This window comes from Takifugu flavidus, chromosome 13 (genome assembly GCF_003711565.1).
Source record: "Takifugu flavidus isolate HTHZ2018 chromosome 13, ASM371156v2, whole genome shotgun sequence".
Classification (NCBI taxonomy): Eukaryota; Metazoa; Chordata; class Actinopteri; order Tetraodontiformes; family Tetraodontidae; genus Takifugu; species Takifugu flavidus.
The window spans coordinates 10833106-10895998 of NC_079532.1; the positions used below are offsets into that span (position 1 = coordinate 10833106).

The following is a 62893-nucleotide window of genomic DNA, read 5'->3' on the forward strand; positions in this document are numbered from 1 at the left end:
CATCCTCCCCCTCTGATTTCAGGCGGCCATACTGCTCGTTGCCGGGCTCACGCCGACGTTTGACTCTGTCAGAGTACAGAAAAATGTCTCCACCCCGCAGGTGGTTGTGCATCGGGCTTTTCAGCAAATCGATCAGGACGTAAGAGCCTTTCACCGGCGCTCCATGATGGACAAATTCCATGTCAGAGGAAAATCTCTCCTCGTTCTCTGATAGCTTTTCCGTGATGTACGGAGCGTTTCTCCAATCCCGCAGCAGGAGGCTTTTCAACACATCGGCTTTTATCAGACCCCACCCCTAAACTCTACAAAAGGAAGATTTTTAAGGGTGAAGAGGCTTTTATGGTTCATTTCCTTGGTAACGGCAACAAACAGCCAGTCAGTCTCTCTGTCCCTGTCCCTCCATCGTCCTCATTACAGCGTCAACATTGTCTGATAATTGAGAAACCCACATGAAATATGTCAATAACGTCACTGAGAATTGATCGCTCAGCAAATCTGGAGGAACCTTAACGCATGCACCCTCACAACTGGTGACGGGATCCAAATACGGCACCCACGACAGAGGCCTGGCCAAAGAAGGGTCTTTGTTTAGGGTCCCGTAAGGACGGATCAACAATCACAGGAAGCCAACCCAGAAGCAACACTGGGAGTTCAGGCATGGAGGTCCAACGACCCAGCAGGGTGTTTGTAATGGTGTGGCTTCAGTACTGGGAACGGCAGGCTGGGGGAACCTCCCAGGTGTTCTGGGTTGCTTTGAATAAAGGGAGGCCGGCTGGGACGTGCACAGATACACGTACAGACGCGCCGTAGCTTAATGAACATTCTTAAATCTGATGTCCCCTCCCAGATCACAAAGAAACAAAAATAAAACACACAATCAACGAATGTAGGCAACGGAAAAAGGAGTGAGTAATTATAAAGAGAGGAGGCTTAAAACTCCTGAATGGAGGACAGAGAAAAAAAGATCAATAATCCCCTAAAATATAAAAGCTGAATCCATGTTTATCAGAAGGGCAGGCGGCTCCTCCTCAAGGACAATCAGATAAGCCGCATTTGAGAGTTCCTAATTTTTTCATGACGCGTCTAGTCAGAAAGGGAGGTTTGCGTTCACCGCCAAGCTAGCAGGCTGGCTCAGTACCAGATGAACCGGAGGGCCACTTGGTATCAGCTGGATCACAGGTGGTTCCTAAGCTCTATAGCACAGTTAACCTGCTAGAGCAAACTTCAAGAACTAAACCAGGGGGACTTTCCAGAGCAGAACTGTGGGTTACCTAACCCTAACCCCTACCCCTAACCCTAACCCTAACCCTAACCAATCCAGCGTGTCAAGGAAGCCAAAGAACTCTGCAGTGCAGGTTGAAGTTACATAAGCTCATCTCAAACAGCAATGAGGTACCAGAGAGCTGACCCCAACCGTGCCGAGTTCATCAGCTACTCTCACACGGATGGCCACAAGAGAGAGAACATCACTGGCTGGAGAGCTGCCAGTCAGTCTGGTGTCCTGGACCTTCTGTATCCACCAGTCGGTCTGGTGGCCTGGACCTTCTGTATCCACCAGTCAGTCTGGTGGCCTGGACCTTCTGTATCCACCAGTCGGTCTGGTGGCCTGGACTTTCTGTATCCACCAGTCAGTCTGGTGGCCTGGACCTTCTGTATCCACCAGTCGGTCTGGTGGCCTGGACTTTCTGTATCCACCAGTCAGTCTGGTGTCCTGGACCTTCTGTATCCACCAGATCGTCTGGTGTCCTGGACCTTCTGTATCCACCAGTCGGTCAAGTGGCCTAAACCTTCTGTATCCACCAGTCAGTCTGGTGTCCTGGACCTTCTGTATCCACCAGTCGGTCAGTGGCCTAAACCTTCTGTATCCACCAGTCGGTCTGGTGGCCTGGACCTTCTGTATCCACCAGTCAGTCTGGTGGCCTGGATCTTCTGTATCCACCAGTCAGTCTGGTGGCCTGGACCTTCTGTATCCCTCAGTCGGTCAAGTGGCCTAAACCTTCTGTATCCACCAGTCGGTCTGGTGGCCTGGACCTTCTGTATCCACCAGTCAGTCTGGTGGCCTGGACCTTCTGTATCCACCAGTCTGGTGGCCTGGACCTTCTGTATCCACCAGTTGATCTGTCACCATCAAAATTGTCTCTAGGCCCTTTACAGAATCCCAACAAGCAAGGAAACACTCCTATTTAACAGGAAGAAACCTTGAGCAGGACCAGGTTCCGGTGAAAGGACTGTGGAGTGGCGGCGAAGCAACTGTTCCCCTATCGGGGCCCATTGGGTGATGGCAGCTATGCACAGCTCCTCACAGTTCTCTCCACCACCGCAGACATCACCCAGGTCTTACAACGGAGACACTGAGGAGGGGCGAGACATCACAACCCTCCGCAGGTTTCACTAGCCAGCCCCCCATTCAGGTGCCGGACCAACGGCTGAGCCTGGTGATGCTGGTTCTCAGACTCACGCACCAGTTACACTGACAGTATAAAGACCCCCCAGGCGGGTGTGGATGGTGAGAGGCTGAGAAATGAATGAGATATACGTATTAGTTCTATACATTTGCCGTCAGAAGTCTTGAAAATGAGCAACCTCCAATACGGTTGGAGGTCGCCGACCTTGAGTGGACGTGCCGGTTTTGTTGGCAGACCTGCACTGACCAGCAAAACGTGCTGAAGGCACGCCTCCTCCTTGAGTGTTTCCATAGAAACCAGGCTTTGTTGGACCTGACTGCAGTCATCTTTCATTTTTATTGTTTGTGCCTGTCTCTCCGTTTCTCCCTTACCTCCTAACTCTTGTTAAGTGTCTGTGGATGACTCATTTCCATACAAATAAGCATTAATGTCTTTTAAGCTAATTTGGTACCAAGATCCATTTTTATTCCTGAACCCGCCTGCTTTTGCTTCGCTACAAAGCTAAATTAAAAGGACTTCTTTCTTGGAGGGTTACTGGTTCGAATCCAGAAACGGGCCACGGGCCGGACATGGTTTCATCAGAACCGGGTTGTGAGAACGATAGCGGCGGTAGCCGGGGAGACGCGGCGAAATGTGGAGGAGCCGGTTGTCCCGGTTGGACAGAACCAAACTGGAACCAGAGCAGAAACATGGTTGAGGTGAATTCTGCCAGCTTTTATTTCTGGAAACCTTTGATCTGCTTTACAAAAGGTCTCGTTAAAATGAACAAGGAAAAAACCAACATAGGATGTTTTTTGCCCTTCTGGTGTTGAACCTTCTAACAATCAGAGCTAAAACTGTCATGGTTGGGGGGGGGGGCTTGGACTACTGGGACGAACATTCCAATCTTGAAACAACATGAAAAAAAACAAAAAAAAACTAGCTGGTCACCAGACTCTTTGATGACGAGATAAAAGAAGATGAACCGAAACGAAACAACACAAACAGCAGCTGTTCTTTAAATATCTGCAACGCGAAGGCGACGGGGACGAACACGCGGTCCCGGCCGGAGGTGCGAGGCGGCTAATTGACCAGGCCCTGGAGCATCATCATGAGGCGCCGCGCCTTCTTGCCCAGGGGGCTGTGGGGGTCGTGCTGCAGGAAGGCGAACAGCTTCTGTCGGACCTGGGTCAGAACGGTGGCCATGTGGTCCCTGGTCAGGGGGTCGGTGTGGTCCAGATTCATCACGGCGTCCTCCAGGTAGCTGCACACACAGACAGGTCAGCACACGGGGCCACCTCGGCCCGGCAAACCCCCGGGTCGCCCCCCCTCACCTGATCTTCAGCTCCGAACGGGTGGTGAGGTTGGAGGAGAGCTGCTGGATGAGGGACAGCAGCACCGGCTGGCTGAGGGGGCAGGAGTGCTGCCCGAACACCTGCTGGGACTCGATGGTCTCGCACACGTACAGCACCAGGTTCAGGTCTGTGGCCGAGAGCGCCTGGACAGGAAGTCACACACACACTGGATCAGGCGGCGTTCTACTGGTTCACGGGGGAACCGTTCGATCGTGCTGGGAACGGCCGCCAGCGACCCGCCGGGTCTCCTCTTACCTGCTGAAAGGCCTGGTTGAGCTGGCCCTGCTGCAGCAGCTGCAGGATGTTGGCCTGCTGGCTCTGGTAGTCCAGGTGTGTGGTGGGGACGGGGGTCCCTGCTGCGGACCTCATGGCCTGCATGATGCTGGAGGTCACCGCCGCCTGTTGCTCCTTCATCGCAAGGCTGACCTCCCCTTTAATGATCCGCTGCACCTGGCTCAGGATGGACTCCTGCAGACTAGAGCGCACGCACACACACACACACACACACACACACACACCACACACACACACACAGACACACACACACACACACTAAGAACAACAGCACTGATAATAATCACTGCTCATTTTAAGGACCGACCAAAAAACCCTAATTATTGTACAGTGACTGATCATAAAGGGTCCAGTTCCAGATGTGGGCAGCTTTATGAAGACTCAGAAGGGATCAACGTGCACAGGTTCTGCCCGTCTCGGCGTGTCCATTGACGGGCGGGGTGCTTCTTCACTTACTTCCCGACCATCATCTGTAGCTGGTGCTGCAGCTCGACGCGGACGTTGGCGGTGATGTTGTTGGCCAGCTGGTCGCTGGAGCTTTGGAAGCTGTCGATCATCTGCTGGAGCTGGCCCAGCAGGGGGTCCCGGGTCTCTTGGTCCTTCTGCTTCATGTGGGTCTCCAGCTGCTGGATATCTGCAACATCACAGTCAACACGACTAATTCATCGTCCCCTTTCTAAAGAGAAAGAACCACGATAAAATGTTTCAAGCATAAAACAATGGTTAGCATCACTATTAGCAGTTAAGGTAATAAAACACGTGGCTCCTGCTGATGGGGCGCCTCTACACGTTACTCCTCGTCTACAGGTTGCTCAGATGTGTTGCCTTACATTCCTGTGTGCCTTGTTTGAAACTGTCGTTGATTTGCTGGAACATGGACTGGCAGCCTCGCTCGAAGACGGGCAGCACGATGCTCTGGAAGGTGTCCTTGTAGGCCGTCTGGATGGGCCCCTGCATGGCCTCGGCCGCCGCCCGGCCGATGGCGTCCGTTGTGTTCTGGGGACAGGGAGCAGATGATCAGAGGAGCTGAGACAGGGGTCACGGCGGCAGGGTCGGGGCCAACCACTTACTTTGGATTTGACCACCTTGGTGACGTTGTCCTTCAGGGTGGCCTCGACGCTGGTCAGCTTAGCCGCGACCGTGTTGCTCAGGAGGCCAACGACCGGCTCCAGACTCTTTGTGATTGCTAGTGAGGCCGGAGGAAAAGAGGAGGAGATGCTTTGAGAGGGAAAGGCCGACCCACAACGTAGATACTAGACCTTTGCTACAAGGTCCAACATTAGCCGCTAGCGCTGCGTCCCAAGACTAAAGTCTGGTGGGTTCGCGCTGGTGCCAAATGGGCTAAAATGACAGCTGGATGTGGGATGTTCTTACTTTGTGGCACCGTTTTCTTCATCTCCTCGCGGAGCAGCTTGTCCACGCGGCTGCTCAGCACCGAGGTGAGGGTGTGGCTCAGCTGCTGGCCCAGCTGCTCCTGGAGCTGCTGCTGCTGGCTCTGACCCTCTGTCACTAGCCTCCCCAGTTTGCCCTCTGCAGGTGTCAGACGTCAAGGCCCACAAATCTCACGTTCAAGAAAAAGGATGCCGGTTGGTCCCTGAGAGGAACTCTGGAGGACAAGGATACGTTCTTGTTCCTGGTGGTTGGTCAGAACACGCTCGACCTGAGACAGAATGGAGCTTTGCATGGTTTCGATTTGACCACGGAGCTCCATCAGTTCTCTCTGCTGGTTCCGGAGGACCATCAAGAGTTCCTCCATATCTGCAGTTTTCTGGAAGACAATTGAGGAAATCATTTATCTTTCTGAACTGTTGAAGTCAGCGTGATGGAGGCAGACGGTATTGACGTGGTCATTCAATAAGCAGACGATGTCTGAGACAGCTATCGGGGGGGGGGGTCCAAATTGACCCACCACTCTTGGCTTTTTGTGCCACAGCTGTAAATACAAACGTTGCTTCCTTTCACAAATTCATAAATATGATTCAGGAACACAGGAGCCAGATCATTACGTAAAGAGGAACATACCTGACCGTGGTCCAGCTGCCGGGCCTGAGACGATTCGCTGAGGACAAACCAGGTTTAAAGAGGTTAGAAGAACTCAAAGCAATGACGCGTTTTATTATCTGTTATCTGTAAAGTGAGAGCAGTAAACGGGACAACTATCAGCTCCTGTTTGGTCCTGAGCTCCCATCCTCCACCACTAGGGGGCATCAGTGTCATAGATGATCACTCAAAACTGGGACCCACAAAAGCAGGTAAGGGACTTCCTGTTGCTCCTCTCAGAACAACGTCTAAACGAGCCCCTATCGCGCTCTCACGCACCCGTTATCCCTCTTGGTCTTCCTCCACAGCTTCGGGGAGCCCCGCGGGGACGATTTCCAGTCCTTAACGGGGAGTCTGTGAGACGAGCGAGCGCCGCCGCAGTTCTCTGAAGATGACGCCAGGCCCTTCGTCTCGTCATCGGGCTCGCTGGACAAAACCACACATAAACAAGGGGGGAACCCAGACGGTGCGCTTCAAAGACTGCGGCGGGTTTGGGCTACCTTTGGTCCGCACCCCCGTCCTGATTGGGGTCATTCTGTAGGATGTGGTAGGAGCGTCGGTGGTACGGAGAGCTCAGGTTTCTGTCATGTGACTCCTCCCCTAAACTACAACACAGCAGAAGTCGTGAGACATTAGAACATCATTGGTAAATGAAGCAAGGAAAACTGGTCTTTGTTCACACAGTTTAGGCTTGAATACAGGCACGATGTTTTGGAAAAGACTTTGCTTGGGGATTCTCACCAGTCTCCAAGGCCGTTGTCCCTCAGACTGTTCCTGGTTTCTCTGGTGATGTCGGGCGCCGCTGGCCAGTGCGTGTGGCTAATGCTGCCCTCGGAGGACCCTGGCCCCGCCCCGGCGTTGTCCTGGGAGAAAGCGTTCTCAAGTAGAGAAGGGGTCAGGTTGAGTCTTGGCTCTGACTCCACAGCGCCACCCACAGGCCCATCTGCACCTCCGAGTTCAAGCGGCAAGAGGCTGGGGGAACAGAACTTGTTTTATAGTCCTGATTTATACTGTGTGATAAAGTAAGAGAGCATTACACACCTGTCATTGTTGGCACTATGTGGTGAGGTGAGGAGGTGTAAGGCAGACGCAGCAGAGGCCATAGAGTCCGTGTGGAGGACGGGGAGAGGCAAGGGCTCCAAACTGGAAACCAGTCCGCGCTGATGCTGCAGAGTCTGGGACGCAATCTCCGGCATGTCCTGGGAGAGCGCCGTGGAAGCCGAGGAGATTACGTCAGGGGAGCGGGCCCTGGTTGGAGAGGCCAGGGGGGGCAACAGTGGAGAATCCAGAACTTGAGGACCATCCAGCCCAAGTGGGCCACTGGGGGACGACAGAGCCTGGGGGAAAAAAGGGAGGATCATTAAAAAAAATCCTCATGGAATCCAGATATTAAAAGGCTTTAGTGAAGCAGTAAGTGGTCCTACGTGCAGGCTGTCCAGTCCAGGCAGCAGCACAGCAGAAGGAGCTCTGGGGCTGCTGGTAGAGAGATTTAAACTACCGCTGCTGGTGTTTTCTGCCCTGTTTGGACTCTGACTGACGTCATCAATAGCTCTGTAAACGGGAACACCGACACACTCCCTTTAGAAAAGCAGACTGATGTTGACAACCACAGACAGACAAGACAAGCAGCTGAGATGACAGACAGTTGATACACATTTGGTTATTACATTAGAAACGCCATCTTTCTGGCTGTGTAGAACACTGAACTTTTTAGCTGCTTCCTCTTTTTTGGGCTTTTTGTGAGCAGTCTGGCTCCCCCTGCTGGTCACACATCATTACAACTGACTCACAGCACATAAGCACTCGTATCTGCGCACGTTTGCACGTTGTACACCATCCCGCCTTCTCCAGGTTTCTCCACACACAGTAATGATATTTGGCTCGTTGAAGAGAAACATTTGGCTCTCTGCTGGACAAAAGCAGTAATAATTTAGCTGTAGAAGCTCACCTGTTAGTGGAGTCTGAGTTGCTGCTGATAGCCGTCACAATAGTGAGGCTGCTGGCGCTGCTGCCAGGAGAAGCTGGTACCTGACGTAAGAATAAGCAAATATCAATATTCATGATTCATGTAATCATTTTTAAAACATTACTATGTCAGTGCTAACAGTGATGCAGTTAAATTGATGTGCGTTTCTTCGTTTAAGACCTCTACCGATGCGCTCGGTGTCATAAAAGCATCAGGAGTCATCAGCTTAGGCACTGTCCCGCCACTGCTGCCCGAGTTTGACAGGAAGTCAGAGGGTGCAGGAAGTGAGGGGATCTTCCTCAGGTCCGTCTGGGAGCCGGTTCCCGATTCCTTGTCAGAACTCTGGTCGGTGAGATTGTCTGAAAAACCTGTTGGAGAAGGTACGAAAGGTGAAGATGTTAAAATATGATAGACAATCGCAGTTTTATACTGTCAAACACAAAAGGTTAATCAGCAGGTCAGTGACTACACACACGGCCACATTTAAATCATGGATAAACTTCAGTGTGACGCTGGTCAAAAGGTCGCATCCCCATTAACAACAGTTGACCCCATTCCAGATGTTTGCCCACGTTTACTGACCGGTTGATCTACCCTCCAGATCACTTAATCCATCACCTACAATTACTGAGAATTGAGGTGGAAAACCACAGCGAAATAGCGACATCTGGTGGCCAACAGGAGCTAAAGTGAAGACGGAGGATGGCTGACGGGGCAGAAGCCGATGCCCGATTATTAAAGGCCTACAGCCCGGACAACATTTCCGAGGGTGAGAGAAGGATGGAAAGAAGCAGGAGAAGACTGCAAGATGTTCAGGATGTCATCAAGAAACATCAGTCAATCTCAGGAGGAGAGGAGGTCACGATCAGGTCTGGAAGACCAGGAAAACATCAGAGGTCGGGTTGATAGAAGAGCAGGCCAGAACCCTCAGGGGGCTGCAGAAGACCTCCAGGAGGATCTGGCGGACCCTGGAGTTCACTCTTCACCTGTTCAGCTCCACTAATCTGACCTCCGTGGTCATGAGGAGAAAAGCTCTCCTGGGTGCAAAAACACCTTCGCACAAACTACAGGCGGATATTATAAAATGGAACAGACACAAACAACATTTACGGTGTGTGGAGGCGGTAAATAAACCACTGACTGATGACAGAGGCAGACTTACCAAAAGCATCTTGGGAATCTGAACGTGGCAGGAATGGTGCGAACCTGGAGCCTGCATTTGGCTGAAACCAGATCTGGACATCCTGCAGACTCCTGCAACACATTCACATACTTTTAACTTTGTACTCCACTCTGACAGCACACAACACAACAATCATCAGCTAGCATCGAGGTCATGGACCTGTCATTGCTGTAACCTTCACCACACACAACTGTATTTAAACACTTGACAGGAGGACAACACGTACTTGGTGTGGACACAGTACAGCTTAATTAGGATGCCGGTCTTTGATTCTGTGGGTCCTTGAGTACCTTCTGAAAGGGAGCACAATAACAATTAAAAGTGGTAAAGTACAACACACGTTTATCTGCATTTCCATTGGTACCGGCTGAAAAGATGCTGATATTCCTGCACCGTACCGGGGCAGCGAGACCTGCTGCGACCCACTAATCTGACTAACACAGCAAAGTTCTCTCAGGATCCAACGACACCTCTGACCTTCCTCCTGTCCACCAGGAGGCTCGAGCAGCATTACTGGCAGCTAATAAGGACTAAATATCTGATCCAAAGGCAACATGGCTCATTTATGTCTGTTAAGAGACCGAAATAAATAGAGTAAAAAACACTTTTAAATCAGAAAAAAATACAAAATGTTAAAGTAATGATCACAAATTCATTCATTTCAAACATCTATTTATAAGAGAATAAAAACCTTCTCTCAACATCGTGTAAATATCAAGGAAAACTATATTTATTCTAAATTAATGTGTTAAAATTGCGAGTTCCATTTGAACTTGGAAGTCAGAGATTAAAACTGGGATACCCCCCCCAGGTCAGGTTTCCTACCCTACCCCCCCCCCCAGTTGCCCTCCGGAGACAGCTGCCCCACATGTGACCCCTATAGTAGCTCCGGTAATATTCCAGCTATTAGCATGAGCATTAGCGACATCATATCAGTGGGATCAGAGCTCTGTTCCATCCATATACTGTAAACAGAAGGGCTACACAACAACAACAACAACAACAACCACCAGCAGCAGCAGGAGGAGAATAACCTTCCCAGCTTCTTGTCCAACTCAACCAGTGGGTTAAACAGAACGCAGCAAAACAGATGAATGAATGAATGAATGAATGAATGAGAATATGGAAGAATCTCTATGCTGACCTGTTGATAGACTCTCACTCTCCTCCTCCGTGGGGAGGAGCTCGGTGTTTTGCAGTCTGCTGTAGGTCACCTCACGCACGCCGAAGCTGAGCACAGGGTGCGTCATCAGGAACTGAGACACTGCTGTGAACATGGCCTTGCCGTTATCCAGATCCTGTCGCAGCTCCATCACGTACAGAACCTGGCGAGGGAAGACAAGAGCGAAGGGTTAGGGTTAATATCAACGGTGTCGATGAGTTAGGTGTTGCTTCTATACAGCAGCTGCTAAAGGCCTGACCTTCCTCTGCACATCGGTGAGGATCAGATACTCAGCAGACAGGTCTAGTCTGGCCTTCAGGCTTGGGAAGACTGTTGAGTTTAACAGATCTGGAGAAAACCTGGAAAAAAAGAGGAGCAGGAAATGAAATAAAGGGATGCGACGCTTCCACCGACGGCAGAGCGGGTCTGTGAAATATGGGAGCGGCTAAATTCCGCTCACAACCAAAGGTTTCTGCGAGGCAGCAATCACCTGATGGTCTGTAAGCAGTTCCAGGAGACGGTGCACCACAGCTTCAACTCCTGGTTCTGATCTGCTCCGGTGATCAGGAACCGCCAGAAGGGAACCCTTGAAAGAAGAGGTGAGAGGAGATTGAAACAAAGTGACACCGTCGGTCACAGGAAGCTAAAATAAGTGCCTCGCTACTCACTCGGGATCCTGCCGCTTGTGGTTATCACAAAAAAGAAGGCACGAGAGCGGCCGCCCTCCGTGAGGCCTCAGCTCATGAAGACACCTAGACGACGACGAGGGGAGTCCAGAACCCACAAAAGCTCAATATTTTCTTCCCTTTTAAAATGAAACCTCTGAACATCCTGTGCAGTTGTCACCCACCTTGGCTTGTCTTGCCCCGCTTCGATGTACATCTGCCAGAACTTGATGTATCCATCGTGGCTGGCCGTGGCTAACACGGTGCCGTCTGGAGACAGGGCACCTTCGCTGACCCGCTGCCGAGGTGGACAGAACAAAACCTCAAGCCCTTCAGCAAAAACTGATCACAACGTACGGAAACTCGAAAGATTTCTCCCAGTCAAGGCAGAACCCATTCCTCCAGTGTTTCCACGAGCACATAAACGCAGCATAAACCCTAACTTCCTGTTTTCTCGTGGCCCGTCGGGCCCTCCTGGCCCAACCACGATCATTTCTGACGAGCAACGGCCTCGATAGGCCGGGAAACTGCTGCAGCTTCTAAAGAACACGACATGGGCCTTGGGAATGATGCAACGTGGTGGGATTGTGGGAATGCCGCTCCATCCTGACCTACCTGCATATGTCCTTTGACTGTGATGAGGCCTTCTTTGACATCCGTTACACTGATGGGCCAGCTACTGTTGTTTGACCTCAGGACCTCCAGGTCCCACACTTCAGCCTAAATAAAGGAGAGTCACACGGTTCAAACGCTTCAACCTGGAAACTATTGGCAAATAAAAGTGCCTCCTAAAGCTCTGGCTAACACAAAGATAAAGTTGCGAGTGTAAACTATATCAATAAAGAACCTGAAGGACACTCGTACCATATCTTCATGCAGGAGAGCCAATGTTTGACTGGTGACATCTTGGCCATCTTCACTGTCATCTTGGATGAACGGGCACCAGATGATTCGCCGGTAGGAGCTCAGTTGGGTCTCCTCTGGTCGTCGAATGTGAACCACTACCTGATCACTATTATAGGGAGGAGGAGTTAAGAGCAACAACGTCTGCAACAGCCGTCAATGCAGCTCGGCTGCTGCGTGTGTGTGTGTGTGTGTGTGTGTGGGGGGGGTCCTTTACTACTTCAGGATACACTATCTTGTCTCCATTGCAGGTGAGCTGCCAGACCATCAGGTTGCCGGCTTCGTCCACGCAGCCCAAGAGTGAGGAGTCGATGTGTGCAAAGGCCAGATCTGTGACGGCTCCGGTGAAGCCCTTCAGCAGGGAGCGCTCAGCAAAGCAAACGCTCAGAATCCGGATCATGGCGTGGTTGTTTGCTCCTGGGGAAAACACAGGAAGCGTCATTGACGGGGAGGTGATCACGCAACGCCGCCTTAGACAGGATGAAAGTTAGAAAATAGTCTGCGGACCGGTGAGGTCCAAAGCTTTTGATCATTAAGCTCGATGCAACGTGAGCAACCCCGAGAACAATCACCACTAATCCCAGTGAAGCAAATGGTGAATGAATTCTTCTTAAAACGATGCCGCACAATCATTGTTTTATTTCCACACACCACTGGGATGATCCATAGAACGGTAACATGTGTATTTTATTAAAATCAAGACGTTTCTCTCTGTCCCGTCCGGTTAATAACAAACTCCTGTGATAAAAGACTCACCTTTTATGGCATATGCCACGAAGGCGTTGGACACAGCGATCAGTCTCCCATAATAATACTTGTGTTCCCAGTCATACTTGGCAACTGGTTGGATTTTTACCTAAATGAGAAAAAGGTTACTCACGACGGGTGGCTTAACTTTTACTCTAGGCCGTTTTCCTTTCTGCTGTTTAGAAACAGTAAAAGATTAAAATCCAAGATTAACCTTTACAAACCTTTACATGCTACAGTACATCTTCACTCATGTTCCTTTGCCTTCCTGAGGCTGTTCTCTAATTTTCCAAAAGTATTCGTACAGCACTTTTACAATATTTATGGTCAATTGACCGTCTTAGAGAGTTGACGCCGCTTTCTAAAGCTGACAACCCACATTAGCTAAAGATCCTGCGCCTGACCTTGTTGCTGCCACGAGCCTTGCTGTTGATGCTGGAATCTTGGCTCGCCACGATCTCCACATTGTTGGCAGTGATGGGAATGTTGGTGGAGCTATCGTCACCAGACAGGCAGCTGGAAATCGCATTCATTACAATAGAAGTTATTCTTTTTATCAAAGTCGTGACAAAAATAGCCCAGAAATTGTGTTAAAACGTGATCCGAGTCCCACGACAGAACATTCGTTGGTAGTGTGATTGGGAGAGGGGCCGTACATTATCTGGGTGTCCTGGGAGCTGCTGGTGTCTGTGGAAGTGGGTCTGGTGGATTGAGATATGGCTGAATGCTCCGTGTTGGCCAGAAGACTAGCGCCCAATAACCCATTCAGCTCTTCATTAAAAGAGGGCATTCTCTGTCCATCACTTGTTGGTGCATCTAAAAGACAAAAACGGGTGAGACACGGTTGAGGGGAAGGAAATTATTAACTTATGCAACTGGATAATTGTGTCATTGTGCATGTGACAATGAGGGCTTTAAAAAGCTTTAGCTCCTAATATTCAGACTAAAGCCACCGAGTGCTGACTGCAGTTACGATAAAACTGCAATAAAGCAATTATTACAATGTGTCGACTCTATTAAAAACAGCGTTTCATCCCCAAAACCAGAGACTTTCTGATTAAAATATGTCGAATGATGTCTTAAAAATGAATGGCTGACTTTCTACGCACTTGCGAAGGCCAAGCCTTTTAGTTGTATTCTTGCTTGTCTGGCTAAAAGATACGACTTTAAGATAGCGTAGCATTAGCATCGGCAGTTTTTAGAAACCACCAGTGGTCTTTTAACAATCCCCATGGCGTAAAAAGTGCCGAGTTGAGAGGAGATGAGGAAGATGCTAACGCTAGCTTAGCCATCACTTGAGCGCAGTTAGCGCTCCAAGCAATTAAAGGACTAGCGGACATTTGCTCTTCTAAAAGGAGAATTTTACATTTGTATTTATATTAACACCAAAACGCTGGCTTCAGGTTTACGTTAGTCAACTGGGACATTACTATTAATGTAATTCGGATAGGTGCAAAGCCAAAAAACATTGTCAAAGAAGCTCCCCAAAAATTAGCTTCTGCGGCCTAAACTACCGAGGCGGCGGGTTTTCGGTCTCGGTCCGGTTTACCTGTACCGTTCCCATGGCAGTCGAGCTTCAGGATATCTCGGAGATGTTGTGTCGCACCCTCAATATCTATATCGGAGCTGGACGCCATAAGGGAAAGGGAAAGGTGGCCTATAAAGGGCGAAAGTAAAAAGTTTTGACTTCTTCCCCCCAGCAAATAGCAGTCTCTATTCACCCAGAGCAACCGAGAATAAACTTCCGCCGTGTCCGTGCCGTAATGTCTTCCCCCCGCTGTTTCCGTTCTTTCGTTCCTGCTGCTCGCCTACAACGAGTTGGAGGAATAATGTTGGTAAAATCTAGTAAAGTGCAGTGCAAAAGAATTACCAGATGAAACTGTTATGTTGGTATTGGAACTTGGCTGTTTACTGCAACAAATAGTGTCGGGAGTTTTTTTAATGTAACGTTTTGTGGTGTCCTTGATTTTTTTTAAGCTGATGTTTTGTTTTAGCAAAACTTAATCATCAGAATCATCATTATAAATACGTTCATTGTAGGCTACTACCACAAATATAACCTACCTTTTTTCTTTTCAGTACTACACTTAAAATGTCCTTATTATAACAATCCTTAGACTTTGTGTCTGAAAGTTTGAATTAAATTTTTGAACCCCAGAGTGCTGAAAGAGTGGATGTCCCTCTCTTCCCCCACTTTTTCAACCTGAACCTGAGACGCATGATGGTCTTCCCAATCCAGTGGGAAACCTCATGTGTGGTTACTGTTCCCAAGGACATGTCAGGACATGTCACATGAAGTCACCGGAGAGGCCGTTGTCTTCCTGCTGCAGAGTCTATACCCACCTGGGGGAGGCAGGCAGCACTGTGAGAGTCTCATCCTTTGACTTCCCCAGTGCTTCTAACAGCATGTTGAGAAGAGCAGGTCCAATACATGCCCAGGTGGATGGATGTTAAACTCGCAGCCAGAGATCAACAACTACCTCCCAGACTGGCTGCATTATGTGGAGGCTGGACACCATCCCCTTCCTGTTTACCCTCTACACCTCAGACATCAGGTTCAGGATAGGTTTGGTGGAGGCTGAACTACCTGCAGCCCAGCGTCACAAAGACAAAGGACTTGGTTGTGGATTCCAGAATACAGGACCAGTATGGAGAGGTTGACATTGTGGACAAGTGTCCACTTGGACAATAAACACATTGTCAAAGAAGGGCCAGAGCTGCTTATTCTTCCTCAGGAGGCTCAGATCTCTGTGTCTGCAGGACCACGCTGCAGATGTTTCATCACTCGGTGGTGTCCAGCATCATCCTCTACGCTCTAGTGAGATGGAGCAGCAGCCCGAGGACAGCCCACAGACAGAGGTAACAAACTCATCAGGAGAGCTGGATCTGTCCTGCCCATGGACCTGGAGTGTGGAGGAGAGGGGGATGCTGAGCAAGAGCCTTAGCATCACAATGTCTCACCCCCTGCAGGTCAGAGCTCTTTCAGCCGTGGACCCAGAGCACCACAGGAGGTCCTTCTTTATCATCTCTCCCCCTTCAGACGCAGGAAAAACCACCTCACTGTAACAATATATGTGCACATATCTGTCCATAACGGTTACAAGTGGAATATACAGTATATTTTCGATTTACTTACATATATTATGCATGGTGACATAGTTTTATAACAGTTTTATGAATATACTACAAAATTATTCCGAAAGTGGTACATATTCATACATGGGAGGAAAAACAGAAACAAGAATAATCAGAGGGCAAAATACATGTTAAGTCGTGAAGACATAACTAAAAAGTACTTTATTTAACTTGTGGTACGAGTACATTATGGGTTTGACTCGGAATTGACTTGAAATTTTTAATTCACTTTCAAATATGGAAAAAAAAAAAAAAGAAGCCACATTCTCAATGAGTTATACTCATAATAATGTACTTCGTAATGGTGGTGGTGGAAGCACGGTGTAGTCACGGCAACATTTTTATCCAATTTCAACTATCCAAAATATTCAAAACTAAAGTAGTCCACAGGTAACCAGAGAAAGTGGTAGTTAAACCATAGCGTTGTGTTCATGGTTAGTCCGGTAAGTTTATTTCAATCAAATCCAGCAGCGCTGATGACGTTTCGGCGCTATTACCGTAAGGCCTCGAGTATTGGCGCACTCCAAACCGAAGCGAGGCTGATTGGACCACAGATGTGATGAAAAAAGCCCCAAAGGCTCATTTGCTTTGACCAGATTCTCGTTACTTTAATGTCCGAATGGTAAAATGCTTTTACCTGGGCTCCATAAGCTGTTGCTGCGTCAGGAAACCCTTTGATTACCTTAAAAACTTAAATGAAGCGAATTACATCCAGATACAAGGGCACGTTATAGATTTTATTTTTTGTAAAAAATTATGGAATAAGCTCATTTACATCAAAAAGTCCAACTGGTACGGGAATAAGAACGTAATTCACATCCTGAAATGAAACATTTTGCTCTGCCTCTGCAGGCAAAATGATTTTTATCGGGTCATCAAACAATACCGAGAAATTCAAGTGATATCTAAAGACTGTTACTCAGCATTTTTAAGGAAGGTGGTTCTTATCAAGTCCTGACTGCTGAAGGAGGAGTCACCACCGGCGAGATCCGAGACCGAAGCCGCCAGAGAGACGTTTGTAGCCACTTACGTCTGGTTAAAAAGGTCCCCAAAAGAATGTGAAATCAGTTGGTCACTCGCTGGAAAGGAGTCAACAACTGGAGGAGATTGGAAAGAACCCAAGAGCAACATGAAGACCAGACTAGTGTGAGAGCGTAGACAAAGACTCTGGAGTAACGTCCTCTGGACAGACGAGTGTTAAAGGGAGTTATTGGGGGACGCCGGGTCAGAGGTCAGATTTGGCAGCATTCTAGGAGAGGAAATTCTTCATTAAACGGCCCCCAAATGGAACCGAAGCAACACAGGAGAGCAAAGCAGCCTCGGAGAATGACCAGACACACACGTTAAGAAAAAGTCCAGGTTTTATTGTCTATTGTGGCTGTAGTCCATAACTGCCAGAGGGGTCGGTGAAAGATTGAGAGGCAGAAAAAAGTGAGAATAGAGCTCAACTTGACGTCCTCCGTGACTCAACAGCTTGCACATGCACACCTGGTGTAATGCTGAATCAAACTCAATTACACAGAGGGAAAAAAGAACCAGAACACTCAGGCAAACGTACAAGTGGTGTATAAAAGCAATGTACAAAACAGGAGGGGGGGTGAAGCAAATTCTGAACCTGGAAATGGACCTACAAGCCAGTGGACAACAGTGCTAACAGAACCGACTTTACAGTAGAGCAGGTTACAATTATGTTAAAAGGGCCGGAGAGCAGATGAGTTTCTGAGGCGTCTCCTCATGGTGGTGGTGCGTGTGTGTGGGGGGGGCTCTCAGCATCATGCAGACCCATGAGGGGGCGGACATGGGCAATCTGGCTGGTCAGCTGGCACACAAAAATATGCTGCAATTGTATTGGGTGGGGTTGCCTGGAAACCCACCTGGATGAGGTTCACTGTCTTGACATCTAGAATCCGCTGTTTTTGTTTGAGAGGAGAGGGGGGGTAAATTGTTCTCTCTTCTCTCCATCCTGAACTCTTCCCTCTCCGTTTGTCATCACATGGTGCCCTTCAGTAATGTGACCTCCCTGCCCACCACAGCGGGCCAGGGCTTTAGCCAAAGTTGTGAATGGCCAGCCTAAACATGTCATTGGTGCACACCCACGCGTCGCCAATATGCTTCAAGATGAAACACTGATGGAAACCCATAATATGGTCATTATCTGCCTGCAAATACACAGATATAACACAGTTACTCGGGCCGCCGGGTTCAGTTAGCAGCTGTACACAAGTCACATTCAAAACCATTGATTATGTTCACACCCTGACAACTGACTGAACGCCTGCCGCCTCCTGCTCAGGGACGAGGAGGAGGAGGAGGAGGTGATACACCTGCTCCTGACCTACAGCATCAGGGGTAAAGCTGCGTAAAAGCTGCTATAATATACACAGGAAGGCAGAAGGGTCCAAACTGGGGAGTTCCAGTGGACCACCCTCCCTCTGGGGACAGGTACTTAAACAAGGAGGGAATATTCTACACTTCATCTCAAGTATATCAGGTAAATCTACTGCCTCATGGTCACGCAACGGGCCTTTTATTAGCACCGAGCTCGAGGGAGGAAATGAATCCATTTTGTACATCGTTCGCTCCTCATGTGGCAACAAAACTCCCTGAACTAAAATCAAAATGCAGAATTTAATCTAGCTGCCAAAGAGTTTACATCACGGTAGTTAAAGGTTAAATGGACAGGAGGAGAGGGAGTCTACATACCTTCAGCTGTCCTACCACCATACTGGCGATGCACTGGTCTAGAGTCGGTTGGTGGTCCTGTGCTGTTATAATATGCTCTATCTTTGTGAAAGGAAGACTCTGGCGCACAGAAGGAAGAGAAGATCAGAACAACAACGCAGAAGCAGGAAGATCTCCCGGGTATATCGTGAGAAATAGCTGCCACGAGCAAAGCGGAGGGCTTGTTTGCCCCCCCCGCTCACGTAGGGAAAACCACAAGTGTTCAACACCGTCGGCTTTGCCGTTGGGTGGCATCTACAGGAACTTACATTGAGTTTATCCATAATTGCCTTCTTCCCCTGGAACTGATGTCCTTCAAAAGAAAGGCATGACAGATCAATCTGTGTGGGGAAAAGACAACAATCGGCCATGTAGCTTAATCCAACCTTTATCATCAGACACCACAGACCCATAACAAGACTGAGCATTTGCATATGGACCCCCCCACCATAGCATGTTACCACTTACACAGGCAGAGCAGCAAAAATGTTAGATGAGGCTGGTAGGATTCGATTTTTGAATGCTTTGGGTAGTGACCAGAAGACCAAAATCATAGGCGGATGGAACGGCAAAGAACGTCAGCGTGTGTTTTAAACTCCTGCTGGAATATCAGCCCAATAGTTCATCCCAATAGTTTCACAAAGTCGAAATGGACTGAGACTCTATTGTCCTTCTTGGTTTAATTCAAGAGGCTGAGACAGAACTGAAGAATAAGAGGGGAAACCGATATGTTGTCATAACTGGGCGACAGAAGTGCGCGTCGGATCGTTGGACGTCGTCAGCGAGGCTCGACATCACGGAGGACACGGAGACGGGCGGGCGGCAACATCAACGTCACCGGGACAGACTGAGCAACAGGTCAGCTGTTAAAAGCTCTGAGGTAACGCAAAGTTTTCCAGCACAGGTGCGAGTCAAAACCCGTCTATTCAGTGAAGGTCAACGGAAACGTCCTCGCATGACAAATGCAGAGACTGTGCGTCCAGATCAAGGCGCAATTCCTTGGTGGGCACACATCTAAATGTCTCATACTTACATATAAACTGGCAAGTTGGCCTCTGTCAGTGTCAAACATCTTATAGTAGTGATGCACGAAGCTGGATCCTATCTGCTCCCACGGAGGCTGTTGCTGGGGCTGCTGGTGGTCCACCATTCTGACTCACCCTTCAACACTCTGAGAAGGCAAAGACATGAAGAACAATGCCAAATAAGCGCAGAAACCAGCACGGAAAATACAGCAATGAAAAGCGGGTAATCCCATTAACCACACGGTTATGGAATGTTTGACTCCTAGTGGGTGGAGGGAGACGAGTGAGATATTTTTAATGGGCTCATCTAAATCCACAACTGTATCAAGTGGGAATAATCGAAGGGATGATCTAAACCCAGAATGCAGGTGTTGAACACTATGAACTGAAACTGGTTTAGATTTGATCGGCCACGAAGTCACGTGTTCCACTTAAATAGAGTTATTGGGAGGGAAAAAAATATCACAAAATGTGCCAAGACAAAATTCAGCAAATAAGAAAGGCTTCGCGGATTATTCTGGAACAGCCCTAACACAGTTTCAAGCACGACATGTACATGAAATATAATACGGACAAAAAACCTCTTGCTAATAAACCCAAGCTAACTAGCTGCCGCCACTAGCTTGTACGCGGTCTTGTTTGCTAAGGCTAACTTAGCTTGTTAGCCGGACAGCACATGACACTGCCAGGACTGACCTGTCAGGGAAAATTAATCCAAACGAATTGGTATTGCCAGTCGCTAGTATATGGACAGACTTAAGATGTCCTTTAAGCTACTAAAAATACCCTGTCTGCTACGAGTGCTGACGCCTGCTTTGGGCCCGCGCAGACAACTCTCGAGCATGCACAGGCTCACCTAACATCATGTGAGTGCGAGATGCTTATTGTACACTTTATACTGAATCATAATCCTCCAAGAGTCGGACTCAACAGACATCTTTAGTTTCTGTACATGTCCCCATTCAGTGTTTTTGTAAGGAGACGTACAAAATGAAGTACTAAAAACTTACCGCTTACTGACGCCGAGGCCAACTACACGATCTGTCTGCTTGCTTACGAGGACACGCCTTCAAAACGAGCCCCGGGGGTTGATGGGAATTGTAGTTTTTCGGTTCCAACGGGCTTCGCCGGTTTGTCGCAATTTCCGTCGGACAAACTATGTTCGCGTAGGATGAAAAATGAACAATTGTGGTCGGCTTTTTTTTCCCCCAATTTCAAACTCGTTTCTTTTACCCGAACACCTTATATTTTACAATATTTTAGTCTCGCTTGTACCAAATGAGATTTGATAAAGTTAAGCTGAATTTTTTGTAAGGCAAAACAACAAAACTGAGGCAAAACAACAGTCAGAACTAAAAAGTCTGGACCAAGAACCACACGGACGTGACATTAGACCAGTGGAAATCTGCACTTTGGTCTGATGACTCCAGGTTTTATCAGCACAGTAGCTGTGCAACAAGGGGGGAAAGACGCTAGGACTACAGTAAAGCCCAAAAAGGCTACAGATCAATCCCTCAACTGCATTTAGGTCTGTCAGATCACATGTCCATTCTGTTAGTCCCAGCATGCAGCCCCATCAGGAAGAGAGTCCCCTCAGCTGTAAAGGCTGTGAAAACATGGCCAGAGGGTGCGCTGCATCAGCTGCAGTACTATTTAGAGAGCACAACTGGAGACCTGGAAGAGCCCGCTACATCTGTGCTCTGCTATATCAGCTTCTGTGTCGATAATGTCACTGTTGATGAGCACATTGAGGTGTGTTCCACCCGGAAACCTGGGATGACCGAAGAGGTCCAGGCCCACGCTGAAACAACGTGACACTGCTTTCAGATGTGGTGATGAGGAATAGTACAAAGCAGCAAGAGGCAACCTGGGAAGAGGATTTAGAGCAGCCAAGGCAGATTACAAAAAGAAGATCGAGGACCACGTCAGTAACAATGAGATGTGGCAGGCGTGTGGCAGGCCCTTCACAAATCCTGCAACACCATAAAGGCAGAGGGTGGCGCTGAACTTGCTTCTTATTTCAAAGTATTGATACTCGTAATGGCTGTCAGTACCAGCCACCGACACTAGAGGCTAAACAGACACAAACATGGTTGTCGGCCCCCCCAAACCACACCAGTTTCGAAGTTCCATGAAGAATAATATTGATCTGATCGACTATACCGGATCGCCGACTGTAATGTCGTGATTCACCAATCCGATCAATGACGCCGTGGTCGTTTGAAACTTTTTGCAGATGCTCCCAGCTGGCTTATTTTTTAGATCTGTTGAAATGTTGGTTGGTTGAATTGTGTGTTTTTGTCCATGTCTTTTTCTTCAGGTTTGTTTTGAGCTCTGTCACTATATGATATTCAATAAAGTTTTTGGATTTTTGAATATGCTAGAGACATAAAAAAAACATGTCAGCAATGTGAAATGTGGAGTGTATGTGTGTAACATAATAATAATTTAATTACATTAAAGTATATTCAATAACAGTAAGTAGGGTTGTTGTGCTCATTATTTCTGTTGGAAATTTCGGAGGAAAAGTGAGAGAATTCAAATAGGTATGTTGGATGAGAAATGCACACAAGATAGTACATCAAACAATTTAAAACAACATATAAAAAATACTGGATTTCATCAGAACCATTTCTGGATATGAGTGGGCAGCAGATACACAATAACTGCTGGACATATACAGTATAAAGCTTTAATTAAATCAGATTAAGGTACAGATTATGAATGCAGCTACAAAAAGTGATTTTGGAAAAAGATGGGCAGAATTCAATGCCGAGGTGTCAGAGTACAGGTGTAATTTAAACGACATCCTCATCATTAGTAGAAGCTAATGAATCGCGTTACATTCACAAAGACCGGGATCTTGTTTCTTTACCCATAAAATCAATACGTCCGATACGACCAATATCTAATCGAAAATAACCAGTTGCATATATTTAGATTTTTACCATCAAGTACATGCCATCTGATGAGGTTTAATACTCCAGTACAGTAGGTGGCGCTGTGCATCTTAACGAGTTGGTTGCGACACGCCATTAATTCAGAGAAGAAGAAATCGGAGTGGACTACAGGTGATGAAGAAAGGTCTGAAGGGTTGGGGGGTTCGAGAATTTAATTTAAAAGGCAGTAATGAAAATGAGAAAGTGCGAGTCAGATATGGTGCGATCTAGGGTAGGCGTGTGCGTTGGGAGCGGCGGTAATGCGCTTATCGCGGGATGCCAAACACGGTAATAGAAGAAGAGAATGGACTACAGCTCCCACACGGCACCGCGACAGCCCACAGTACGTTCTGCTGCCTGTTCGGGGATGTCACACCGCTGCTATTTTCTCCCTTCAGTCCCTCTCACTGTCAGTCTTCAGCTTCAGTGGACTGATACGGCGCTACGGACATAAAGAACAGAGCAATAAGACACACGAAGAGAAGCCGAAGATGGCTGAGCTTGGAACAGGAAGCCTGTCGTTGGGGGATACGACTTTTAAATACCAGGAAAGGGAATTGAACGAGAGACTGAGGCGGCTTTACCCGGCTGTGAACGAGGAAGAGAGCCCTTTACCGCGATCCTGGAGCCCCAAGGATAAATACAGCTACATCGGGCTGTCACAGAACAACCTCCGGGTCCATTACAAAGGTTAGACGCCCGATGGAGGGTGTTGATTTAAGCAGAAAGTCGAAGCTCTTGTCATTAGTCACTGTGTTGTTCCGGTCGCGCGCACGCGTGCATATGTGTACTCCTGTTAAATCTAGTCTGAGCTGCTTCTTCTGTCCTGTAACCTTGCTTTGTTTTTTAAAAATGAGCAGGAATTCCGAAACGGCCGGCGGCGAACTCGCTGGCCCCCGATCGTCTTGACCCGCGTCACTCCCCCTGAAACTTGGCTTTAATAGCGGCGACATCGCGCTTTTGTGGGGCGTGTTAATTAATTTACGACTGTGATTATTCAACGGCTCCCGACCTTCTCCGTGGTTCGTGAAGGCAGCAGGAGCGCGAGACACGGGCGTTTGATTCTAATCTGATTCATGCGGTTTAAGCAGCGCGCTAGCTAACAGTAGCCTTCACTGTGGAAATGTACCAAGTAGTTAACTTTGTAGCCGTCGAGCCTGTCTCGGCGAATATAGCTGCTTCTTGTGCGTAACACTGCGGTTAAAACGATAGGTAGGCACAAGATGGGACCAAACCAAACAAGGTAGTGCCGACGTACAATGAACTCGATTGTACTGCGAGTACAGCGGGCAACACACGCACTGTCATTGTGTCGTCTCGCCTGAATTCAGTGCCAGCGTTTTTCAACTGTTTTCCAGAAATTCTAAAATTTTCGACGGAACGGGAGCGACCAGTCGGGGCTGCGTTTCAGATTTGACCCGCATGCAGCGGCGCTCCAACCTGCAGCGGGGCTGGTTCCGTCTGCCGCCGGGGGAGCAGGACGGGCCCGCTCCATGTGACATTAGGCCAGATGATTCACAGCAGTCACAAACCTCTTGAAGCACCATTTTACCACAACAGCAAATGTGCTCGTCAGGTGGCGCAGGCGAGTCCTTTTGGGTTTAGACGGCCCGAATAATAAAAGCAAGCAGCGACCACCAGCACTGGTAGACAGGCCCGTTATCCGAGTTATTTATACACCTGGTTCCGAAATGGCAACACGGTGACATCCCTGGGGAGGACTGAGGTCATGTCAGATGTCAGGGAGGGCAAACTGGACACCAAAAGTTCTGTTAACCCAACAGTGTGCATGTTGGCCCTTCACCCATGACCTGCACAATGCAAATTTTAATATTCGTTCCACCAATTTGTATTAATTTATTCTCAGCATTTCCTCCCAAGCCACGCTGCAGTACTTCCAGTACATATATGTGGAAGTTGGGTATTTTATTTTGTCCAATCAGATCTCAGCCTCTGTGTGTTGCCATGTCAAACTAATCTGCCCCGAGCCTTCAGAGGCAGCAGTGCTGGCCGATGGGCCTTAAACTCTGGTAGCCACGTTAGATTGACCACTCATGGAGTTGAAATCTATTACACAGTAATAGATTTTTATAAACTGGAAGCATCATGACAAATGAGGACTTTGTGTATTGTGCTGACGTGCACGTCTGGATGACTCCCGAGTTTTTGTTTTTTTTTGCCGCGCGCTTTCGTTTAGATTTCTCAGCGTTCTCGTGTGCTTTTTGAAACATTACAGGACAAAATGCTGCATGAGCATTTCTGTCTGGCGAGGGTGCAGGAGCTCCAGGAGTCTCAGAACGCCAGGGAGAGAGGTGCGCCCGTTCGGTGCCGTCTGCACCCCCGCTCTGCTCACCTCGGGGCCTGGGAGGGCCAGTGCACGGAGGAAATCGCACTCGCAACCAAGCAGACAAGAAGAAGAATACCAAATAATATATAATGGATAAACCTCCCATGTACAGTTCTCAAACATGCCATAAAATCCAAAATCTACAAAAGATCCAGTATGTAAAGTTAGTTTTGATTGAAGTTGAGCCCTTAATATTGATTAAGGAATACAAATAAATTAAAATACAATCTTGAGAATCAGACCGACGAATTGTTAGATTAATAAAATGAAGTAAACAGACGTAAGAGTGCAGGTTGGATGACATTTAATAGGATTTGTCTGTATTTAAGGTGACAGAGCTGTCGTGCCAATACACACAACAATGGTCTCCGCCTTCCAATTAAATAGACACTATCACCCATAAACATGCCAAAGGCCATTACTAATGTGGTTAAACCCTCTGGGTTTGGATGTCCCATCCCATCAGTTGTTCTTCTGTATGTGGGTAGACTGGTAATACAGGTAGACTCATTATGGTTGACACGGGGTTGAGGCTCCAAGCACCAGCGGATGGCTCCCCTCTCCTGGCCTGGCTCCTCTGCAGGGCTCCCAGAACCCTCCTGGGGTTCAGGACACACTGAACTGATTCCTTTAGGTGCATCTTTCCTTGTACAACATAGCTCTCCTGCACTGCTACCACTGGGACCACTACATCCAGGTGGACGCAGCCCTTAATAGTCATCAATTAACAGTAATTAATAGTAATGCTACTGAGTAATATAGAGCTGGGTGCCGTCCTTTTCCCTTCTGACCTATTGACCTCTTTTGACTACTGTTGTCTTGTTTAGGTCGTGCTCGTCACACTTGGATACGCTAATGTTCTGTAGCGAATAGCTGCAACTATCGGCTGATTTCCGTGGCGTTTTTCTGCTTTCGCAGGTCACGGCAAGAACCACAAAGACGCCGCCTCGGTGAGGGCCACATACCCGATCCCTGCCGCCTGTGGAATCTACTACTTTGAAGTCAAGATTGTCAGCAAAGGTCGCGATGGGTATGTAGATGTGGCCGAACTGAAGATTTAGTGCATGTAGATTTTGTATTTACAGCTCTGAACAAATTTAGCTGACCGCCACTCAGCGTGTGTGTGTGTGTGTGTGTGGTGGGGGGGGGGGGACACCATTACTGTCACCACAGTTTATTTGTTCCAGTAAATGACAAATCTTAGTTTCAACCGCGTGACGGAAGAGGAAACAAAAAGCAAATATTCCTGAATGGAGAGCCATTAAACTGTGTTTACCTTATCTTGGTGGGGTTCTAGGAAAAGATCGACCCCATCGACGATCATCAAAGTTTCAGACGTTCAATTGGACGCGTCACTAAACTCTTATCACACGTCGTTTCAGCACAAAATGCTGAAGTTGGACTTGATACCAAAGAATTGCACTGATCTCCTGATCTGTTGTGCATAAATCTGGACTCTGATGTTCCCCCAGACATCCCCGAGGGAACGTTGGTGTCTGCAGCTGTAGATTCAGCCTCTCGTCCACCACGATGCCATTTTGTGGCACGTTTATATCCGTAATGAGCATTCATGATGGAATGTTTATTCTCCCTGCAGCACATCCTGGAGAGAATGACGCGCCTTGTGACCGCTCTGCTGCACCATGGTGCTCTAAGTTTAACCTCCATTATAAGGAGATATTTATTATACAGCATTGGAAAACTTTAAGGGTGTTTGTCACGTTTTTCCTCCTCCAGAAATTATATTAAAACCAATTTCCATTTTCATATTTTGGAAAAAGCTCCAGGGAGCCACTAGGGCGGCGCTAAAGAGCCGCATGGGGCTCCATGGCCGCGGGTTTCCGACCCCTGCTGTAGACGTGTGTGTCGGACTCTTCTGAAGACGCCTCATGCGCACGTGTGTGTCTGTGTGTAGCATATGACTATCCTGTTCTGTTTTAGCTGTTGTAATTGTGTTTGAAATCTTTAATTTCTGTGTTCAGTTTTAACTCTGTAAGCTTTTAACTCTGCTTTACTGTGTCCTCGAGAGCTTTTAAAGGGCCCCATAAATAAAATCCATCATCATCATATAGTTTTACCCTGTTTTTTACAGTTTTAAAGTGCTTGGGTAGCAATTGCTCGGTAGAACGGCGACATCCAGTTAAGATGAACATTATTCATTCTGTTAATATATAAAATCATGATTTAGTGACAGAAAACTAAATGTAAGCATGTAAGGAGTTATCTGGCCCCCATTTGCCTGTATATTCTAATTTTATTCAAAGTAAAAATGCACCCATAGCCACATTTTAATGGGCTAAATCAAATAAAAGGAGATGACGCACCCTGTCAACAATGATGTATTCTTAAAATAGTTTTTGTTCTCCTGCAGGTATATGGGCATTGGACTGTCTGCTCAGGGAGTCAACATGAACCGGCTGCCTGGTGAGTAACTGACATCAGTTAACCAGTAGAACCAGTTAAAGATGCTGGTGTACTGGTGGGGTCCACTTGTGATGGAGGGATAAAAATGACTGTAATTGGGTTGTCCTGGTGAGGCCGGGCCCTCTGGGAGTGTGTCCCGAGGCCCTGACCTTCTATTAGGGTGGTTTGCCAGTGTGCTAATGAAGGGACCCTCAACTATAGATGCTTGTTCTTGATGTGTCACCTCTACACCTAAAGCAGCTCAGTGGAGCTCAAGCCCCATCGAGACGGGTCCATCTTGATGGTTCCGCAGTGAGCGGAAGTATCACAGTTAAGAATAAGAATAGATCAACTCTACCAGGTTCTCCAGCCCCACTGGTTATTGCACAGGAATTAAAAATAGTCCCAAATCCTCGTCGGCGTTTTGAGGAGCTAGGAATAAACGTGGCTCCTCTTCGCCCAATACAGACTCATCCTGTCGTGCTCCGCTAGCCGCGCTGCCTATTGATGGATGAAGATGTGTTTGCTGAACCAAGGGCTGGAGAATGCTGTGGTGACGGGGGCAGCCAGTTAAAGCTGCAGTCTGCCTTTTTCTGCCTCCATCCTTTTAATCAGCACCAGCTCCTGCAGGAACGTGTGTAGCAAACGAGCTTTAGGGTCATTTGTGGTTGATCGTTCTTCCTGGTGAGCTATTCCCTTGGACCCTTGCCAGCCACGGCCCTTAGACTCAGCACCACCGTGCCGGGTTCTGTGCTGTAAATGGAACTTTTCTACGGCTGCGTCTTAAATTGGGAAACTAATTGAGGTGTTTTCAGGCCTCCGCTCCAAAATTTAGAAAAAGTGGTGTAAAATAAATGATGGTGCCTTTTGCCTCCCAGCTGCAGTGGTTCCTGGTTCCTGTGTCGGTAACGGAACCGCTCCAGAGAGCCACTGTGTGTGTGTGTTTGTGTGTGTGTTCATGTATGTCCTAACTAGCTGACCCCCACCTCCCGGCTGTCCTCAAGCAAGCCACTCACACACATCGGGAAAAATAGGGGACAACCAGTTTTCTGTCCCGGCTCTCTTCTGGGTTCCCTCTGGATCGGCTCCTGGCAGGGCTAACGTATAGACTCACATGAGCGTACACACTCGCTTTCACAGCCAGTCCACGCACGTGTGGAAGCTGCAGTACCCAGAGAGAACCCCTGGGGAACGTGCACGCTGCTCCTCGGCTCCCTGGGAGGGTCCAACCTGGGGCTTCTGGTTGTCAGGTGACGGTGCGAACCAAAGAATTGTATATAATCCATTAATCCTAATCCTTCTTCTATTTTAGGATGGGACAAACACTCTTATGGTTACCATGGAGATGATGGACACTCCTTCTGCTCGTCTGGGACCGGCCAACCGTACGGTCCCACCTTCACCACGGGCGACGTCATTGGCTGCTGCGTCAACCTCATCAACAACACTTGCTTCTATACCAAAAACGGCATCAGTTTAGGTCAGTGAACGCGTCTTCTCCCAACAGCAGCAGCGTTCATGTGGTAGTGAGGCATTATTTACTCCCCCCTGCTGAACTGGTGCCTTGAACCCAGATGTTGGTCTTTTTTTTCCCATCAGGTGTTGCTTTCACAGACCTCCCTGTAAGTGCTTTTTCCACCCTCTTTTTAAATCTTTGTGAACTTTAATTCACTTTTGAATGTCATAATTAACAGCGTTGTACATAACTGGTCCTGTACCGTGTTCTCTAACTACAACTCTTAATTGTTAAGGTCTTCTTACCTCAGGACTATTGGGAATAATCCACTTTATCTCGTATTTTCCAGCCAAATTTGTACCCCACCGTGGGTCTTCAGACTCCAGGTGAAATCGTAGACGCCAACTTTGGCCAGCAGCCTTTTGTCTTCGACATTGAGGATTACATGAGCGAGTGGCGAGCCAAGATCCATGGCATGATCGCCCGCTTTCCCATCGGAGAGAGACTGGGAGAGTGGCAGACGGTGCTGCAAAAGTAAGCCACGCGCATAAACATAAATATAAAGACGTGTAGACGGGAAAATAACCTGATCTGTGGCTGCAGGAAGCTGCCGTCACAGCAGTATTTCCCATCAAAAAGATCAGAACGTTCTATAAAATCCTAATCTAACCAACTGAGGGGAGTCCCGTGATGAAATGTTGAAACGCCGCACAGCACAAATCGCATTCAAAGCATAAAATAATCAGTTAAGGAGAAAAGCAACAAAAATGTTCCGTGTGTTTATTTGTGGGGTGAAACTACGGACCAAATGAAGGAATAAATCAAATCAATGTCCAAACATGGTGCGTTCACACACAACTCTGGAGGGTTGGAGAGAAACAAACTGAACCAGGGCCTGTCCGTCTGTCTGTCCGTCCCTCTACCTGCCTGCGTGCACTCACTACATATTTAGGACCAACATGCAACGAGGGTTTGATCGGGACATTAGTGGGGACACAAAAGCCAGAACTCCTGAAAGTTGAATGTCAAGACTAACCTGTAGCTCCACCTGCTGCTCAACCGTTGACATTACACCCCAGTCCACGTCTAACATGGTTCAATTTAAAGTTTCTGGGCCCGTATTTTGATTTTACGTCTGAAATAAAAATGTTTCTGGCTTCGGGCCTGATTGCTGTTTGCTTTTTACTATTATTGTGAAATCATTGAAAGTGCCGGTCACTGCACACATACACACACAATACACTTAGAAGCAGCCAGTTAATGTACGTAACATTCCTATAGATCAGGTAAATTTCCCATGTTTAATTAATTCCAGTCTGTTGGATCTTTGCTGTCATTGCTAATGAACATGGGCATGTTTTGTCTTCAGTATGGTCTCCAGCTACCTGGTGCATCATGGGTACTGTGCCACGGCGACGGCCTTCGCCAGAGCGACAGAGACCAAAATACAGGAGGACCAGACCTCCATAAAGAACAGACAGAGTAAGTTGTTGCACCACAGCAGAGTCACTGTCACTGAAGCGCCCCCCAGACACCATCGAAGGTGTCCCAGAACCAGAGTTTACTGCCTTGCCTGATCCTGTAGGACCAGCGGTACTGTGGTGTAGCTCTAGTTCATGATGATGATTGACCTTTGACCCTCAGGTGCTTGGACGTTTGTGTGTGCATGAACAGAAGCGCTCTGCACAATAACGCTCCCAAGATAAACACGTGTTGCTGAATATCTCTGTTGTCCAACAGGAATACAGAAGCTGGTGCTGGCAGGACGGGTGGGTGAGGCCATACAAGTGACTCAGCAGCTTTATCCCGGCCTGTTAGAACACAACCCCAACCTTTTATTCGTCTTAAAGTGAGTCAACGCCATCCTAAAGATGCCTTAAACGCTCCGTTGTGGAGTTGCCCTGAACAAAATGAGGTTAAGGGCAGTTTGCTTCCCGCTGAAGGTGTCGTCAGTTCGTGGAGATGGTGAACGGTACAGACGGGGAGGTGTGCGGCCTGAACCTTCACTCCCCAAAGTCCCAGGACTGCTACCCTGCCATCCTCAGCCCCCACCACGGAGCCACCAACACACACTCGCACAGCGCCGGTACCGGTTCTCTTTGCTTCTGAGGGTTTAACCCTTCTAGAGCAGCAGTTGAGCTCTGTGGTCTCTCCGTCCAGGATCTGAAAGCCCCACCTGCAGTAACGGCATTTCTCCGACCAACAAGTCAAAGAGCCACAGCGGAACCAGCGTCAAGTACCCCAGAATGTCCTCCGTGTCCTCCTCCACCACCTCCTCCCCGTCCTCCATCAACTCATCCGAGTCCAATTCCTCCGACTCCATGGAGAGTCAACCCCACAGTGCCAACAGGTCCCAGGAGAACAGGTACCCACCCGCCCCTTTAAGACCGGCCAAACACTTTAGTGCTTCTGTGGAACAGATCCTGGTTGCTGGGGCCACCCTTCACTTGTGTGTGTGTGTGTGTGTGTGTGTGTGTGTGTGTGTGTGTGTGGTGTGTGTGTGTGTGTGTGTGTGTGTGTGTGGTGTGTGTGTGTGTGTGTGTGCACGCACAGTGACAGTGAGATGGAGATGGAGGCAGAACATTACACCAACGGCGTCGTCGAGGGCTCCACGCAGGTCATGAATGGCTCATACAACCATGAGGAGATGCTCCAACAAGAGGACCTCAGCATGGGAAACGGCATCAAGGGTAGCACACACACACACACACACACACACACACACACAGAGTAAAAGAGATGACTCGATTACTCGGAGAAGAGGATCCTTGGAAATAAAGTCAGCTGATGCTACAAGCAGATTCAACTCACAGAGTCTAGTTAAAGCCGTCATTATTAAATGGGGCCTACCAGAGCTGCCTGACCTCCCAAACTGAGTAACTGGGGGGGGGGCACAGGTCCCGGGAGGCTTGGAAGGGTAGGGGAGGACTACAGGATGTGAGACGGACCCCCGCAGGCTCAGTGGTGGGGGTGCAACAAGTCTGGTTTGCTGTTTCTGTCAGAAATTCCAGGTCATCGAGCAGGATTTAATGTCTCAAAGGGGGAGGATGTCCAGGTGGTTATCGGGGGAGTCGTCCTGTTTAGTGACGAGTGCGTTTCTTTTGTCAGAACATCAGAGCTGCTCCAAGAACGGCCAGCTGTGTGGGGGCACCAGAGCCGCCACAGAGAGGATGATCCAGTTCGGACGGGAGCTGCAGGGGCTCAGCGAGCAGTTGTGTCGCGAGTACGGCAAAAACACCGCCCATAAGAAGATGCTGCAGGTACCTTCTGCCGCTCCGCCCTACAGCTGTGGGGGCGGAGTCATGGCCATCACACGTTGATCCCTAGGTACCGGCGAGGCCGCTCTCAGAGCCCAGTGAGTAGGGATGTTCTTTGGGTCATCGGGGCCTGGTGGTTCTGATCCTTCACACCAGACCAGCAGAAGCTCCACCTCTAACTGTGGTGGCGCCTTTATTGGTTGTTGTCTCCATATTTACGTGACTCAGAACAAAGCACCCACCTCCCCAGGGAGAAAACTCACCATGGATGTACCTCCTCTCTCTCTCTCTCTCTCTCTCTCTCTGTCTGTCTCTGTCTGTCTGTCTCTCTGTCTCTCTGTCTGCCTGTCTGTCTCTCTGTCTGTCTCTCTGCCTGTCTGTCTCTCTCTCTCTGTCTCTCTGTCTGTCTGTCAGGACGCCTTCAGTCTATTAGCTTACTCGGACCCGTGGAACTGCCCTGTAGGCCAGCAGCTGGACCCCACGCAGAGAGAATCACTTTGCTCCACACTCAATAGTGCCATACTGGGTAAGAAACACACGGGGTGGTGTGTGTGTGTGTGTGTGTGTGTGTGTGTGTGTGTGAATGTGTGTTTTGGGTGTGTGTGTGTGTGTGTGTGTGTGCGCATGCTTGTAGTTACTACATATTGAGGACCAAAAAGCAACGTAGGCTTGATTTGGAGCCTGTCCTCCTCCTCCAGCCCCTCCTCCTCCTCCTCCAGCCCCTCCTCCTCCTGCCTCTCCTCACCACCTCCTCCTCCACCACCTCCCTCCTCCTCCATCTCCTCCTCCTCCTACCACCTCTCCTCCTCCAGCCTCTCCTCCTCCAGCCTCTCTCCTGCCTCTCCTCCTCCTCCACCTCCTCCTCCACCTCCTGCCTCTCCACCTCCTCCTCCTCCTGCCTCTCCTCCTCCTCCTGCCTCTCCACCCCTCCTCCTCCTCCTTCACCTCCTCCTCCTCCTGCCCCTCCTCCCCACTCCTCCTCTCCTCCTCCTCCAGCCCCTCCTCCTCCTCCCCTCTCCTCCTCCTGCCTCTCCTCTCCTCCTCCTCCTGCCTCTCCACCCTCCTCCTCCTCCTTCACCTCCTCCTCCTCCTGCCCCCCCTCCTCCACCTCCTCCTCCTCCTCCTCCTCCAGCCCCTCCTCCTCCTCCTGCCTCTCCTCCTCCTGCCTCCTCTCCTCCTCCTCCTCCAGCCTCTCCTCATCCTCTCTCCACCTCTCCTCCTCCCCTCCTCCTCCTCCTCCTCCTCCTCCTCCAGCCCCTCCTCCTCCTCCTCCTCCTCCTCCAGTCAGACTGATTATGCCGTCTTGTGCCGGTTCTTCTGCTCCAGAGTCTCAGAACCTGCCCAAACAGCCCCCGCTGATGCTGGCCCTGGGCCAGGCCACCGAATGTGTCCAGCTCATGGCGCGGGTGCGCTCTGGCTCCTGCTCCTTCGCCAGAGTAGACAACTTTTTGCACTAGCCCAGTTTGGGGTGAGTATGACGGGACGCCCACACTGTTGGTGCGGTGCCCCCCCCCTCACATGACGTGTCTGTCTCCACAGGGTCCTGTTAAATAGCATCAAGGAAGGAATCTGCAGCAGCGTTTGTGATGGAGGCGAAGGAAACGAGCGCGTTGGTGTGATTGTCCATCAGAGACGAGAGACTTCCTCATTTAGTATTATCAATAAAGACATGTGTGACACTAAAGGTAATTATTATTCTGTTTATCTAACCTGTTCATTATGTCAATTAACTGTGTGCATCCAGAGAAATACCTGTAACTGTCCCCCTTTTTATTTCTTAATAGGTAGAGTTTGGTTCCGGTGTTGTCGGTTATGATGAGAAATGTTGAGACATTTCCACTGTAAAAAAACAAAAACGAAAAAAAAATCAGAACCACGATGACGTTTCCTTTCTTTAGCTAAAGAACTGACTGGACTAAACGGCTACTGCGGCTTTAACAGACGGGCCGGGCTAAACCCACACGTGCAAACATAGGTCAGGTCCGACGCAGGTGAACGACACCGGAGCACAGGTCAGTCCGGGCGTGCAGGGAGGGACAGGCGGTGTCGGTCCGGTCCGGGAGACAGGAATCCGGTTCTGGAGCCAGTATTGTCCCGCGCCGAGCCCAGCGTGGGCCGGTCAGCGAGGGTGTTCAGGTGGCGTATGGGGGGGGGTCACGGGCCGGCGCGTGCAGCGACTCCATTACTGAATCCTCCTCCAGCGGAACCTGACCTCCCATCTCGTTTTAGGGCCTCTTTGATCTTTCAGGATCACCTCCGTTACCCCTCCCGTCACCGGAGACGCCGCTTGCTGATTTGTGGGCCCGGCCGTGCGGTAGAACCGGTGTTCGCGCTCTTCTAACCTCCCCTTTTACAGTGGCTCCGCCTCCGTTTCCATCCTGTGTTTCCTTTGAGGCTTCCTGGGTTCTCATGCGTTCTGATGCCTCACGTCATCATTTCACCGGTGCGTTTGGGAACGGTTGGTGTTGGTCACCTGGAAGGACTCACACTAGCCCCTCTCCTTGGCCTCTGTGAGACCACCTCGTCCTGTCGTCCCCGTGACAACGGTAGGCAGCTCGCGGCATCACCGGGGACGTTTCACGGCGGCGTTTGTGCAGCACGCAACTATTCCATGCAAAAAAGAATTCTGGGTTATCAACCAGCAGCACAACAAACGTTAGCATTAGCATTAGCATTAGCTCTCGCTCGACCCTTTCTGACGTGGTTCTTCTTCTCCTCTCCGTAAAAACGGGGACTTTCTCGGAGTTATGTGGTTGGTTCCTGCGTCCTGACCGCACCGCCCCACGTTTAGCGTAACCATCCGCGTGTTCCTGCCTAGACCGAGCCGCTGACGTGGTCGAGGATGTGAGCGCCCCCTCCCCCCCACTACGCTCTTCCTTTCAGGGGAGATTTGGACAAGTGGATTTTGGTGTCACTGTGCACAATAGACTTAAACCATAAATATAATTTCATATGTTACCTTTTTTTTTTTTTTTTTTTTTTTTAGCAAAACAAGAAAAATGGGGAAAAAAAACTGCCTTGAGTTAACTTGTACTTAGAATCACATTTAAAATTATATTAAAAAGTTAAAGTTGATTTGTTATGGGACAAATGTGTATGTCCTGGATATACATATAAATTGTATTGTTTAATTTTTGTCATTAAAATCCATGTGCATACGGACGGGCTCCTGCACTTCTTTAACATTTACAACAGGAATTTCTTGATACTTGGACAGAACCAGGAGGTCCGCTTGTCCCTAGACCTGATGGACAAGCTGGACTGGAGGCTGCTGGTCTGCTCCAACCCTGCTCTGACTCTGGCTCGACTTCAGCGTTGGAGGCTCCAAAAAAGAGCAATTTAATTTCACAAAACCTTTCTTTTTCGTCATTTTTGTCCAACATTGAGCTTTTGGGGGGTTCTGACTGCTCGTCCTCTGGTGCTGCAGGCGTCTCCTGGTTCCTAGACCTTCTTTAATGACTCGTGGAACAATCAATCATCAGTTTTCCCTTTTCCTGCACATCTTTCTGCTTTTTGAAGCCTTTCGGATCACTTTAACTCTCTTTGATGATGAACCCCCGACCTGTATTAGTCTGAATAACCAAACATCTGGTTTCTTCTCTCGTCTTCTGCGCCCCACCCTCGGTAACCTCAACGTTCTCCAGCTTTTCTCAGTCATTTGTATGAAACGTTGGACAAAAATGGCCTGAGAAGCGGCACAATAATGGTGATTAACGGCTAAATTTAGCAAAGCTGCGAGTGCGGACGGGAAGAAAAAGGTTGCAGGTTGAATTTCCAAGGGATTTATTGTTCAGATATGAAAAAGCACAAGACCTGGACGGGTGGACGCACCTGTTTCTGTCCCACCGCTGCCATCATGGGGTCAGAGGTTACGCAAATGAAAGGACCACTCATGTCAACGAGACTGTTGCCGTCTCATCCGTCCATCCATCGGAAGGACGCCCCCCCCCCCCCCCCCCCCCACTAATGAGCAGCTGATGCCTGATTGCCCCAGTTGGAGTCAGTATGATGGGATGAAATCTGTAGAGAGGAGAGCTGAAGTGTGTTCCCACTCTCGCTGTACATACGTATGTATGAATGTATAGAGAGACAAAGAATGATGAGAGTAACCATCTTTCCGGGGGGGGGGGGGGTGAGAGGGTGTCCCCTCCTGAGGCAGACAGCGACTTGTTGTCTAGAATGTGAATTTAAAACAACAAAATCACTAGTCTTCCACGGCAGGAGACACTTGTGCATTCAGCTCCACTTCAGGCACCGACTCCTGGGTGTGTGTGTGTGTGTGTGTGTGTGTGTGAGGGGGGGGGGTACAGACAACAGCTACATTATTGATTATATCACATCCAGAGATAACTGACAATGTTAGAGAACACCCTGATGGATGAAAAATGATGTAAAAATGTTTTATTCGTGTGTGTGTGTGTGTGTGTGTGTGTGTGTGTGTGTGTGACACGAGTTAAAGGGCAAGTCTAATCTCTCCGTATTGGTTCTGAAGAGCTCTCCCAATAAAAGTGGATCCCTCCAGGATGAAGACGAAGACGGAGGGAAGCTGAAGGTGAGGACAGAAATAAAAGAACAGCTCTGGAGACAAGCGTAGCGACAAGCAGTGGGAACATCCCATAGTTTCTGCCGAGACCCGCTGCAGGATCACGAGGACAAAATGTGGTATTTCGGCCGAATTCTGATGATTTTCAGCGCTTTTAATCCATCACAGACGAGCATCTTCACCTCTAACTGGCTTTACTCATTTGAACAGACCATAATAGTCATCCTGCAGGATTAAAGCCGATGGCACCCCCAGCAGTGCCACAAGAGGACGGAAAGAGCTGAAGAACTGGACCACACAACAAACAGGAAGAAAGTTAATTAAAATGGAAAATGGAGGAAAGAGCATAAATAAGAGCGAAGCAGAGCTGCGCTCGTTTAACCGTGTTTGTGGGGACGCGGGTGGACAAAGGGAATGCTAATGTCCTGTTTAGCAGCAGGACACCCACGGAGACTCTGATTTATCTCATTTCCTGTTGACACCCTGGCTGCTGTAATGGCAGGTAAACAGAGCCCGGACACCCTGGCCCCCCCCAACACGCACACACACACACACACACACACACACACACAAAACATGTAAATGTCCAAAAAACACAGTCACTTCTGTCATTACGGCTTCCTGGAATTCATATGTCTGTGGACACACACGCACGTGCACGTGCACGTGCACGCATTGACATTTGGAGACAGATAAAATGAGGAGCCGGGTCAGTGGGCGCTGCCACGTTACTGCTGGGATAAAAGAGCTCATAAAACACAAAAAAACACCATTTCCAGAGCGAATTAAAGTCACGTTCTAGATGTAGATAAACGGCGTTTGTGGAGCCACCGAGCAGGACGCCGCTGGACCTAAAGGGACAGAAGAGATAAGAGGGTTTAAAGAAAGACATAAAGGAAAAGAATTCAAAACTCAGAGATGCTTTGAACTAATATGGTTCCATACGAATCTTCGCTCTATATGAGATTAGTCCCCACAAGTGCAGTTAAATACTGTAGCTGCTCCCAACACAGATGCTCTTTATCTGTTTTTAAAAGGTTTAAAAACACGAACAACTCAAAATAATTGAAACTACTTAAGAATGAATTGATTTTAACCCCTTAAAACTACAGTCTAAAAGAAAGGGTCTGAGATTTTTATTGTTATAGTAAAAAACCAGTAAACACCAGGGTGGACACAGTGGACAGGAAGACACAGTGGACATCCGCCGTGCTGTCAGGCTAAATAAAGCGTCCAGCCGTCCGTCCGTCCGTCCGTCCTCTAACGGTTGCTCATGGTTAGGCTTGACGGCCGTGGTCACCGGGCGGTCAGGTCCACCTGAGGACACGCCCCCTTTCTAACCACACGTTGGAATTAGCCTAACCTCTGGGGACATGAGGGTCACACCTGTGTGCTGGCTCAGAGGAACACGAAGGAATAAGTCCAATAACAAATTATTGCCCAGTCCAGACCAGAGTGTGAGGTGAACGTCCCCCCCCCCTCGTCCTCATCCACACTTCCTGTCTCCTTCCTGCTTCACCTGCTCCATCGATTCTCTGCTGGTGGATTTGGAACGTGGAGGAGAGATAATGGCCCCAGGAGGAGCCGAGGTGGACGAGGCCACTTCCTGCTCCACAGCGCTCGTTTATATAACCCCCCCCCCCCCCCCCCCCACACACACACACACACACCTGCTGTCCGTCTCCACTCAGACCTTCATCATTAAACCATTTTTGCCTAATTCCTTTCTGCTCTTCCTCTCTGCGGGGACAGGGAGGAGGGGGCCCCCACGGGCCCCCGCAGGCTGATCATTAGCTCTCAGCTCCGTGGTTGACTTCAATTAGCCTGCAGAGTCGGACAGGACATGAAGTCAGGAGGGCTTCACAGGGACACGGCTGCTTTTAAAGCCTCCACCAAGCACTGAACGTTATGTATATACTGCGTGTGTGTGTGTGTGTGGTGTGTGTGTGTGTTGTGTGTGTGTGTGTGGGGGGGGGGGGGGTGGGGGGGCGTGGATGTCCTGGCAGACCAGTGTTATTCTGACTGATGTACAAAAAAACCATGAGACTGTCACTGCATGTGTAGAGAATGATGTGGGGGGTGAACCAGACACACACACACACACACACACACACACACACACACACACACACACACACACACACACGGCCAATCTGCCATGACACTGAACAGACGGCTGTGTGATTATCAATGTCACTGCAACAGATGATGATGTATATGTGCTGCGGTGAGGGTCGTTTATGTCTGAGGTGTGTGTGTGTGTGTGTGTGTGTGTGTGTGTGTGTGTGTGTGTGTGTGTTCATCATTCATTCCGGGACCGAACTCATTTCTTTATCCTCTGGCCTCCAGCAAACGTTGCAATAGTGGAAATAATTTCTATTGTCATTAATTTCACCTCAACAAATCAACGTTGCCGCGGTGGAGGTGGCGCCGGGGCCTCGTTGCTACGGGTCAACGAGGAAGACAATTACCCTCGATAGCATCTCTTTACAGCTGTTTAAAATTGTTCCTAAATGAATTTCTTACATTAAATTCACTAAACGGGAAACGTGTGTTGCCTCAGGCCTCATCAATTAACGCCTCACTTTGACCATTTGGTGTTTTTTATTCACCTGTAATTTGAATGTTTTTTAGTCAAATCTTGAACTTTTTAGGGACCTCAGATCATCTCAGACCATCTCAGACTATTTTAGACCATTTTAGACCACCTCAGACCATTTTAGACCATCTCAGACTATTTTAGACCATCTCAGATCATCTCAGACCACCTCAGACCATCGCAGATCATCTCAGACTATTTTAGACCAGCTCAGACCATCTACTAATCAGCCCTGTTGTGGCCCAAACATCAGATCTATACCTTACCAACTACTGAGCAACAAGACAAGAAAGCTCCAGTCAGGCCCAGGTCCAGTTGGACGTGGGTCCAGTCAGGCCCAGGTCCAGTCAGGACCAGGTCCAGTCCAGCCTGGGACGCCACAGTCAGACTGTTTCTGATCACCTGCTGGGTTCTGTTGCTGGGGACGTGTTGTGTTCCACAAAGGATCCTAGCAACAGTTGCTGAGGACAGACATCATAAAGATGCACACCTGTTTGATTTGCTGGGACCCTCTGTGATAAGTGCCCTCGTCGCCATGGCGACCAGGCTATGGGATGGATCCATGTTGTGCGGCTGAAAGGCCTTGGATTATGTACATGCATACATCAGGACGCACACAAGGACACACACACACACGCACTTGGAGACCACAGGCCGTGATCGACGTGCTCAACAGAACGCTCTCGCGCACGGCGAGAAAAACGGCCGGCAGCCTGTCACACGTGCACGCTGCAGCCGCAGGTGCGCGCACGGACGTGTTGCGTCAAGAGCAAAGACAGGAGGACACATCGGCCCTCACAAACGTGCCGCCGCGGGCTCCAAACAGGCGCCACGGCTGACACGCTCTCACGTCTGCGGCGCCGCCCGACGCTGCCCCCCCCCCCCCCACACACACACACACACACACGCACACACACCCCCGAAGAGCTCCTGGATCCTGGTTAAATCCAGGCGAGGAGCAGTTGAAACCTTTACTGGATTAGTGGAAAAGTTTCCACGCCGATAATCTGACTTTTACAACACGAGAGGGGGTCAAAGGGCAAATATGCTGTCGTTGACCCTGTGAAGGGCTGTTTAACACATGGAGATGAGGACACAGTCGGACAGCAAACCAGTCTCTTCGTACTGGAGACACTGGTCTTCAGAGGATGATGCCCGCTGTACCGTCGTAACCGTGGCGACAGACAGGAAACACGGGTGACCGGAGACAAACATCAAAGCTTCTTCAGCGACGCAGTCGCTATGAAAGGAGGTGTGACGCTGCGTGACTGATTCTTTATCATCAGCCACGGCAGAGGGACAGGAGGTCACTGTCACAACCGTGCACGCCCCCCCCCCCCCACACACACACACACACACCACACACACACACACACACACGCATGCGCGGCTGCGTTTGCTGCTGATTGTGATTGCTGTTCAAACAAGGCTGCCAGCTGCCACAAACACCTACTGCTGATTACACACGCCCCCCCACACACACACACGCACGCACACGCACGCACGTGCGCGCGTGCACACAGAGTGACAGGCAGACGACTCAGAACTCAGATGCCGGTCTTTGACACCCTGTTATTTGTGTGTCTTATATGAATATTGCTGTTCTGACGGGGCCTGACAGCTCACTCACTCATCACATCAAGGTTTCACCCTTCAGAACAGAGTCTTCCAGTTCCTCCACTTTGATTGGACCCCCCCCCAACCCCCCCTCTGTCCACTGTGCTGGTCCTACCTGTCCCCGGGGACGCGTAGAGAGGATCTACGGTGGTGTGATCGCTACGCCGCCGTGTGTGTAGGTTGAAGCTGAAGCCAGCCTCTCACACACACCCAGAGAGGCCCCCTGCTGAGCATATAGCAGGGGGCAGCTGAAGGTGAACAGCACAGACACACCTCCCTGGGCGGCCCCCGCCAGAGGACCAGGCTGTTCTTTCCCCCGCGAAGGATGCTAGCGACTGAAGGAGGACGCCGTCTCTTCGTGCTGTTTTTCCGCACGCGTCCAACGGAACCGCGAGTACCGAGGAGCCGTAGATGGAGCCGACATCGTTTGGACCCTCAAATAATCAGCAAGTTAATCACAAGTAATGAGTCGATGGCGATGGAAGCGGATGCCCAGCACACACACACAGGCACACACACCCACACACACACACGCCTGCTGACTATATTTTAAGTTAATGTAAACGAAATGACACAAAAGAAATAAATACATTTACACACATACGGGTTTTACCACCAACCTACCATTAGCCTTTACCATTGGTATACCCCCCCCCACACACACACACACACACACACACACACCCACCCCCTCCCCAACCCGCCCACCTCTGCAGCAGTCACACATTATAACGTGGTAACCAGGCAGCATCTAATTGCAATAATTGGACGACTGTACCAGCCGCCTGTTTGAACACCTGTTAGCAGCGGAGTCTCTCATGGCTACAGATTGTGCAGACAGTATCGCACCATTTGGTGTGTGTGCGTGTGCGCGTGGGCGTATGCATGTTTCCATGTGTGAGCTTCAGATTGCACCCCCGCCCTCCCCCGATCCATTTGTGTAAATTGGGGCAGGGGGGTGAAGTGGAGGTCTCGTTTTGACACCCCAGGAGGAGGCTCCCTTCACCGCCGCCCTGGAGACGCCTTTAATTTAGGATCAAAGAGGGAAAGTGTTTGTCTCCGTCTCGTGTCAGGTGTCCCCGCGGTTCCCCGTCGGATCTCTAAAACTGTACCAGACTCAGGGACGATTCTGTAGAAAAGGAATCCCAACATCCACCTGAAAACCACCCTCTCACCCTCCCAGTTGTTGCCTCCTACCTGCTGCAGGATCAGCGGCCCCTGCTCTGCAGTGACCCCCCTGGCATGACCCCAGTCCTCCGTTAGCTCATTTAATTAGCATTTTAATTGCTTCAGGCAAAGGCGACGGACTTTATTCAACACTTCTATTACAATAAATTTTACTCACATAGTGATTAGTGTTAACAATTAAAATATATATACACACAAACACACCTATACATATATATATATATATGTATCTATTATACAGTATATATAGAGGGGGGGGGGGCATTTATCCTAATTCTCTCTCTTTAAGCGTTAATTGATAAAACATTTTTTAGAATTGACTTTTTTCCAAATGAAATCAAATGAGGAGGTTCAACGAGACCCCCAAGTCACAGAGGCCAACTGCATTTGTTCCAACAGCAGCGTCACACTTTAGCTTTAAATGACCACACAACACACACACACACACACACGCACACACGCACGCACGCACGCAGAGTACATGAGGTATTGATTCAATCAGAGGTTTCATCATTGTAGATAATTCTCTGGGAGCCACTCTGACTGTAGGGGCCCCGGGGCTCCACTACTTGATTTCCAATCCAGTTAAGAATCAATTAGTGCTAATAAGGGGGAGCGCCTTCGGATCAATGCGGGCACTTAAGACTGGAGCGGGGATCCTCTCCATCTATCCTTCTTTCTCCTCTTTCTCTTAGTTTGTTTCGGGGGGAAAGTGCTGCAACACTGCTAAAAATGTTTAAGTCGCCTACCCGTTGATATGGTGACACGTTAGCCGGCGCTTCTTCATCACCGCCACCATCATCATCATCATCGCCGTAATCAGGGCTGCAGAGACAGAAAATAGTGCTTCTAAAAGAGGAGAGCCTCGCAGTAACATTGAGGTTAACTGTGACCTTTGGGTCAGGGCTCTTTCCCCTGAACGTTCTCCCACTCCCGCGCCAATAAACGCGCTCATATTCCGGCGGTGAAGGAGATTCTACCTGTGCGCGTCGCTCCGCCGCCTCAGCGCCGCCGCTCCTGCCGCTCCCGCCGCTCCTGCCGCTCCTGGTGCCGCGCGCTGGATGGAGAGAGTGAGCCTGGGCTTCGCTGCTGCACGCGCCGTTAAAAAGCCTCCCACCAGCCAATCAGCGCGCGTTTACTTGATGGGCTTTGACGTCACCACCACCCCCCACCCCCACAACAACAGTATAGGAGACGTTGACGGGTATATCGACGTTGTTGCCTCATATTGAAGATGGGCAGATAATTTTTCTACTTGAAGACCTTCTGCTCGTTACTAACAGTAGAAGAGGACCAAATTAAAAACGGAGATACAGTCAGACTGATGATACAGCTTTAATATAGTTCATATATATACATACACGGTAGCAATAGCGAGCGCACCTGATCAAATGTATCATAAGGACACTTTTAAAAATGAAAGCAAAACAAAAAATACATAATTCAATACTGTCAAATCTTACTACCCAGACTGGAGGAGGGTTGACAGTGCGCACGTTTCCAAGCACAGTTGCAGTGTGATAAAATCAGCAAGATACCTGCTCGTCAGGTGATTGAGATGAGGAAAATTGGCAGTAAAGATTAATAATACATGTGTAGTCACTGAGCTCCGGCAGGTATCAGCGACGTCTGGGCCTGAACCACCGACTCAGAGTCCGTCCGAGCCACCGTAGAGATACGGAGTGTGTGATGTAGATAAACCTACAGAGTATTTAATCTGTCCTCTAATCAGCTCTGTACCCTATACATAGGGCAAGAGCGAGCACAGAGGAGCTTTTTGCTGTGAGGCAACTGTGTGTGTGTGTGTGTGTGTGTGTGTGTGTGTGTGTGTGTGTGTGTGTGTGTGTGTGTGTGTGTTCTTTAGGCGAGGCTACAAATGAGTTCATCTCAATATATGAGTATGAAAAGTCCTCCAAAAAAATAATGTTGGGGTTTGTCATCCTCGTAAAACAAAAGAAGGTAAAAGTCAAGAATAGGCTGCAGAACTGAACCCCCCACACACACACACATACACACACACACGCGCACACACACACACACACACACACACACACCTCCCAGAACTGTGTGATTCCAATGTGTCTGGTGGTATTTCAGGGTGGGGTCATGACCACTTTAGCAAGTTATATAATGAGCAGGTCCAAAACCTTCACACAAAAGGAGGTCCGGTGTCTCGACACTCAACGCCAGCACCAACTGGACCACAGAACCGCCCCGGAGAACATTTTCACACGGTTTTATTCGCTCGTCGTTTTTTGTGAATTTCGTTGCGGCCGTTTTTTTCTATAGATTCTAATGGCTTTCATGATGTTTTACGCACATGTGCAGTTCTGAACAGATCCACACGGACGCTTTAATCACATATTTAATCAGAACCGACTCTGGACGACAGGTGTCTGGTTACACGTCCATAAAGAGCAGCGGGGAAGGCAGAGCCACCTCAGCAGATGGTTCTATCACTGTTGAGTAAACCAGCAACCACTGCAGCCGTGTTTGCCTTACCCACCTATAAGTAATTCATTGTGTTCTCTGTGAAGGCACATCTGTCACACACACACACACACACACACACGCACGCGCACACACACACACACACTTTTATACATATGTGTATAACTAAATATACCTATTTGAGCATGCAGTGCAGTCACATGCTCCATCCCAGACACACTGCAGCCTCCCGCGAAGCATCCACCTGCAGCCACGAACGTGCACGCACAGACCTTTGGAGCTCATTTGCAGCAGCCAGTGCAGGTGGCCTGAGGTAAACAAGAGGTCTTTGTTCCATCTGACCTGTTCTGATCAGATAACCACCTCTGGTTTTAGTTAATACTCACTAAGAACTAATTTACTCGCTAACAATAAGGACAGTCCAAAACAAGAGACAGACAGACAGACAGACAGACAGACAGACAGACAGACAGACAGACAGACAGACAGACAGACAGACAGACAGGCAGACAGCTCCAGAAGAGAGGATAAAGTGTAATGAAGGTATTGTTTGTATGATGTCATTTATGTTGTATGCGTGTGTGATGGTTTCGAAGACGCAGCAACGTAGCATCTCGTCTGGTGGACGAGATGCTGTGAAAGTGGGCGAAGGTAAAGAGACACCACTGATATCTGGTGAAATCAGATCAGAATCGTGGAGCGGAAGCCGGCGTCACATGTCCAATACTCGGGGAGTACAGGTAAGTAAGGAGCGTGTCGCTACCTGTGGCTGAGCTTCGCACTCCAACCCTCACACCTCAGCTGTAACACTCACGCCATCACACCAGCAGCAGCTCGCGCTCCCTTCTCCTTTAGGGAAAGGCCTCTGGCCACACTCGCCAGGACGATTAATAAAGGAAAAGAAACGTGTGACAAATGTGCCATATAATGTTATTTCTGTTCTGTCTTCTGAACCCCTTTATCCCTTTCAGGGTCACGGGGAGGGAGCACATGTGGGCAAAGGCAGCGTGCACCCCTGGATGAGTCCCCACTTCATATGTCAGCAGATATAAGGTTCTAACAAGTTGAAGATATCCTTGTACTCCAGGAGGAGTGAGGGGAAACTGGGACCAGAAAAGTGGCCCAAGAGGAACTGGGAGAACTGGGGGAACGATGTGGGTTATGAGCCCAGTTGGAACTGTGTATTTACAATGTATGTTGACGTACCTTGCATAACCGAATGAGCCAATCCTGCAAAACACACATCATAATCAACTATTAACATTTTTTTTGTAATTGCCTGAGTTTACTTTCATGACTTGCTCTGAATTGAATCAGCCAGGGATGCACAGGGACAGTAGCTGCTGAGAGCCTCAAGCACACTTCCAAATGTTCATCAGTCATGGTGGAACAGTATTTGGACTTAATAATCTTCAACGCACTTTGAAAATGACATTGCGAAAAAAAAAGTCCACCTCCCATTACGTATGAAAGTGATATGTTTTTGTCTTCTGACTTGGTCCCGCCCCCCTCTATCAATCAAGTGACGGGATAAATGATAGGCTGATATTTTTTAATGCCACGCCGCGATCGACCGGTGCTACCTCCGCGATCGTCCGGTGCTACCTCCGCGATCGACCGGTGCTACCTCCGCGATCGACGTAATGAGCACCCCTGCCCTAGAGCTATAGCAGCAACGCCCCCTCCCCAGAACAAAAAAGTAATTACCAGGCAAGGGTAAGGAGCATGTTTGTACCTGTGGCAAAGACAGGAAAACGGTCGCACTTCAGCTGTCAAAATCACACCATCGCCAAGTTCTCAGCCAAACCCTTCGGCTGGACTTGCCAGAACAATCAATGAGACATAAAACTTGTTATGCCTATTTTCTGCTCGCCCTCCTCACCTGGGTGGTCTGTTCCACCCAGGTTCAAACCCAAGTCCTCTCCCAGAGGCCTGGGATGTTGAGAGTTTCGGCGGTTGTTCCTGGGATCCTGCTCCAGCTTGAGGGTTACAGCCACATGTTCCAGTCCCACAGCATCTTAGCATCGAGCTTCAGAGGTGAGCCCCGCTTTGATCCTGGAGTCCAAGCTCAGTACAGATGTTTCTATACGCCCGGCCAGGTTCTTGTTTGTGACACTTCCATGGCCACCTTCCCTGCTGCTATATTACACCCTGCTGTTATGTGCTTCACCTTCAATTTCTTTCACCTTCCATCGGCCTCTGGACGGATTTTGACCTTTAGCCTTCCAAAGATCAAGGGCTTTGGTCATAAGGCAGCCTACTATATTACCTAACCTTGTATTAATACTGCTTATATACACATATATACATACATATAGACTATACTACTGGTGTAAGTCCCAATATTTGGAGATCTGAGCTGTTTGGCGGAGGCCAGCGCTCTTCAAGTGCCTTTTTTTAGTTCATTATTTAGTCTTATTTTCTTAGGATAGCTGTTAATTCAATGTCAAATTTAATAAAATACATTGAGGATTATGGCGAACATGGTAAAAAAAGCATTCTAATGGAGCCGTTCTGCAGTTTAACAAAGTACAAATTGGTTGTCTGTGCTGGTACTTAACATTTAAGAATACATTTCTATAAAAGCCTTACACATCTTGGCACATTTTCCTGCGCTGGTCTATCAGGCAGAAGGAGGATGACCTATGCAGGATGCTACTGTATATCATTCTAATTCTACATTTTCACCCGCAATTGCCTTTCAAAGTTAACAATACAGCATGATAGTTACTTCTACAAATACTACTTCCAACTACTGCCTGTGAATGACGGACATGTTCTTAAAACATAGCTCTCTCCTTCTGCCAGCACTCCGCCGGAGGAATAATAGCACAAAAGTGGCCATCACTCTGCTTTTCAGCTCACACTTTCAAATGGTAGAAATTACAGGCCTGCTCCAGCCAGAGCCGTCCACGCGCCGCTGTAATGCTGCGTGGTCCCCCACCAAGGCCATTTGCCTTTGAGTGGAAATCTGAATGTGAAAAGGTGGCGAAGCAAGTTGTGTGACCTCTTTCAAAGTGGTACCTTTGAGTTCTGAGGCTCGCTTGAGAGGGGGGGGGAAATGCCAAAATAATTGTGTCCCTGAATTCTGCTGTGGCGAAGCTACAGGGGCAGGAAGCATGTTTAATCAGATACCGAGCAACCACTGACCACATGTCGTGCGCGCAGTCCTTTACATTATCGTACACCGACAGAAAGAGAGCATAAAGCACAGTCAGAATACGACGGCATCAAAAGTAATGCGGCATTTCTATTGTAGTTATGAAATAAAGAAATCCATAAATGCTTTGAATTCAGAGCGACAGATTCTGATGGTCTATCTCACACACACACACACACACACACACACACACACACACACGCAGCATAAAAGATTTAAAACAATACCTCACTTGAAGAACATGAGCTGAAGTGTTCAGTTACGCTCAGAACAAAAAAACTCATTCAAAGAATCATTGGCAGTAAATAAAGTGGGACAAAAACAGAGAAATAGTGAAGGTCCTCCCTTTGAGATGTATTTGCTTGGTTAGATTCTCTTCTGCAGCACAGAAGGAGCCGCTCGCCTGCCTTTGTCATGCTGTCATTTCTATAGAAACGATCTGCGGTCATTAGAGGCTCCAGAAAAGCCGATTCTTCGTGCGGACGGAAAAGAGACCGTTCAGATATTCTGCCGCTCCCTGAAATTAGACGGGATCGAGAAGTTGAACGCTTCCCTCGTTAAATGCCAACTGCAACTGTCTGACAAGAGAAATGGCTGAAAGGAGCCACGCTTTTAATAACCTTTACAAAGTGGCGCCTCTATAGGTGTTTTCATCCAGATGCCCTTTGATGCAAATGCTCTTCAACATATTTCTGTTCACTACATAAAACCCTAAAAAAAGGGTACATTTAGAGGCTCCATTAGTACGTGTCTCGTGGTCGGACGTCTCAGGCCCGCCGCTCTGGAACTCGATCCCCTATCTGGCCGGGGTCTCTGAGAAGTTCAGGAGGACCCTCCAGAAACACGACATACCGGTTCAGTTCAAACCCAGCAACACTCTCAGACAGAGGTCGGTACACCCGAAGGACAAGATCCAGACAAAGTAATTGTTTATGCTGTACAGCGCCAGGAGGAACGCGAGGAACTGGACATTGGGGAAACCAAACAACCTCTCCACAGAAGAATGGCACAACACAGACGTGCCACCGCTTCAGATCAGGATTCATTAGTCCACCTACATCTAAAGGAGAGCCGGTGTCAAGGAAGCCATCCATGTCAAACTGGAAAAGCCGTCCTTAAACAGAGTTGGTGGGCTGAGGCACTTCCTGTCACCCACAACAATGCAGTCCTCCGCTCCTTCCACCAACAAACCAAACGTTCACACCGTTCCAGGAGACCTGGAGCCTCACCACCAAGCCTCAACAGAAACTAGGTGAACGACCCGACCAACGACCCTGCCAACGACACTCAGGTGACCACTCAGATCATTAGCATGCTAATGGTCCACAGGGGCTCTATTTTCAAGCTCTGTCCCCAGCGAGTTCAGAACTGAAGAAGCTTTCTGGATAGAAGGTGAAACGTCTTCAAGAGAAGAAACACAGTCCAGTTGACATAGAAAACTACCTTGGATGACCTGGATGATTGAGAATCCACACAGACACTCGTTGGAACTCTAACGACGGAGGCTGTTGTCAATGTAAAATACTCAGACCCACAAAGAGGGATTTTAAAGTCCTCGGCAAGCAGCCGAAGTTTAAGCAGAGACAAATCCACACACGTCCAGCACGTCCTGAAACACAAGTTTAATCAGGCGTAGTTGAAAAGGAAAATGCCATTAGATTTTAAAGTGGATAATTTCACATCCTTCCATCCAGTCATTTCTTCAATTTTCCTTTCAAGCCGGCCTTTTATACGCGCATATCTGCTTTTATAGAAAATTACAACATTTAAAGCAGACTCTTTGGTCAGGGATAATTACACAAAGAACCATTACCACCCTTCCAAGACCAGTGCTCCACCAGGATTTATCTTGTTCTGTCTGTAATGCTGTTCTAAATTTGTAATAACATGCCTTGTAAGAAAGGGTATAATTATAATTTAATTACGTGCCATTATCTTGGGGGGGGACAGGTCACACGGGGTTCATTTGTGCTACATGTTGTTAGAAATAAATCAATATAACGAAGTGCCGGTAGGCTAAACAAAGTGGAGCGTTTGACTGGAGGTGCAGCAGCCACGAGGAGCTTCTTTCATTCTTTCATTCCTTCAGCTGAGACCGACATAATCACATTTCATTGTTTGCTGCTGCTACTCTCCCCAAACGACTTGCCTCAAAGTTGCTTTTGTTACTTCTGAGTATTATTCTGTATTATGAAAGGCGTTCTCCGAATTCAGGCTGTCAGAAAACATAGCGTCGGTTATTGAGAGACTGGGCAGTAATGGGGAGAAACCGTGTGCAGGACCGCAGACCTTTAGCGGCTATTTTAGTGGTTTTATGTTCAGCTTCAAACGGAAGCTGCCGGTGGGGTCGGAGGGGAGAACGGAGCTCCGCAGGGGGCCAAACTCAGAGGGGAGGGAGGAGGTTCGTGCAACAAGGGTTTTCCTCACATCTGGACGGGTGCAAGTTGATGTAAATGTGAAATGCAAATCTAAATCTTATAGACAAATGCAGCTCTTAAAATAGGAGTTAATATCGACGGTCGGTTGCATGTTGGCGTTGCTCTTAGAGACGGAGGATTTTTTTTAATAACTGTTAATAATAAAAGTAATAACACATCATATAGAAAAACACACACACTCATTCATACAAAAATAGCTTTACAAGACTTTCTAGTATCACACCAGAATGGTGATAATAGAAATAGTCACAGTGATCTGAGAAAAACAGGTGAGTAATGAAAAATAACAGTTACACAAATTGTAAAATTATTCAAAAGCAATACACAATAATAACAATAGCAACAGCAATAATTATTTCTATTAATATAATAACAACAATAATAATAATGATGATGATGATAATGATAATAATAATAATAATAATAATAATAATAATAATAATAATAATAATAATAATACGTATTATTGCTGTTGCTGTTGTTATTATTGTGTATTATTATTATTATTATTATTGTTTGTATATTATTGATGTTAAAGTAAAACACAGAACAAAGAGAGGAAATAAGAATAGAAATCAGAAGGGTCCTTGTGATGCATCAATAATAGGTTTTCCGTTCTGAATTATTCTCCGCACCTGCATGAATTTCCTCTTGTTTTTTACCCCTTTGTTTCCTCACTCAGACATTGTTTCCTTACATGCTTCCGAAGTGAAACAGTCGGAGCCTCCGCACCGTTCTAGTGTTAAGAATTCCCTTCAGGAAAGAGAATTTGCCGAGATCTTGATATCAAACCCTATTTTTACTTGTGATAATGCAACACTGGTTTTGTTGCCAGTGATTTTCCAATATTCTCCCAAGTCTTTCTGATTTTTTAACATTGCCAAAAGGCACAAATGAGGGAGTTTAGACACAGTTCAGAGGAGTTGGTGTCAGATTTTGTAATATATTTTGATCATATATTAATGTAAACTTTCATTGATATGTTAGTGATGGGCCTTCCTTCCATTTTGCTTTTCCATCTATCCCTAAATCTTTGTTCCATTTTTTTGCAGCAGTTCTTCATCAGTAGCTTTTAAGAGGATTTAATATATGTTAATAATTTGGTCCCCCTCCCCCCTATTTTCTCCCTATTTCTGTTAAAGCTGTTTCCCAGTCAAATGTCTTCATTAAAAGACTTAGTATTCTAAAACGTCCATATTTTTCAGTTTATATTTGCCCTCAATTTCTTGAAATAAAAGTATTGAGTTATTATTGACCATGTTTGAGAGTTTCTGAATTCCACATTCTGCATTCAGGTTATTCCACATTTGTATGTTTAGTGGACGATCTATTTCTACCGTTTTTAACCCCTTTCCAAGTGTTTCAAGTACTATTAATAAACACATTTGCTGCACATATTTTTCTTGTAAAATTAGATTGGATGGCTGGTTGTAGCCCACACTGCTCTCCCCTTTGCCGAATCCTTTTTAAGCTCAAATCCAGAGCACGACAAATCAAACACATTCAAATGTGTTGTGAAGGTCATTTCAGGGAAAATGCTGAAAGCTGAAATGTTCACGATGGATCCTCAGCAGAACGTTCCTGACATAGATTTTTTTTAAACCCTCCAAAAATCTATGTGTAGTCCAGGTGCTGCACAGATGGTAAATAGACAGCTTGTGGCAGCATTTAAACATGACTTATGCATACATACAATATAACCTATAATCAGAAAAGATGCTTTTACTCATTAGTCACTTTTCCCTATACCTAGGTACAATCCACTTTCACTTCAGTAACTTTTGTTCAAAAAGTTACACTTTACCTGAATCACTGAAACATTAAACAATGGATGAGCTGATCCCTGCCTGCAATTCCACCCGTGGCCTCACAAACGTGTTGGCGCTGTTCAGACTTTTCATGGCTCGACCGGAACCTTCGCTCTTCTTCTGCGGTTTCCGCGTCCGAGCCCCTGCTTGGCTCGCGACTATTGCTCCAACGCATTCGGACTCTTATTTCCAGTTACAGTTACTATCAAAAGTAAATAAAAACTTACTCTTTTAACTGTTCAACCAAGCTGTACATTTCAGCGTCAACAGCCTCAGATAAAAAAAAGTGAATTGTTGTTGGTCAACACAATCGGCAGAAGTCGGAGGAAGCAAAAATCGACCCAATAGCGAAGCGATACTTTTAAAAAGCCTCAAGTGAGTAACGCAGAACGCTTCGGGAGTCCTCGGATCTGGTCGAGCAGCTAAACGGGAACAGGTTCCGAAGGGGGGCTACAATTTGCGGCTGTGCAGCGAGAAGCGAACGGTGCGTGTTGTGTTTTAAACGGCCCTTATTATTCCAATATCTGCTCTACGTGCTTGTGATTAAATCTGTTGCACAAGCAGCTTTGAAGCTCAATTAGCTCGAATCACTGAACCTGATACCCCCCAACACCCCCCAGGTTTAGCCAGAGTCCATCCTTGGATTAAAAACTATTTTTTCCCCTTGTTCTCATTTGCTCTGAAAAGAAAAAATAGGTCAAACCTGAGCTGTGATGTAGCTGTTTGTCCGTGTCCAAACCAGTCCAACACCTTTCAGAGGAGGACATCCGAGTGTCCTCTGACCGCTGCGATGGACGAGGACACGCTGACGCTGAAGCCCAGACACATTGACAATCAAAATGTGGTTCATCGCCTGGAGAGGCGTAGAATCTCTTCAGGCCCGCCGGGGGCTCACTGGTACAGAGTCCGCTGCTTTCACCAGAACCTTTTCCCCAACTTCACCGTGGTCAATGTGGAAAAACCCCCATGTTTTCTGAGGAAGTTCTCCCCAGACGGCCGCTGCTTTATTGCTTTCTCCGCCGACCAGACGTCTCTGGAGGTAAAACACTGTGTCAACCTTAGACGCTGAAATAGATCGCTCCAACCTGTCTTTGACTCCTGATATTACTCCTACAGATTTATGAATATCAAGGCTGCCAGGCAGCTCAAGACCTGCTGAGAGGTCAGGACGGGGAAACACTCCTGACGGCCAACGACCAGTGTTCCCTCAACATCCGCGGACGCTTGTTTGAGCGCTTTTTCTCCTTGCACCACGTCACGAACGTGGCCTCGAACGGGGAACACCTCAACCGGGAATGCAGCCTGTTCACAGATGACTGCCGTTACGTGATTGTGGGGTCGGCTGTGTACGTCCCGGAGGAGCCGCCGCCCTACTTCTTCGAGGTAACGGTGGCAGCAAAGCTCGGGCTGAAGTTGTGTTTGTGCTCACTGACGTCCTGATTCGCTGCTTTCAACCTCTCCCAGGTTTATCGGAACAACGAATCGGTCACCCCGAACCCCCGATCTCCACTAGAAGATTACTCGCTCCATATTATTGACCTTCACACGGGCAGACTGAGCGACACCAGGTCCTTCAAGTGTGACAAGATTATCCTGTCCCACAACCAGGGCCTGTACCTCTACAGGAATATCCTGGCCGTCCTCTCCGTCCAGCAACAAACCATACACGTGTTTCAGGTGGGAGGAGCCGTTAGCACCTTCAATGCTGCTTCACGTTTATCTGCAAAACGCTTTTAAAATGTCTTTTAAAGGACAAACGCTCATCCAGCCGGTGCTGATCGTGCCTGTTTATTTCTGTCTTTTGGGTGAAGATAACTCCGGAGGGGACGTTTCTTGATGTGAGGACTATCGGGCGCTTCTGTTACGAGGACGACCTCCTGACGCTCTCCGCCGTTTACACCGAGGCTCAGGCTGAGAGTCAGTCTGGGTTCCCCCGGCTGTACACCGACAAGACCATCAACTCGCTCAAGCACAGGCTGCTGGTGTACCTGTGGAGAAGAGCCGAGCAGGACGGCAGCGCCACCGCCAAGAGGAGGTAGAGGAGGTTTCTAAGTACGGGCAAACTAGTCGGAGTTAAGTCACAGACAGCAGCCTGCAGGTTCGTTCTAGGCCTCAAAGGTTAAACGAATCTCCTGGTTTCAACGTGGAAGCAGAACCCCACAGCTCTGAGCTCTCAGATAACGGGGTATCAGACCTCCGTTGGGCTCCTGGGGGTCACGGCTCGTTAAAGCCAGTCCGCTGATGCACATCAGACCTTTATAGAGACTCAGAATCCTCTGAGCTCGGACGCCCCTGAAGCAGGAGACTAATCTGTCATCTGCATCTTTAAGCCTTTTGGAGACCATTTCGTCCTCCGCCCGGTTAACTCTTCGTTTCTGAGACCCGAGGCTTCCTTTCATCAATCACCCACAACACAACACACAATAGGGGTTGCCAGGGTTACCCTTGTCTTCATGGTGCTGGCTCCTCCGTGCACACCTCCCCTTTCATTTGTGAAACGTTCTGTTTTGTAGTGGAGGATCGGCTCGTTGGTCATCGGCGTTTTTCTGCTCTTTTGACCGCATCGTTGTGCCTTTTGTGCTTTGTTGTCAGGTTCTTTCAGTTCTTTGATCAGCTGAGGAGGTTGAGGATGTGGAAGATGCAGCTCCTGGACGAGCATCACCTCTTCATCAAATACACCAGTGAGGACGTTGTCACGCTGAGGGTCACCGATCCGTCCCAGGTGCCCACAACACTATATAAACACACGCACACACACACCCACACACAGTGGATGTTGATTCTGGACATTGTCTGCTTCTCTCCTGATACACGGAGTTTCCGTCGCAGCCGTCCTTCTTCGTCGTCTACAACATGGTCTCCACGGAGGTGCTGGCTGTCTTTGAGAACACCTCGGACCAGCTGCTGGAGCTGTTTGAGAATTTCTGCGACCTGTTCAGAAACGCCACCCTGCACAGTCAGGCCGTGCAGTTCCCCTGCTCGGCCTCCTCCAACAACTACGCCCGGCAGGTCCAGAGGAGGTGCGGACACGTTGTGTTTCAGGCTTGATCTGGGTGGAAAGGAGAGGTTAAGATGGTGGAACTGGACGCTCTTCATGCAGGATAATGTATAGTTACAGGAAAGAGTGCAAGGTTTTAAGATAATGTAACCGGACGTCTGAAAGCTGGTGCACAAGTGTAGCCACGCCCGCTGGAGCGGTTGGTAATAACAGTGTTATAAGGGGTTTGGTTTGAAGGGTGCTGAGCTGTGGTCCGTGGCCTGCAGGTTCAAAGACACCATCGTGAATGCCAAGTACGGCGGGCACACAGAGGCCGTGCGCCGGCTGCTGGGTCAGCTGCCCATCAGCGCTCAGTCCTACAGCAGCAGTCCGTACCTGGACCTGTCCCTCTTCAGCTACGACGACAAGTGGGTGTCTGTGATGGAGCGGCCCAAGACCTGCGGCGACCATCCCATCAGGTAGGGGACGGCTTTAAGGTGGGCCAGGTATAGAGGAACGCACAGGTTATTACCATGTTATTAACCTACTGTGATGTTTGCCAGCTCAGTAACAGACTAATAGAATAAATCTTCCTCTTCCCCACCCCCCAAACAGGTTCTATGCTCGCGACTCCGGCCTGCTGAAGTTTAAGATCCAGGCGGGCCTTTTGGGCCGGCCGGTCAACCACGCGGTCAGGCGCCTGGTGGCCTTCACCTTCCACCCCTTCGAACCCTTCGCCATCTCCGTCCAGCGGACCAACGCGGAGTACGTGGTCAACTTCCACATGAGACACGTCTGCGCGTGAGGCCAGGCCAGGCGGCCCCCGCCGCCATCACCCGCTCGCCGGCCGCGCACGTCTGGCGCCGGTCCGATCGCCCCCCCCCGACAGAAGGCGCGGCTCGTTGCGTCGAACGGAGGAAGAAAAGCAAGTGGTTCCGAGCCGCCTTGTGTTCCGGAGGAGAGCTGCTGCTGCTGTGGGCGCCCCTGCATTCACACAGTGGTCGCGGGTTCCTGCCCTCCGCCCCTGCACACAGGCAGCAATTCTGCCTTTTTCTTTCATTTGTTCCACTTCACCTCCTGCTTCTCCCGTCCTGGGCAGGACAATGGAACCTGGAGGAAGGAGAGGCTGGAATAAGTGTAAATGGGGACGGCTGATTGATGTGTGATGGAGGTGGGAGCTGCAGGTAGCCCGGACTGTTACAAGGAGCCGCGGGGGTTTTTCCTTTATTACCGCGCTCTGCGTTGTACTTTCAGCTGGTCTGGGGCCAGCTGGCCAACAAACTTTCCCTTTTCCCCCTGTAGATTATGTCAGAAAGAACTTTTACATTGTGCTGTTTTTACATTTTTATGTGTGTGTGTATTTTATGCCAATAAAATTCTAAATTTTGCCGTAGTCTTTTTTCTTTGCTTGCTGGCTTTCAAAGCTTTGCTGTTGGTGGGGTTTGGACCGAACCGGGGGGGGGGTGCTCGGTGACCACCTATACCTCATGGTTTTGGGGTCAAACGCTCATCGAATGAAACAAAAGGAACATTTCTAAAAAGCAGTAACTCACCTGTACGTGTGCTGCATGTGTGTATCGAAAAGAGCCTCCAGTATCTCTACAGTTGTTATAAATACCAGGCAGCTACGCATAAAAGGGGCGTCATAAAGGCTAAAGGTGCAGAAGGCGAGCAGCTGCTGGAGGTCATGGTGTCATGGAGAGCAGGTGCAGGGATTAGGTGTTCCCCTGGCCCCTATCAGCAGACTATAAAACACCTGGTTGGTAGGCGTGTATGTGTGTGGTGTGTGTGTGTGTGTGTAAGTGAGAGAGAGAAGGGGGGGAAACGGTCCTTCCAAATGATCCTGGACCTGCTCATTGGTTTCCACCCAATAAAGGAAGTGTTTCCTCATGGGGGGGGGGGGGGGGTCTGGGTTCCTGCCAGCTGCCTGGAGACTCTAGCAAAGGTTAAATAATGAGGCTGCTTAATTTTACAGTAGGAGAGTTGCATCACCGTCATTATGAGGTGTTTGTGTAAGCCGGTGCCACGACACGCTGAGATAATCACCTAATTACAGGAAGCACATCACACAGATGGGACGACGCCGGGACGAGGACAACGCGTCCATTGTCCTCAGCAGACGGACATCGAGGGTGGCGGCGAGTGTGGTCACGTGTCAAGGCTCCGCATCATCTGGCGTTGGACGTGTTGCTTGTAGTGTTTCCTACATTTGCACTTTTCCAGGCAAAACCAGGCGGGGCAGCAAGCCAGCGTCCACATCTGTCCACATCTGTCCACATCTGTCCACGTCTGTCCACACGTGGACACGGAGACCTCCTCACATCTGCTGAGGTGGGGGATCTCATCAAGTTCACACTCTTCCTGCATAAATGAAGAATCTGCCATTGTAAACCTCGCAGTTTTTTTTTTTTCCTCCCATAACCTTGGTTGCTACAGTAACCCGCTCTGCTTGGTAACCTAGTCTTTTCTAATTGCTGTTGTCTTGGCAACAGCCCAACCGATGTAATCCAGAAAAGGCCATAATCACCAGCTGAACCAAGGCTTCTCCGAGGAGGCTGCAGCCTTTGAATCCATCACATTTTTACTCACAACTCACCCACGAACTGAGCTGCGGATCAGCTGGTGCCGCTCGTGCAGCATCCGGCGTCCAACCAGCAGCTCCAGTGACCGGAACCAGTACAAAACTGTTTAAAGACCTGTGAAAAATCACGAGACGACGAGGGGGCTGGAGGTTATTTCAGTCTGTCGGGTGGATCAGGCTTCGGGTCACACGTCATTCACCCCCCACCCCCCCCCCCCAAAACCCTTTTTTAATGTTAAAACTGCTTTTCTGCTTTTCTGATTGCAGCAATCTGAAAATGCCGAACACGGTTTCATCTAAAAGTCTCGTCGCCTCCATCGTTTACTCTCTCGTTTCATCCGGAGCGGGTTTATTTGCTCTCAGATGAGCTCTCCCCGTTCTCCAAGCTCGGGGTTTTTTTATTTCCTGCTGCGATGGATTCGACTGTAACTGCGTCAACATTTCATATAATGTGGCTCAAGAGTTGATCCGCTGAGCGCATCTGCACCCGTGGAGCCCCCCTGCCGAGCACGGCGAAGTGACGTCACCACGCAGCGACCGCAGGGAGCGGGATGGAGGACGGAGGGCAAGGTCTCCAAATATTGACTGCAAATATTTGATTAAGTAGCGAGGTGGACCCCTAATTCGAAAGTGTGTTGACACGCACGCACGCACACGCACTCGCGCACACCTCTGGCTTTTAAGTGTGGGTGTTTTTGAATGGACCTCCTGCAGATACACACACACACACACACCTGGCTGATCACTCATTTGAGGGGGGGGGGGGGGGGGAAGTCAGGTGGAAGTCTGCAGGAAAGGCTTCGCAACATGTGGCTGAGCTAAAAATATGACGCAAGTGAAGTCAAGCGAATAATATCCAGGGCCTCCCATAAGACGGGAAAATTAAAGCCTTTCTGGGGAACCTGGAGACCAGGCAAAAAAACCCCATCATATTCGTCCAAATGATGCAAAGATGTATTTAAAACGGCGCCAATACAGTTGCCAATAGTTATCTTTGAGACATGGAGGACATTTTTGACATGACCTTAATCCTGTACAGTTCCTTTGTGAAATACTTTTATTTATATTCATTTTTTTGTCTTATGAGGGTAAATCACACATTTATAAGCATTTTGTTTGTATGTGAAACAGGAAGTGTGTTTAAAAAGAAAAGATTATTAGATTTGAAGGTCCACAACAAGTGGTCCGATGGCGCCACCTTCTGGACAAACGCCCGAATTGCTATCGACTCGGTGCTGAAGCACATCTACGTCAGGTTTGAATTATAGATCGAGGAAAAGTCGTTAAATTTCAGTAATTCAGTCGAATCAGGGAGACGCATATAGATTCTTTACGTACGGGTTGATCAACATACATGTCGATTCCTTTGGTTGTATCCTACAGCAAATGAAAACCCACATTTCTGAGAAAATTGGAATATCTTTAAGGTTAAATATTGGAGATGCCTGGTGTCAGACAGTGATTCTGGGGTCTTCCACAACACCTCAGCAGCCACAGGCCGACCCCCTCCATTCCACGCTGCATTCATGCGAAAAGAGCCCCCACCAACCGTGGAGGGCTGCACATGTTCGCCGTAGTCCAACATGTGCGTGAGGAACCGTGTTCGTTTGGCTAGCAAACAGTGTCCAGTATCAGCTGATGAAAGTATCGCTACCTTTGACTCAAACGTGCGTTTTAAACTCATTTTCTCAGCTCGCGCCGCGCGCCTGTCAGAGACCCGTGCGCGCCCCACTTCAAAAACAGCCCGTGACACTTTACTGGTCATTAATCTTTCATCTTTAATCTTTAATCTCTCCTCCTAAACTCGCTTCGGCGAATTTGCGGAAGCGGTGACGTCACGGGTCAGCTGACGCCGTTGTTTTGGCAGGCTCGCGCTCGCGCTCGCGCCGACAACAACACCACATCAGCAGCGCCGAAGAAGAAGAAGGAAGCGGCGGCAGCAGCCTGCTCAAAGGTCCCTCGGCAGCGCCCACGACCCGGCCCGCACGCTCACACGCCCGGCTCCGCTCGCTTTGGCCCCGCCGCCGCCTCAGGGTCGACCCGCTCGCGACTTGGACGCAGGATGCCGTCAGAAAAGACCTTCAAACAGAGACGGAGCTTCGGTACGTGTTTCCGCCGCGGCCTCGGGCTCTGCGGCAGCCGGGCTGGTGCGCAGCTCCGCGGCTGGTAGAGGCAGAAACTCCCGGTGGATTGGACCCGTAGGCGGAAGTCCGCTCCCTAAATAAAGCCCGTTGAGATACCGTGGTTTTTATAGGCGTGTGCGCTTGATTAAGAATAGGATTAGGCTGTTTCTGGGACGCGCGTGTGTGTGTGTTGGGGGGGGGTAGAAAAACAAAGCGGTGTCTAAATGCGGGCAGAGCTGCAGAATTGGGGGATGGGACGAACTCTGGGGCGGCCCGGACCGGCGGCGGCAGCCTCTCCTTCGGTGCCAGCAGGCCGCCTGATCGCGACCTTTATCCCGCCGAATACAGGACTTTTCCGGGCAGACTCGGCACCGAGCTCCGGGGCTGTCTCGCCGGGCTGGTGCAGACTCGCAGACCCGGGACCCGGGGCAGGTGAAGCCGCAGGGGGGAGCAGCCTGTCGCCGTCGGCCCGCACGTTGGATTAAGTCTTATTCAACTTACTGAACAGCTGCGGCGTAAACGGCGCCAGCAGTTGGGACTTTAATGGCCATTCTATTGAAAAATGGCCTCCTGAAGCAGGAAAACTGTCCCGAAAATGATAAGAAATGGGACGTTATTGGTAACTTTTCAAGTCTAAGAGAATGTTGCCCACATTTCTCTCCAATTAAATTTGGAAAAAGCACAACAAAGAGACTCGACTGACCTGAAATGGGCCCAGCTGGGGTTCGGCGGGGGACTTCTCCCAGTCTTTCTTTTTATTATAATGTGTCTTTGGTTTTAAAGGCTGCATTTTAATCATAAAGGAATTGTTACTCATGTAAAAGGCACATCGTGTCTTCCTTTTTGCCACCGAACGGTGGGTGTGGGGAGTGTAAACAATACACACTTGAGGCTAACCTGCCCCTCCATACGCCCCCCCCCTCCACTCTGATGAATGGATGTTTTAAGGGACCAGAGCAGCCCTGCACATGTTCCACTGATGTTGTTCTTCTGTCCCACAGAACAGCGAGTAGAAGATGTACGACTGATCCGGGAGCAGCACCCCAACAAGATACCCGTGAGTCCAACGTGCTTGTCCGGGTTGGAAGAGGGTAAATTGTGTGAAGGGTTCATACAGGAAGTGCACAAACCTGTACTAGAACCTGTTAAGCCGCTGGGATCAGGCGTCGCTCTTTAGGTTGATCCTTGTAAAGTTGTGTCAGCTGCCCGGCGGCCGCCAGGAAACAGATGCACACCTCGTTGCTCGGGTTACCGTCCCGGCATACGGACCGCCGGGCGCCATCTGCTGTCCTGCTGCTTTAGAAGGAGCCCGCTCGGTCTCCTGAGCAGGAGTGTTGCTGGAATAAAAGCCCAAACAGGAAGCCACAACAGGTCATGTGCTTCCATCCTGGGCTGCACAGGCGCAGATATATGCTTCGTCATCATCGTCATCATCATCTGGAACAACCTTCCTGTTATCGCTGCTGCCTGTGTGTTTAATTAAAGCTTGATTAAGGACTGGTTTTCTGTTGGAGGGCTTTTGAACGTCATCGCTTGCGTTGTCCTCGGCTACAAAACGAAACTCTAGCAGCATCTATTTATAGACTTGTCACGATGGGAAGAGGAACAGCCGAAAGAGGGAAATGAAATTTAAAAATACCCATTTTGTAGTAATAGAGTTGGGCGTCCACCCAGATCGGATGTTTTGGGAGGTTCTTTCATTTCCAGGTTTTAGCAGCTAAAATCCTCACACCGAGGTCACGAAGCCTTTTTATTCCTATCAAATAACATTTATATTCCTGTCTTTGGTCCTCGGCTCCAGAACCCCGACACCAAAGAGACGGTTGATCCTGACTGTCTTCCCTCTGCAGGTGATCATCGAGCGGTATAAAGGAGAGAAGCAGCTTCCCATGCTGGACAAGACCAAGTTCCTGGTGCCGGACCACGTAAACATGAGCGAACTCATCAAGATCATCAGGTACGCCGCTCTTGTCTTGCTCCCAGGCCGACTGCGCGTTCTCCTCTGCGGCTCTTCTGACCTGTTATTCGTCGTCTGTCCACCAGGAGGCGCCTCCAGTTAAATTCCAACCAGGCCTTCTTCCTCCTGGTCAACGGCCACAGCATGGTGTCGGTGTCGGCTGCCATCGCTGAGGTCTACGAACAAGAGCGGGATGAGGATGGCTTCCTCTACATGGTGTATGCCTCCCAGGAGACCTTCGGCACCACCCACCTCCTCTAAACCCCCCCCCCCTTTCCTTTGGACAATCATTTTTGGTTTTGCTCCTCCGCCTCCTTTAATTGCTTTTCTTTTTAGCTGAATCTGGCTGAATCTGGTGACCGATCCCATTTCAATTTTGGGTAAAAGTGTAAAAAGCCAAACAGACACGCACACAAACCCATTTAGACAAACACACATTTGATATTTTAGTGGTTTTGAGGAGTCGTTTCTGCTCGTGTGTGTAAATATGTATTGCAGGTTTTGAGAGCGTGGAGGCGGTGATGGTCGAGGCTTCCCTGTGTACGCCGGGCATTCGCCCACGGGACCGCGGACAGTGGGACGCAGCTTTAGCTGTGGACGTGGACGATTGTAAATAGCAACAAAAGAAATGCCTTGTCTAAGAATGGGACCCTGGGGGGTTCCGGGGGGGGGGTTCCAGGTAGTGGTACCAGGTTACTTCAGGACACTACTGCACGTATGAGGCTGGAGTCATTATGAGTGTTTCCAAGTTATCCTAACTTCTGAGGCCCCTGCAGTTATCTGACACTTGTGTGCGTTTCAGTCTCTCCTCACCATCTTCTCCATAAACTGTTTAGCTGCTTTTATCTGTTTTTAGGAACATCACTGTTATTAATTTAATGTAATTGGTTTTTTTTTAATTCTATTGTCTTTGTACTGACTCCAAACGTGTCTTTTTGACCAGTGTTGAAGAGAGGAGTCGCTTCTGTGTTGTGTTTTTGGACTCTCTCTCTCTCTCTCTCTCTCTCTAACACACACAGTGCAATATCATACAGCTTCTTATGTATTCTGTTTATATTTTTGTAAACAATAAAAGTAGGAAAAAAACAGAGTCTTGTTTTTATTGAGCCTCCTCCAGCCCTGAGCAGCTGGCCCGTCTCTTGTGTGTTGGACCGATCAGGATCGTGAGACGGGATCGGGAGGAACTTTATTGCCCAACATGTAACGAAAACAAACGTTTGAAAGAAAAGAAGCAGATTAAAAATGGGTCAACGCGAGAGTCCGCTCGCTCCGGCAGATCTGAACCATTAACGAGACGACGTGCATCTGTACTCCACCCCCCCGAATCCTGATGAAATTTCGCAATACAAAAAAACCTAAATCAGAAGCAGGTTAAGGCGGAAAACGTACATTTATAAATAAATAGCCAGCGCCTCTACACAGCCCCCCCAGGGTGACGGAGAACGTCTTCTTGAGGACGACGCGTCCTC

General features: G+C 48.8%; 6 protein-coding genes and 1 long non-coding RNA gene across 15 annotated transcripts in view; 4 read left to right on the forward strand and 3 right to left on the reverse strand.

Moving 5' to 3' along the window:
* Positions 1 to 3098: 3098 nt before the first annotated feature.
* On the reverse strand, positions 3099 to 14524 carry edc4 (enhancer of mRNA decapping 4). Of its 3 annotated transcripts, none has more exons than XM_057052288.1 (30): positions 14249 to 14524; positions 13356 to 13515; positions 13104 to 13215; positions 12709 to 12808; positions 12183 to 12369; positions 11914 to 12061; positions 11665 to 11769; positions 11235 to 11347; positions 11053 to 11136; positions 10875 to 10970; positions 10644 to 10743; positions 10367 to 10547; positions 9449 to 9515; positions 9202 to 9293; positions 8226 to 8407; positions 8022 to 8101; positions 7498 to 7624; positions 7115 to 7410; positions 6815 to 7045; positions 6574 to 6678; positions 6353 to 6499; positions 6056 to 6092; positions 5657 to 5801; positions 5408 to 5563; positions 5104 to 5219; positions 4864 to 5029; positions 4490 to 4667; positions 3995 to 4214; positions 3719 to 3882; positions 3099 to 3648 (listed from the first exon to the last, which is right to left on the reverse strand). In XM_057052288.1, the coding sequence occupies exons 1-30, from the start codon at positions 14334 to 14336 to the stop codon at positions 3468 to 3470; spliced, it is 4164 nt and encodes a 1387-aa protein (XP_056908268.1). In that variant the 5' UTR covers positions 14337 to 14524; the 3' UTR covers positions 3099 to 3467. The 3 variants fall into 3 exon arrangements, with proteins under 3 accessions (XP_056908268.1, XP_056908267.1, XP_056908269.1); XM_057052287.1 differs by having other exon boundaries at positions 8220 to 8407; XM_057052289.1 differs by having other exon boundaries at positions 8220 to 8407; positions 14255 to 14448.
* Positions 14525 to 17177: 2653 nt separating this feature from the next.
* On the reverse strand, positions 17178 to 20743 carry nutf2 (nuclear transport factor 2). 2 transcript variants are annotated; one of them, XM_057052464.1, is made up of 5 exons: positions 20591 to 20743; positions 19589 to 19726; positions 18825 to 18896; positions 18538 to 18636; positions 17178 to 17993 (listed from the first exon to the last, which is right to left on the reverse strand). In XM_057052464.1, exons 2-5 carry the CDS (start codon positions 19703 to 19705, stop codon positions 17880 to 17882), a joined length of 402 nt encoding a protein of 133 aa, XP_056908444.1. In that variant the 5' UTR covers positions 19706 to 19726; positions 20591 to 20743; the 3' UTR covers positions 17178 to 17879. The 2 variants fall into 2 exon arrangements, with proteins under 2 accessions (XP_056908444.1, XP_056908445.1); XM_057052465.1 differs by lacking the exon at positions 20591 to 20743 and adding an exon at positions 20277 to 20296.
* Positions 20744 to 22664: 1921 nt separating this feature from the next.
* ranbp10 (RAN binding protein 10) lies at positions 22665 to 35144 on the forward strand. Its single transcript, XM_057052324.1, has 15 exons — positions 22665 to 23209; positions 25785 to 25896; positions 27238 to 27290; positions 28582 to 28749; positions 28869 to 28891; positions 29075 to 29259; positions 30095 to 30207; positions 30466 to 30574; positions 30669 to 30811; positions 30886 to 31090; positions 31279 to 31415; positions 31834 to 31985; positions 32397 to 32508; positions 33309 to 33450; positions 33522 to 35144. Exons 1-14 carry the CDS (start codon positions 22780 to 22782, stop codon positions 33437 to 33439), a joined length of 2073 nt encoding a protein of 690 aa, XP_056908304.1. The 5' UTR covers positions 22665 to 22779; the 3' UTR covers positions 33440 to 33450; positions 33522 to 35144.
* LOC130536485 (uncharacterized) lies at positions 23222 to 25102 on the forward strand. The gene is made up of 2 exons (XR_008953359.1): positions 23222 to 23762; positions 23878 to 25102. It is a non-coding gene; the product is annotated as an uncharacterized LOC130536485 (long non-coding RNA).
* A 16769-nt stretch (positions 35145 to 51913) lies between the features above and the next one.
* On the forward strand, positions 51914 to 56154 carry det1 (DET1 partner of COP1 E3 ubiquitin ligase). 3 transcript variants are annotated; one of them, XM_057052355.1, is made up of 9 exons: positions 51914 to 52270; positions 52474 to 52825; positions 52903 to 53169; positions 53251 to 53463; positions 53598 to 53821; positions 54379 to 54508; positions 54616 to 54806; positions 55051 to 55242; positions 55379 to 56154. In XM_057052355.1, the coding sequence occupies exons 2-9, from the start codon at positions 52577 to 52579 to the stop codon at positions 55566 to 55568; spliced, it is 1656 nt and encodes a 551-aa protein (XP_056908335.1). In that variant the 5' UTR covers positions 51914 to 52270; positions 52474 to 52576; the 3' UTR covers positions 55569 to 56154. The 3 variants fall into 3 exon arrangements, with proteins under 3 accessions (XP_056908335.1, XP_056908337.1, XP_056908338.1); XM_057052357.1 differs by having other exon boundaries at positions 51914 to 52161; XM_057052358.1 differs by having other exon boundaries at positions 51933 to 51997.
* Positions 56155 to 59152: 2998 nt separating this feature from the next.
* map1lc3b (microtubule-associated protein 1 light chain 3 beta) lies at positions 59153 to 62512 on the forward strand. 2 transcript variants are annotated; one of them, XM_057052455.1, is made up of 4 exons: positions 59153 to 59446; positions 60469 to 60524; positions 61318 to 61424; positions 61511 to 62512. In XM_057052455.1, exons 1-4 carry the CDS (start codon positions 59407 to 59409, stop codon positions 61683 to 61685), a joined length of 378 nt encoding a protein of 125 aa, XP_056908435.1. In that variant the 5' UTR covers positions 59153 to 59406; the 3' UTR covers positions 61686 to 62512. The 2 variants fall into 2 exon arrangements, with proteins under 2 accessions (XP_056908435.1, XP_056908434.1); XM_057052454.1 differs by lacking the exon at positions 59153 to 59446 and adding an exon at positions 59695 to 59899.
* zcchc14 (zinc finger, CCHC domain containing 14) overlaps positions 61770 to 62893 on the reverse strand; it is a 16117-nt gene continuing 14993 nt past the window's right edge. For 2 of the 3 annotated variants that reach the window (XM_057052304.1, XM_057052303.1), the window contains exon 13: positions 61770 to 62893. This exon is cut by the window's right edge and continues 665 nt beyond it. The gene's annotated coding sequence lies outside the window, so the exon portion shown is untranslated. The other variant, XR_008953341.1, reaches the window with a different exon arrangement.

What these genes read in the sequence shown, in the direction of transcription:
- edc4 (XM_057052287.1), bottom strand. Translation starts at nt 14,336, where the DNA reads ATGGCGTCCAGCTCCGATATAGATATTGAGGGTGCGACACAACATCTC. An exon ending in GCGGGGCAAGACAAGCCAAG is followed by an intron (nt 11,137 to 11,234) that starts GTGGGTGACAAC and finishes GTCGTCGTCTAG; the next exon opens with GTGTCTTCATGAGCTGAGGC. An exon ending in CAAACAAGGCACACAGGAAT is followed by an intron (nt 4,668 to 4,863) that starts GTAAGGCAACAC and finishes GTGATGTTGCAG; the next exon opens with ATATCCAGCAGCTGGAGACC.
- det1 (XM_057052355.1), top strand. Translation starts at nt 52,577, where the DNA reads ATGGACGAGGACACGCTGACGCTGAAGCCCAGACACATTGACAATCAA. An exon ending in AAACCATACACGTGTTTCAG is followed by an intron (nt 53,464 to 53,597) that starts GTGGGAGGAGCC and finishes TTTTGGGTGAAG; the next exon opens with ATAACTCCGGAGGGGACGTT. An exon ending in GGGTCACCGATCCGTCCCAG is followed by an intron (nt 54,509 to 54,615) that starts GTGCCCACAACA and finishes TTTCCGTCGCAG; the next exon opens with CCGTCCTTCTTCGTCGTCTA.
- ranbp10 (XM_057052324.1), top strand. Translation starts at nt 22,780, where the DNA reads ATGCGCTTATCGCGGGATGCCAAACACGGTAATAGAAGAAGAGAATGG. An exon ending in CAACATGAACCGGCTGCCTG is followed by an intron (nt 27,291 to 28,581) that starts GTGAGTAACTGA and finishes CTTCTATTTTAG; the next exon opens with GATGGGACAAACACTCTTAT. An exon ending in CAAAAACGGCATCAGTTTAG is followed by an intron (nt 28,750 to 28,868) that starts GTCAGTGAACGC and finishes TTTTCCCATCAG; the next exon opens with GTGTTGCTTTCACAGACCTC.
- nutf2 (XM_057052464.1), bottom strand. Translation starts at nt 19,705, where the DNA reads ATGGTGGACCACCAGCAGCCCCAGCAACAGCCTCCGTGGGAGCAGATA. An exon ending in CAATTATGGATAAACTCAAT is followed by an intron (nt 18,637 to 18,824) that starts GTAAGTTCCTGT and finishes TCTGTGCGCCAG; the next exon opens with AGTCTTCCTTTCACAAAGAT. An exon ending in TGGTGGTAGGACAGCTGAAG is followed by an intron (nt 17,994 to 18,537) that starts GTATGTAGACTC and finishes GTGTATTTGCAG; the next exon opens with GCAGATAATGACCATATTAT.
- map1lc3b (XM_057052454.1), top strand. Translation starts at nt 59,719, where the DNA reads ATGGGACGAACTCTGGGGCGGCCCGGACCGGCGGCGGCAGCCTCTCCT. An exon ending in AGACCCGGGACCCGGGGCAG is followed by an intron (nt 59,900 to 60,468) that starts GTGAAGCCGCAG and finishes TCTGTCCCACAG; the next exon opens with AACAGCGAGTAGAAGATGTA. An exon ending in GAACTCATCAAGATCATCAG is followed by an intron (nt 61,425 to 61,510) that starts GTACGCCGCTCT and finishes TCTGTCCACCAG; the next exon opens with GAGGCGCCTCCAGTTAAATT.